Source organism: Mya arenaria, chromosome 5, assembly GCF_026914265.1.
Source record: "Mya arenaria isolate MELC-2E11 chromosome 5, ASM2691426v1".
Taxonomy (NCBI): Eukaryota; Metazoa; Mollusca; class Bivalvia; order Myida; family Myidae; genus Mya; species Mya arenaria.
The window spans coordinates 627,792-685,478 of NC_069126.1; the positions used below are offsets into that span (position 1 = coordinate 627,792).

At 34.6% G+C, this 57,687-nt stretch overlaps 2 protein-coding genes and 1 long non-coding RNA gene across 6 annotated transcripts; 1 reads left to right on the forward strand and 2 right to left on the reverse strand.

Moving 5' to 3' along the window:
• Window positions 1–6,067: 6,067 nt before the first annotated feature.
• Window positions 6,068–7,910, reverse strand: LOC128234645 (uncharacterized). Its single transcript, XR_008260988.1, has 3 exons — window positions 7,642–7,910; window positions 6,893–7,300; window positions 6,068–6,649 (listed from the first exon to the last, which is right to left on the reverse strand). It is a non-coding gene; the product is annotated as an uncharacterized LOC128234645 (long non-coding RNA).
• A 1,275-nt stretch (window positions 7,911–9,185) lies between these two features.
• Window positions 9,186–30,854, forward strand: LOC128234643 (SWI/SNF-related matrix-associated actin-dependent regulator of chromatin subfamily E member 1-like). 4 transcript variants are annotated; one of them, XM_052949009.1, is made up of 19 exons: window positions 9,187–9,252; window positions 10,462–10,532; window positions 11,195–11,235; window positions 11,681–11,776; window positions 12,062–12,136; window positions 12,490–12,621; window positions 12,982–13,057; window positions 15,257–15,330; window positions 15,766–15,823; window positions 16,997–17,169; window positions 18,284–18,385; window positions 19,637–19,741; window positions 20,154–20,306; window positions 21,630–21,737; window positions 22,161–22,288; window positions 22,670–22,728; window positions 25,040–25,375; window positions 27,002–27,053; window positions 30,193–30,329. In XM_052949009.1, the coding sequence occupies exons 2-18, from the start codon at window positions 10,487–10,489 to the stop codon at window positions 27,028–27,030; spliced, it is 1,791 nt and encodes a 596-aa protein (XP_052804969.1). In that variant the 5' UTR covers window positions 9,187–9,252; window positions 10,462–10,486; the 3' UTR covers window positions 27,031–27,053; window positions 30,193–30,329. The 4 variants fall into 4 exon arrangements, with proteins under 4 accessions (XP_052804967.1, XP_052804969.1, XP_052804970.1 ...); XM_052949007.1 differs by lacking the exon at window positions 27,002–27,053 and having other exon boundaries at window positions 9,186–9,252; window positions 30,193–30,854; XM_052949008.1 differs by lacking the exons at window positions 9,187–9,252; window positions 27,002–27,053 and adding an exon at window positions 9,297–9,415 and having other exon boundaries at window positions 30,193–30,854.
• A 2,741-nt stretch (window positions 30,855–33,595) lies between these two features.
• On the reverse strand, window positions 33,596–47,413 carry LOC128234357 (pyruvate dehydrogenase (acetyl-transferring) kinase isozyme 2, mitochondrial-like). Its single transcript, XM_052948555.1, is given in 12 exon segments — window positions 33,596–35,536; window positions 36,070–36,300; window positions 36,820–36,918; window positions 39,407–39,483; window positions 41,005–41,082; window positions 41,334–41,420; window positions 41,829–41,952; window positions 43,763–43,826; window positions 45,331–45,399; window positions 46,623–46,678; window positions 46,680–46,765; window positions 47,410–47,413. Coding segments are annotated over 12 exon segments (1,212 nt in total). The 3' UTR covers window positions 33,596–35,299.
• Window positions 47,414–57,687: the final 10,274 nt, after the last annotated feature.

Here is a 57,687-nt window from a genome sequence, read left to right on the forward strand (position 1 = left end):
TTAACATACAATGAGAGGACTAAAGCATTACCATGTGTCAGAATTATAGATCTTTCTTTGCATTTTATTTGTCTAAATGTATTACCGGTCTCTTTAGCAATATCCTTGTGCCTCTTTGAGTACTTGGCTTGACAGTTTGGTTTTTAATACATTGTTTTGAATGTTTTATTTTACACAACAATGATGATGATGATGACACTATGCTATGCCAAAACCTCAACACATTTTCTTCAAGCAAAAAAGGACAGTCATTCAGAATAACTTTTATTACATCATTTGAGCAAAATAAACTCATACAATCAACAAACTAAACATGCATCTGTAAAATCACAAGTCATGTTATGTGTTCGTTAAATTTAACTTAATAAAGAAAATAAATATTGGTTGCAGTAAGCAATGCGCATCACTTCTAATAAACATTCCAACAGACTGAAAAATAAATCAACACAAATGGAAAAACTGTTTGCAAGTCAGCTAGTATATATTTTGCAAGTCAGCTAGTATCTTATTTTATGCCTTATCAGATTGCTATGCAAGCTGGAAGCTTACAGAATCACTTTAAGCGTAGATAAATCCTTTACCATATAACCCTTTTAAATATATGTTCGGATTTATTTAATAATCACGGACCTACAGATGACTTTTATCTTCAACTTCACATCAGTATGTAAGTCATCAAATATTTGAGATGAAAAGATGTTCCACTGAATGCTTTGTTTCCATCTTGCACTCATTTTTCCAAGGTAGGCGTTGCAGTTGTGTTAGATGAATTCCATGCATTGCATGTCAATCCTCATACAATGGCATTTTTGATTACATTCGGATTCCAGTGCCTGAAATAGAAAACAGAAAATACAACAATAATATGAATTATATTTTCAGATCAATTATTTTAAAAGCCTGTACAACAACAGAAAAGTATTCACAAAATATTAAGTACAACACCAATTTAAAGCTGCATCCTTACAGTTTTACTGTTCAGACACCTTTTTTATTTTTTTTCTTTAAATTGGCAATTATTGTGCAAATGTATGGAAACCAGTGATATTAGACTGCTGACATAATATCAGATCACAGTCTTTCATATACAAGTTTGAAAATTTGGTAAAAAATCCTTCTATCTAGTCATATAAGGTCACACATAATAGAACAGATTTCAATTATTTGGAAAATATTTTTTTACTATTGCTTTAAGCCATATAATTAATTATAATTATGTGTAAATTTAATTTAAGTACTCCTTTGGGCTTTTTAAGAATGACCAAGAAGAACTGTCAATCTGTGAGAGAGCAACTTTTAGCTCTGGACTACTGGTAAATTAAAAAATATGAAATGAAGTTGTTTATCATGTTTAAATTCATCCACAATGTTGATATTTTAATACTGTCAGTCCTTGTTGATTAATTGTACAAACATGCAGGTACTTTTGGGCTTAAACCGATAGGATACTTGACTGTTAAAATTATTGTCCGAATTTTGAAAAAAGCACAACCATTACCTTATCTGCCTTTTTTTCATTAGAACAAGCCGGGAATCAGAGTCAGCTGCACCCCTCGTACCATACTCTTCTTTGAAAATGACAATAAGATTAAAATTTAAATGTCTGCATTTTATCGGCACAGTAAAAATGTCAGCATTTTTCAATGTTTCTGCATCATCACCACTGATGGATATCATAGAATTTAGTCTTGAAAGAAATGTGTGCTGGTTTATGCGTTCAAACTCATTTTGCTAAACCACTAGAATGAACATCTAATTTATTTAGAGAACTATATTAGTGAACAGGGCCGAGGCATTTAATTGTGCCATTACATTAAGTTGTTCGATACCAACACTCACGGACATATAAACCATACATCCTTAGTTAAAAGAATGTAAATTTTAATTATAAAAAATTAAAGTTAATGATATGAAATGTATGAGATTAATACACTGAGAAAGTAGTCTAACCTATTATCGATTTAAGTAAAGTCAGATTCAGACTTTTTTGTTATTAAAAAAAATCAAATAGAGTATTTGTTTTCTTAATTTTTGCCACTGATCACTGGAGCTTCAAAATTGTTATTAACTATATTAGAATCTGTCAAAAGAAGACTTTACCCCACCCACTAAGAATTAATGACATTTCCATTTAGTTTCTCATGAGGGCTCTTTTGAAACCATTTTTATATTTTAATAAAATACAATAAGTATAAAAATAACACTTACACACAAATAAGTGGTAAAAGTTCGCTCCTCATTCTGTTTTTGGTCTAACATATCTTGATACTAGCCTAGCTACAATAATGAGCGATCAGGGATACTTTTTTTATTATTTTGACATTTCTTATGTATCCCTGTAACGAGTCTGCCATATTAAGAAAATCGTCAAAAGACTCGTTGACAGCCATTTAGGTGGACTAGATACTAGCCGAGGAGTTCCGATTGAGCAAGCGGTCAAAGCAATTATGAACACGAGTTAAACTGATGTATAAACAAACATTATCATTTTATTTAAACAATATTTGTAAATATTTTGACCAAATTTTTTAAAACATGTATGTATTGTAGACAACGTACGATGCACAAGTTTAAATAAAATGTCTATTCTGTTCTGTTATTTGTTTACACGTGCATGATACCTGTATAAAGCTTGCCTCGTGTAATATGGCAGTGTTTGTTCATAAACACGGAAAGAAGAGTAGTTTCCATTATCACCAACACTTTTATGTTTTAAATGTGTTTTTAAGTACAAAAACACCTTTTTTTAACTTTTATTTCCTTTAAGAATTAATTTTAAGTTTGGAAGTAAAAAGACACATACCCTGACCTTTTTATCTACAACCCTAAAGTAAACTCATTATGGTTTCTCGGAAACATATCCCTGCCTAATTAAAATAATTATGGTTTAAACATTATTCATTTGAACACTACAAATAATATTCAAATGAAATGCTCTGTCGGATTACAAACCCTCTCGGTCTGTTACAACTTTAAGGCATATAATGACAATTAGGCAAATTGCAATTACTTGAAGAATCTCTCTCTTTAGATCCCTGTCTCTGACATTATGCAAAATCAAAGCACTTAAAGCGCGTAAAGCGTTGAAAGGCTTTTGGCCTGCTTCGGCTTGCTATTTGTAAAACAAATAAACATATATATAGTATAGTATACTAAAGATAGTATATTCATGTTGATGAATTCCTACGCAAATGCTTTTAAGTTTTTTTATGCTGATACTCAATTAAATAAAAACTATGGAGTAACAGTTACGTGAACTATTCATTTAATACGTGGAATACCCAAATGATTACAAAAGTATGGAGTAATACTAGATGCAAATGAAATCTTATCTTGAACTTTAGATTTCATAAAAAAGGACTTCCACATAAGGCATTTAGGCATTTTTTTAGTATAATTTACTCTACATTTCAAACATGAGTCGTGTTTAATTTACTACCAGAGTATGCCCGATTAACCAAATAAAGTTTATGTTCGTTAGGTAGATTTCTATAATGACAGGATCCTCGCGCTATTCTTGTCAACGCTTAAAGCGCTTTGATTTAAATTGTAAAAATATATAATATGCATTAAGTAGTGGTTCCGACGACCCGGAATTTCAACGTTTTAGCAGTTTCCATACGCGCCCTTATCTGGTCAACTGAGCAATCTCGAGAAGATATACATCTGGCGATACCCACCGTGCCGGCTTCCTCACAAAAACAAGATCTCCCCAGGTCGGGCTCACTGCCTTGCGTGTTCAGCTGACGTCGACGTCCATCGTATTTCTTCGTTCGTGCCCAAGACTTTCCACCGAGAGACAAGTGTTAATGAGCACACTCGAGACCCCATGAAACAGTGCAGGGTTCATTTACTACTGTACTAGCGCGATTCGTAATGAACATGCTGCACCGAATGATCATATAGAAACACGTATCCGCGCAGTATGTAGATATTTTCTAAATGCGTTGAGTAAACAGACTTAGACTTACACTCACAAAGGACCTAATACTTCCGTTTATTTTATTCGCATTAGAAATTATCATTATGTTTGTTTTTCTATGTTTTTGCTTGTCCATGTGCACTGTCTTTAATACTAAAACGACGGCTTTAATATTTATGTAAGACTTATTTTGGTTACCTTTTTGTTTTGCCTGTCTTAATGCATTTTAAGGCGTTTGAAAAAAGAAGTTTTTATTAAATATGCGGGAAATTCAAATGTATTATAATAAAAGCATATTTTCCCGAGCACCTTTAATTACTTGCATTTCTATTTCGGCTTTCGAACCGGCAATTGCCACGAGAACAAATAAATAAAATAATTATAAGCCTTGAGTGCATTGAACATCACGTTAATCATAATACGGTAGCAAAGCATACGCTCAGTGAAAAGTATATGCTTTATCTTACAATATTATAACATGAACATCGTTATCATGGTGTAACGACTTTGTTTCTCATATAATATGCTTTATGTATTGCTGTATATACTGTTTAAATATGACCGTTTGATCGTTCGATGTGTTTAAATCACTTTCGGGTGGAAATAAAGATAATATGAGTAATAGCCGATTTATGGCTGTTTTAAACATATATACTATACTTATGAATGAATTGCAATCACCAAAAATAGACTATAGGATAAAACAAAATATTACAATTTTATTTTAAACACTTTGGTTTGATATCTCATGCCAAATCGGCTAACACACATTTAATTGCATCTTCAATACGATCCATCCCCCACCCGTTTTTTTCGGGTTTTACTGACATGGTTTTCCGAGTTAATTGAAACGGATGAACCAGATTCTATTTTTAACTGATAGAATTCCATGTTAATAAAGTTTATGTTTAAGGAATCTTTCTGCAAAATATTACAGGATCCTCTCGCTAAAATCCTTTGAATCGACTCACCCACATACTATTTATTTCCTGTACGTATTGATGTATTTAATATTGCCCTCAACCTATGTCACTCGCGGACAAAATTAATAGTTTTATATCAGTGGTTTATACAATTGACCTTACGACAGGATTTGATTGACAGGTCCTATCAGCCAATCAGAATGTAGGGCTGATAAGCCGTGTTGCTATCCGCCATTTTGTCCGTCAAACTGACCAGAGTCCGTCATATACATGCGCTGGCAATTCCTCGCCTTTTTAAGTATTATGGTAAAAAGGTGTTGTCATGGCACTTGTAATTCGGATACAAGGTAGCCAGGCCGACTAAAGATGGCTTACAATTCGTTCCGTATTCGAAACCAGCGAGTTGTTTAGAAAAATGCAAGTGCTGTATCAAACTCTGTGGAAGACCTCATCAACAGCTGAACTTGGCAATTTTGAAAGATCGTTCAAAGGCGAAACATCTATACGTCTGTACAAAAGTATTTTTTTTTTAACAAAACTACTTATTTCAATCCGCTCAAAATTTATTTAATACTGAAATTGTCCGTGCATGACCAAAATAAGTGTTTCTATTTTTAAACTATTAACATCGTACATTTATGCTTTGGCTTGTGTTGTCAAATCGGCATTAATGGCCATTTAATATCAGGTTCAACATGGACACGATTGATTTCATTCAAGATAGAGGTATTTTTGTTGATACCGTTATGTAGTTTTTATAAACTGCTTTGCTTTCAAAGTAAATCAGGAAATATCGTACAACTAAATTTTTGTCCGAACCATCGCATGCTTCCGAATCTCATATACTCGTATAGTTCCTATGTAAACAATGGCTTTTGTAGCTGTCATTCCGACACATTTCATAGATTTCTTATTTTCATATCAGCACTTTGTCGACGGGAAATCCAATCAAGAAAACACTGATCCTCAAGCAGCTACTGTATTTGACCAGCTCACACCAGCTAGGCCTCCTCCAAAACTCAGATAAATATTTGAGCCACCAAAACAAAACGAGAACAGATCGGTCTGAATCGTTAAGGTATTATTTTCTGTATAAAATAAATTATTTCACTGTACATTTAAATCAATTATTATGTTCATTAGAACTTGATTCTGCCAAACATGTGCTGTAAAGACTTAGACTTATTATGAATAAAGAACAAGTCAAACATGTACGTATTTTCATTGTTATTCTTATATTTTGGGCCATTTACGTAAATCTACAATATTTAATGATAGGTCATCCAATGTTCAGAATCCGGATCACATGCACACTCGATTAACAGTATTCTTAAAGTTGCACTCTCACAGAATTCTAGTTTGACACTTTTTGTCTCAGAATCGGCTTATTTTGGCATTCTTTAAATTAAGACCTAATATATAAATCACAAAGCAAACTTCTCCGAGCCAAAACATGATAAATGCAATCGAATCCTGTGTAAGTTGTCAAAGTGATCAATCTGTGAAAGTGCAGCTTTAACAGTGAAAAATAACTTCTGCTAATGCTATATATTTTAAAATATATTTGCCATTGCAATAAAGAGATATTCACCTACAATATCTTACATAAACACCAAAGAAATATCAAAGTTTAAGTAATGTTTGCAAAACAACAATGTATTTAATAAATCTGATATTAAATATGCAACAACTGGTGTTATACTCCAGAACTAAAGCTAACATCATAGAGGTACATCCTTCCAAGAATCCATCAAAACAACATGCTGAACAACTTCAAGAACTCTCTTCAAAAGACCGCACTTTCCTGAAATAAATAAAAGATGCCAATATTAAAATAAATCAGTTACATGTATTGTTAAATATTTTAATACTAGCTGTAAATGCTACTGCCTTTGATGTTTGCTTTCTACATGTATATCATAATGAAATATTGACAAGATACTAGCTAATGTTTTGTGGTTGTTGTTTTTCTCTGGACAAATAGTCCATTACTTTTGTACAGCAAAGTAAAACTAAATGTTATAAAAAGCTTTAAAATAGGTCATACCGATTATTTGTAAAACTTGTCATCACTGGTTTTCTCTTGCGGTTGACATTGCCTGGACTGGCAAATATCATGTGTGTGTGTGGGGGGGGGGGGCGGTTTCCGGTCTTATGCTAGGTCCCCTGTGGCGGTAGGCTTGTTGAAGACAATAATAAGGGGACTTCCTTATCTCCATCAATCAGAATACTTTAATGGTGTCAACGGTAAATAGCAGGAGACCCTCCACCAGCCTTAACCGGTAAATGGGGGGAGGGTAGTGTGTGTGGGTTAGAACCAGCTGCCCGGTCAGCTTAGTTGGTTAGAGCGCCGGGCTAGTGTTCTGGTGGTTGTGAGTTCGAGCCCCACACCGGGGGCACTTTTCCTCCCAGGTCTACTTTTACAGCCAGAGTGTGTGAACATGTTCCACAATTTCTGTAAGAACAAAAATCAAAGCATGTGAATGTTTGAGCAATGCAAAAGTTACGATTGGTATCACCCACGATTGTCACTTGTCAACTATTACATTATTATTCATAAGGGGTAGTGTTCAATCGCTTAGAACTGAAACTTTTTATACAGAACCCCAATAAACCATTTCTACTTATACTATAGAATACAAGGTTTTACTGTATAGCTGGCATGTAACTGTAATTTAATGTCACTTCCGGGTTCCCCATTCGGGCCATTTATGATTTACTCATATTGTGCGATGATTTAATCTTTGTTTCAACAATACTGTAAGAAGGGCCGGTGTTATTAAAAGTTAAACTTACCCTTGTTTGCATTTACAGTATGCGTCACACACACGCTTTTCCTTTGTATCGATGTCAATGTTGACAACATGGCGGCTATCCGATTTTCTCTGACTTGGATAGATTTCACCCCGTAAATGTCAGATATCGTCATTTTCTAAAGATATATCGAGCCTTCCGATGTAGCAGCCAGTTACAAATTCCTTTGACTTCTATTTTTTCGCATTGTAATGTCACATTTATGATAATTTGTCAGGAATATCGGAAAGCGAAACGACGCGTGACGCCATTTCTTCCTCGTTTGTTTGACGGACATAGACAGAGTTCGCTCCCTTGATATCAGGGGGCGTGGCTTAGAAGCCGCTGTCGTAAGGTCAATTATATATGCATCATGCTCAAGACACTGGATTCAATTTACTGGGACAAACTGAAAATTCTTCACACACTTTCCGTTCCATTTGGCATTTCTGACTATATTCACAAATCGTAGCAGGCTGAAGGCCTTTTAACGCTTTAAGCGCTTTGATTTTAATTGTAAAAAAGTGTATCTGGGACCAATCCATTCGGAGCTCCTCGGCCATTTTTATCGAAAACAGCTGAGGAGTTCCGAATGGGACCAATCCCAGATCATTCGGAACATCTCGGCCATTTTTATCGGATGTATTTCGACGGTTTACATACTCAAAAAAGTGGTACGTTTAAGTCCGCGGCAAGTAGAACGCGTAGTAATTTTATTTTGCAGTTAAACTTTATGACTATACTCTTGGGAATCTTAATTATTTTTGCAATAATACACTTCACTGGCAATCATTTTAAACTGAGAGCAATGAATACAACTCTTAAACACTACATTTAATTAATGCTTTTATTAAAAAAAAATGGCCGAGGAGTTCCGAATGTAAATGAATATTATCTTAGACTGGTACCCTTTTAAGGCCATTTTAAACATATTCAATATATTAATGGATGAAGTACATTGATTATATGATCAAACTTTAGGTTTCATATGTTACGCCAAATGTCGGTCCGACCGTCCGTACGCCCGCCCGCCATAGTGAAGTATTTACTTCATGATTGTTTTTCTTTTGTAAAATTGTAAGTAAATAAATGTTCTTGTTATAAAAGTGTGTTACCGGTTTTTCTTCGTAGTTGTAACAGTGTCGAAATTATTGGTTGTCTGTAACCTCCTACATTCTGGTGACATCTTCGGGATTGTTTTGATAGTTGAAAGAATTTCGTTATATAAGATGAGATAAGATAACCTTTATTTCAAATCGGTCATGATAAACATCATATCACTAGCTTATAGCTGTTGTCTGACGTAACATATACTTTTAGCTTTTCCAATAACAATAATTGTTTGTATGTTTAACAAAAAGGTCATTCTCCTATATTTTGGTAAATATTTACAATAGAAATGTGGCAATTTTCATATACTCAGTGGATCACGCAAAACGCCAGTTATGTTGGGATTCAACAATGAATGTCCTAAATTATTCCTCGGTGTCGCCGAACGTGACACAAAACTGTAACGAGTTCTACCGTGGCTGAAACATTTATTTTCCTTGCCGTCAGAAATTATCTTTGGGGTAAAGATAGCGCTATTTCCTTTGTTCAAGTTTCCCAAATTTGGTAATAAACTCAAGTTTGCAGAAATCTATTCCCTACACAATGTATTTTTGCTAAATTATCTCAAATATGTTTTTCTTTTCTCTTGTCTTCATTAACAACCTTTCTTTGTGCATGGAATAAGAAGAAATCGGAATTTATTTGCTGGCCTTCGTATTTTATTGCGGTTTGATTTTTTTCAACACTTCGCATGTTTTATTTTTGCAACGATCAATGTTTTACCGTGTAGTCGCAGGAAACAGATGCAAACAGTTCTATTGTTTATGTTTTCCTAGCTTAAATATATTATTTACTCACATGTGCTTCTGTCTATTGAGGTTGAAGTGGCAGCGGGCATAAATGGGACTTTAAACAGAAGTTTCAGTCATGACAGTGGTTAATAGTCATTTCGTACACTGACCATTTCGTACCCTCCGATTTTTGGTCATTTTGTATCTTTTGGATAGTCATTTCATACCCAACCTATAGTCATTTCATACTCTATATCTTATTTATATTTGAAGTGTTTTTCATATGAAAAACAATTTATTGAAAGTATATATTTTGTATTAACACATATTATATGACTTTTGTTTAAGTTCAGTCAAAATATGTTAAATATATCAGTGAGAATTATAGAGATATCTTCATTCATACTTACATTCATCATAAATTCCATCATTGTCATTCCTTGATCTACCCAAGGTTATGTCTTGAAACTATTTTGATATGGGTCAGGGACATTACGGACCCAGGACATTACAGACCAGACATAACGGACCATATTTGGGGACATTACTGACCATAAGTCGTGACATTACGGATCATGATTTATAAATGTACTATATAATTAAATGTAGACTGAGCTTAAAATGTTAGATATTTTTAGAATTATAGATTATTTTACGATTTTGATAATTTGTATTTGTATATATATGCTGTTCTTCTTCATAATGTATCTGCTATAATCTGAAATCTGATAATGTGTTCATGCAAATTTGAGAGTTTTTTACGCTCATGCACTCATCCAATAAACAATATAAATAAATTGAGCAATGTTTGTTAGAATAAATCTTGATGCGATACAAATGACCCAAATTTTCCCTGTTTGAAATGTTTAGAGCGCCTTCCTAAAATGACATAAAAAATCATTCCTATGAGAAGTGCTGTCGATTCTATTCATAATTGACTTATCAGTCTCTTTCTTTTCTTCAATTCTGTACATATTTTCAGGTAGCTTCATTGTGCAGCATCAGCCATGGCGCTTCCGGCGTTCCGGAACATCCCACAAACTCCACCTTTATGTGAGTCCCTCTTGTATGAGCCTTAGAGCCCTTCACTTAAGCATATCAAGGTCAATGGCGAAAGACAATCTCAAAACCATCAATGTTAAGTGTTAAGCTCTTATTGTTATGGAGCAGGAGTCCGTTTGACTACCAACTTACAACTAAGGTATCATTCCCCTACAGCCGACAAATGACTCTTTGGAATTCTTAATATGTATATCATTATCTATTTCACTCATTTAAAGCAGCACTCTCACAGATTTACCGTTTTTTAAAACTTTTTGATTTTTTGTCTTGGAAATTTTTGCGTAAATATCTGCAAACCAATGATATAAGATTGCTGATAAAAGATCAGATCACAGCATTGCATATTTCCGTTCGAAATTTAATGTTTAATGGCTTAAACCGTTACTAACGGTTTAAGAAACTGCATAAAACATTAATTTTTGAACTGCAATATAATAATCTGCGATTTATTTTTTTGTCAGCAGTCTTGTATCACTTAACTCCATGGGTTTTTGCAAAAAATGGCTCGTTCCAAGACAAAAAATGATAAAGTTGTCAAAACTCTCAATCTGTGAGAGTGCAGCTTTAAATGATACCAAAACTTCAACATGTTCATTGTCATATGAATTTTGCCAAATTCTGAAATCTCAATTTTCACAAATGTTTTATTTCAGCGAGATCGCGGTCAGAAAGAGGAACCCCAGGAGGAGAGAGGGTGAGTTTAGATATTGTGTTATAGCATTTACCATGTTTGAGGGGTTTCTTTTTGCTAAAGGTTGTTATATTGGAAAACAATGCCAAGTAGTGTCATAGACTGAAAACACAATGCTTTGATATTCAATACATTTATTTATTTTTTATTGCATTATTCATAAAATTCAATGCATATTTAAATGCTCTCTAAGACTTCTACTCATCTTGAGTTTTGTATTACAGTCATCGAAATTAGACTTTTGGATCAACAAGCCCGAATTATTATACTATTGCTTGGCATCAAATTTTTGAACAAGCCCTGCTATATAAAATTCAGAATTTGAGCAAGCCCGAAAGACATTTTACCAGTGCAGGGCTTGCGGGCTTGTGCTAATTTCGACCACTGGTATTATATGTATGTATGTATGTATTCCTGTTCCTTATGATGTGTATTATTTCTGTTCCAGGGATCCAGTCCATTTATATCTTCTGGAAGTAGCAACCCCAACTTTAATCCTGTAAAACTGAACTCCAAGTCTGCCAGCTTTACTTCAAAGTCTGTTGTAAGTATGCACTTTGCCAGTCTTTGCTGTGTATATAAAAAAACATAACGTTCTTTATTTGCAAATTGAAACTGCATACATCATGAAACCCTATTTTATCATAAAAAAATCACTGAAAAATGCTTTCATTTTGTTTAACATAATTGTGACTCTCATGTCTCCTTTTCTAATGAAATAATTTCTTTTTTTCTTTAAAGCATAATAGTTTAGGAATCCAAATGGAAAATGTCATAGCATTAATGTATACCTTGTTTGAGATCTCACATAAAATGCTGGTGCCTTCAGGTTGACTCTAAGCTGCCAAAGCCACCCAAACCCCCAGACAAGCCACTCATGCCATACATGAGATACAGCAGAAAGGTAGGGTTGTTAAGTATGAACTCAACAGACTTCAGTTAGGAGAGAAATTCCACTTGAAATTCTTTGAGAGGAATAAAATTGCACAGATAACTTTAGGACATACTGCCTGATTCCCAAAATTTCTTTTCAGATAAGTAGTTGCCCCTGTTGCTGATGAATAAGCCTGTGAGTTCATCTCAGTCATATTAACATGGACAGTCAGTGGAGATAATGCTTTATATTATTTTGAATGATTTCTGAGCAATCAATTGCTTCAATTGAACTAAGTTTATATGAAGCTTGCAATCAGAAGAGGAAATGTGCATTATATATTAGTGTCTGAATGTAATCATGTCGTTACATGTGTATATCAGGTATGGGATGAGGTGAAGAATGTAAACCAGGAGCTGAAGCTATGGGAGATCGGCAAAATTATTGGGGGCATGTGGCGTGACCTCAGTGATGCGGAGAAACAGGTCTTCACGGATGAATATGAAAGAGAAAAGGTGCAAAATGACAGATTCATTATTTTTATGAATATCTTGTTCTGGTAGAAGTGGATTATATGTACATGAATAAAGGTAAACCTTGTGGCGTTAAGTTTATTGTTTTAATGGGAATATGTCATTTTATTTGAAGTTGTTGTTTTGGATAAATTTGTTCTGTTTAACATCTTGATTCAAATTTGACCTTACGACTACTGTACATTTTTCTTGGCTATTTCCCCAGTGCAACACAGTTAAAAGCTATACACAACTTCATTATTTTTTCATTTCAATAGAATTTTAAAGTAAGATACACATGTACTTGACCTATGTGTTCTGTTTTGTATTCAGCAAGTAATATGTGACTGTGTGTATTTGTAGCAAATCTACAATGAGGCCTTGAAGAATTACCAGAACTCCCAGGCTTACCAGGCCTACGTTGCTGCCAAAGGACGCAGTAAGTGACAATCTATAGCCAGTAGCCATTTCACTGTTCCCCTTGTAATAACATGACAAAGTTACAATCAATAGCCTGTTCACTGTTCCCAATGTTATAACATGACATAATATCTATATTCATTGCTCTGTTCTCAATGTAATACACAACATAGTTACAATCTATGGCCAGTAGCCCTTTCACTGTTCCTCATGTTATAACATAACATTGTTACAATATATAGTCAGTTAAATGTTCCCAATGTAATAACATGACATAGTTAGCATCTAAAGCCAGTAGCCAGTTCTCTGTTCCGGCCTTCCCATTGTAATATAATGTCATAGTTTTATTGAATCTATATCCAGTAGCTAGTTCACTGTTCCCTATTTAATAACATTACATTGTTACAATCTATAGCCAGTAGCGAGTCCACTGATACACATGTAATATATAGCCAGTACACTGTTATAATCTATAGCCAGAAGCCAGTAAACTGCTTCATATGTATCAGCATGACATAAGTACAATTTATAACTAGAAGCCAGTTCTCTGTAGTAAAGACACCAACATGACACAGTTGCAACATATAAATAGTGCACCGTTCCACTTCTATCGACATCACATACTTACAATCTATAGTCAGTAGCCAGTTCACTGATACACATGTATCATCATGACACAGTTGCAATATATAGCCAGTACACTGTTACATATGCAGTAATGTGATTTGTCCGCATATTCACAGATTTCCGTGGATCATGTGTAGCAACATGACATGATTAAAGTTTGTTGTCAGAAGCCTGTTCACTGTTCCTTGTGTCGCAATATGACATGATTACAATTTATTGTCAGAAGACACTACACTTTTCCATGTGTCGCAACATGACATGATTACAGTTATTGTCAGAAGCCAGTTCAGTGTCGCAACATGACATGACTACAGTTTATTGTCAGAAGCCGGTTCACTTTTCCATGTATCGCAACATGACATGATTACAGTTTTTGTCAGAAGCCGTTTCACTTTTCCATGTGTCACAACATGACATGACTACAGTTTATTGCCAGAAGCCAGTTCACTTTTCCATGTGTCGCAACATGACATGACTACAGTTTATTGCCAGAAGCAGGTTCACTTTTCCATGTGTCACAACATGACATGACTACAGTTTATTGTCAGAAGCCGGTTCACTTTTCCATGTGTCGCAACATGACATGACTACAGTTTATTGTCAGAAGCCGGTTCACTTTTCCATGTGTCGCAAAATGACATGACTACAGTTTATTGTCAGAAGCCGGTTCACTTTTCCATGTGTCGCAACATGACATGACTACAGTTTATTGCCAGAAGCCGGTTCACTTTTCCATGTGTCGCAACATGACATGACTACAGTTTATTGTCAGAAGCCGGTTCACTTTTCCATGTGTCGCAACATGACATGACTACAGTTTATTGCCAGAAGCCGGTTCACTTTTCCATGTGTCGCAACATGACATGACTACAGTTTATTGTCAGAAGCCGGTTCACTTTTCCATGTGTCACAACATGACATGACTACAGTTTATTGTCAGAAGCCGGTTCACTTTTCCATGTGTCGCAACATGACATGACTACAGTTTATTGCCAGAAGCCAGTTCACTTTTCCATGTGTCCCAACATGACATGACTACAGTTTATTGTCAGAAGCCGGTTCACTTTTTCATGTGTCGCAACATGACATGACTACAGTTTATTGTCAGAAGCCGGTTCACTTTTCCATGTGTCGCAACATGACATGACTACAGTTTATTGCCAGAAGCCGGTTCACTTTTCCATGTGTCGCAACATGACATGACTACAGTTTATTGTCAGAAGCCGGTTCACTTTTCCATGTGTCGCAACATGACATGACTACTTATATGCCAGAAGCCGGTTCACTTTTCCATGTGTCGCAACATGACATGACTACAGTTTATTGTCAGAAGCCGGTTCACTTTTCCATGTGTCGCAACATGACATGACTACAGTTTATTGCCAGAAGCCGGTTCACTTTTCCATGTGTAGCTGGTAATTAAGGGTATCATGCAGAAGTTGAAGACAGATTGTGATTGAATGTGTTGTGTTGTCTTTAAATGAGTTGTGTTTGAATGTGTTGTGTTGTTCTTAAATGAGTTGTGTTTGAATGTGTTGTGTTGTATTTAAATGAGTTGTATTATGTTACGCAATGTTTTGTTCTGTTTCAGTGGCTGCAGAGCAAGCCCAAGAGGAGGAAGAGGAGAAACTGCTTGCCCAGTCAGACACTAAGAGGAAAAGAGAGGTACTGCAAAAATGAATGCCAAAAATTTGAATGTTGGCCATTACTTGAAAGTTGTTAATGGAAGTAGCATTTAAATTGATATACAGATTAAATTTAAACAATGTGTGCATGTTAAGAAATTCTCATAACTCTGGCTTAATTGTGATCATATGCCCCTTTCTTGTCTGTAAACACCCTGAGGATTGTTGTCATCTGATAGCAGCACTCTTGTTTTTCTAGAAAATGCAACTTTTCTTGTTTTAAGAGATTATTCAGTTACAGTTATGATATTTAATCTCTCCCTGTAGGACACAAGAGGGAATTGGAGGTACAAGCTAAATATTCACAGCTTAATATAAGTTTGATTGTTTTTCAAAGAAAATGTGAAAGATATATTGATATTGTTTCCTTTTATGTTACGTATGTGTAAAGCCAGGTTTATGTTTCACATTTCAGTCAAAGCAAGAGGAGCGTGGTTCAAGGATCAGCATACAGCCTGCTGACGATGAAGACGGTATGTTACCAACTCCCTCCATGCACTGACAAGCAAATTTGGAGTTGACATTTATATTTCGAATGACCACCTTCCAATTGTCTTGATGGGTTAATGTTTATGTCAAGTATCGTAGGACAAGCACGCAGACGTTTGTTGTGTTTATTTTTGTGTCACCTGAAGGGGCAATATATAGGTTTTACTTTTGGCGTTGGTTGCAACAGCGGCATCAAAATAATCCTAAGCTGACAATAACTTCAAGTATTATAGTCCCATTGTGATGTTACTTGGTGAAAGTGTTTTTGTGCATAATGTCTAAGTAAACTCCAGTGGTAGGGTAAATTGCCTCTGTAATTCCAGAGTTATGCCCCTTTTGACTTAAAAAAAATAATATGTTCATGTCTTGTGCAGACAGTATTAATTATTAATTATCCAATCATGATGAAAGTTTGTGACAGTGTATGGGGGCATAATGTCGTTGTAAAGTTGATAACAATAAAATACAGTTCTCATTTTACAAATGACATAATATTGACAGGGCTCCTTAAAACTGACAATTTGCCGATCTTGACCTTGCTGGACAGAAAATTGCTAAAAAAAATAGGTTCAAAAGTTGTCTATTTTATTTTTTTTCGGTTCAAAAGTCAGTAAAAAAATGTAGAAATTGTACACTAACATAGTTTGTCATTCAAACATGCTCAAATACCAGGGAACATCCTTGAGGGTCTGTGTTAATTGACTTTGCTGTTTTTATTATATTCAAGAGACGTCAAATTCGTCGTCTGTTTCTCATGTTAACAATTGTCACACTTTTGCAAGAAAAAAAATATTATTCAAAGATGACATTGTTAATCCTTAAAAGCCATAAAATTCTGAAATAATTAACTAGTGGTGCCTAATTCTTTAGGATATCAACAGTGATAAGCTTGAGTATCTGCAGAGACTGGCCACTGAGTGCTCTGCTTACATCATTCTAAGAAAATATTATGTCAAAATCACTTTTGTCGCAAATGGGAACCCTTACTCATGTACAGTCCACTTTTAGTGTTAGAGTAACATCCTCTTTATATTTTATAAAACATTTTTTGGAAGGAGATTTCAAACTTTAAGAAGCCTAGAAAATTGATGAGACACTATGAGATTTATTTATATCTGTGAATGTACCCATGGCATATGGTTTCATCTTGATTGCAGACCAGGATGATGGGTTTTCTGTGAAGCACATTGCGCATGCACGTTATCTACGAAACCATCGCCTCATCAATGAGATCCTGAGTGAGAGCGTTGTCCCAGATATACGCACTGTGGTAACGACAGGAAGAATGGGCGTCCTGAAGAAGCAGGTCCAGTCTCTCACGATGCACCAGGTTAGTGTCTGTGAGGATGTGTGAGTCATAGATAGTCACGGGTTTTTGTTCTCACTTATTTATAACTGTTGTTGATGCTGATCAAATTTTTATGCCCCGAAGGTGGGCATATTGAAATCGCACCATCCGTCCGTCCGTCAGGCTCTGTAACTTTCCCTTGTATGGACAGATTTTAAAATAACTTGCCACATGTGTTCCACATACCAAGACGACGTGTGGCGTGCAAGACTCGTGTCCCTACCTCAAAGGTCAAGGTCACACTTAGTGTTTATTCACAATGGAGTGCTGCATATAAGGACATAGAGTATAGGTTGTCCTGTCCGGGCTGTAACTTTCTCTTGTATGGACAGATTTAAAATAACTTGCCACATGTGTTCCACATACCAAGACGACGTGTCGCGTGCAAGACCCGTGTCCCTGCCTTAAAGGTCAAGATCACACATAGTGTTTATTCACAATGGAGTGCTGCATATAAGGACATAGAGTATAGGTTGTCGTTTCCGGGCTGTAACTTTCCCTTGTATGGACAGATTTAAAATAACTTGCCACATGTGTTCCACATACCAAGACGACGTGTCACGTGCAAGACCCGTGTCCCTACCTCAAAGGTCAAGGTCACACTTAGTGTTTATTCACAATGGAGTGCTGCATATAAGGACATAGAGTATAGGTTGTCGTGTCAGGGCTGTTACTTTCCCTTGTATGGACAGATTTTAAAATCACTTGCTGCATGTGTTCCACATACGAAGACGACGTGTTGTGTGCAAGACCCATGTCCCTACCTCTAAGGTGAAAGATACACTAAGTGTTTATTCACAAGGGAATTCTGAATATAAGGACATAACAGTGTAGGTTGTCAAGTATGGGTGGTATTTTTTTATGTTCAGAGGCAATTTAAATAACTTGCCATATGTATTTGACACGTAAAGGTAAGATCAACTTTTCATGTACTGACCTTGTTTGTAGGTCAATGTCACATTCGGGGGCATTCGTCACATGCTGTGACAGCTCTTGTTATATATAAGATAAATTAAAGAATACTGTCATAAATTAGGAAATACCAATAAAAATTTGAGTTGAAAAGAGCTTGGTAAAACATTTCATCATATTTCAGACAAAACTTGAGGCTGAACTTCAACAGATTGAAGAAAAACATGACGCAAAGAAACGTCGCTTCCAGGAGTGTAGTGACCAGTTCCATGATGAATATAAGAAGGTGGGTTGAACACTGATGCAAGCTAGTGTGTCCACAACATGTTTGAAACACTGTTTACTGCTAGGGAAATGGTGTCACACCAGTCAGAGTGAAGTAATAAATAAACAATTAAACATAGCATCATGACGTTCCGGCATAATTTCTCTTGAGCTGAAAAGACACAAACAAATTTTATAAGCATATTCTCAGATAACTAAATTACTTGGTATTATTACATTACAAAATAGCTGAATATGATCAAAAAGAAATTTAACTGTTTATCCATATGCAATATATCATTATGTGTCAACTTTCCAGGTAAAAAATAAATAATTCAGAACCTTTTTCACGATTGTGCATTGTATCAGAGCTACAGATCAGTTTGAACTTAAAGCGACTCTTTAGTGTACGTCCAATAATGTGGCACATTGAAGAGAAAGCATGCATGCATTTTACATACACGATAGGCTTGATCCAAAAAGCACAACTTACTCTGTTAAATACGCAGGACAGAGCTTCCTTCCCTTCGCTTGATTAAACACAATGCTTGTCAAGAGAAATCACTGCTTAAAGGTTGAAGTGATTATATACTGGTTTAGCGGGAACAGTTGCTTTATTTGTATATTTACTGTGACAAACAGATGTGGTTTTTTATATCATAATTGCTGTAATTAAAAGCCAATTATTACCCTTATCTGTAGCTCTGGTGTATTCCAAAACATGTTGTACATTGCCAGTTCATTTTAATACTGTAATGCAATGTACTAAAAACAGAATTGTGCAGCTTCATTCAGGTACAACATTCAAAATTATCCAATACATATTCCACATTACACATTATTTTTTAACATTCTTCAAGATGATAATATCTGAATTTGCAAAGTGCATAGATTGTTGCAAAATTGATTAAAATGCAGCATTTACAGCATTTATCAGAAGTTACATGTAATATGACCGGTCCAAAGATAGTTGACCTCAAATTAATAAGTTGTTATTATGATTGATTATAACTCTGCATTAAAAAAAATTATATTTTTATATATATTGTGTCATTAAGGAATACTGTCTGATGCAAGCGCCTCATACAGCAACAAAAATTGGTTTGGGGAGTAAAAGAGACATCCGAATAAGAGTTATTACAGTATTAGAATATCACTTTTGTGATCATTCAAAACAAAATTTATTAAACTTGTTTTGGTCAGTTTTAGAATGTTCATATTGATTGATTGCTCCTGTAACATTTTCTACATATTCTCTGCATGTGTGTTCCAGTTGTGTGAGAGCAAGCCCCACGTCTCCGATGAGATGTTCCAAACAATGATCACTAAGGCCAAAGAGGAGTTGAAGCAGAAACAGGCAGAAAACCTCGCCAGACAGGTACGTCATGGCAATACACCATGTATAAATGATGACTTGTTTGGCATAAAGTGATAGCATTAAACATATTGTTTCTAGAGTCTTATTCTTGTCACACAGGTGATTATCACTCACTTTGTTGGAAAGATGAGAGGCACCAAAAACATATTCTCAAAATCAGGTTTGAACTTTAGTTGTTAAAGCTGGAATGCTTTCATTTAATCATAACTTGTAACTTTTATGCCTTATATAATGATCAAGGTCACAACACAACGTTTAGGATCTTTGGCTTAATGGTCAAGGTCCCAGCACAAGTTTTGTAATAATTGTTTAATGTCTAAGGTCACAATAATTATTAAGTTACAATAAAGTTCTAGTGGCTAAGGTACAGTGCAAATTATCATCCCTGACTATATATGATATGTGTATATAGGAGGAGGAGCGTAGAAAGCAGGCAGTGCTAGCTGAGGAACGGGCAAGATTGGAGGCTGAGAGACAGAAGATGGAGGAACAATTGAGGAGGAGCACAGAGGAGCAGATGAATCAGCAACACCAGGAGACCGTCCAGCAGATAAACCAGCAACTGGTAGGTCATTCAGATAGTAAACACAAGTCTATAGGTCTATCTCGTTGTCAGATTTTGACACAAGTCTATAGGTCTATCTCGTTGTCAGATTTTGGGACAGGACAGGGGCACATGCTGCTTTATTAACAGGGGTCGACACTAACCATTTTCCAAGGGATCCCGAAGGGACACCAACATTTGAAATCAGGTGTCCCTTCCTGAAATTAGGAGTCCCTTCCACTTTTTACATTTTTTCATTGTTGAGCCTTTTTAATGTGTTTGTATTTTAAGATTTTCAGAAAATACGCATAAAATACTTCATGGTTCAGGGTCTTGTCAGATGTCGGTGCTTTTCATTGAGAAAAAGTAGGAATATTACATCTGGCTTGTGAAAACTGAAGCCAATATTAAGTAGAGCTGCTAATAAATCAATCAGACTGCCCAACAGGTATAGTGCATACTGGAAGAGCAGACGACCAAAAATTGTGTATGTTAATTTTCGTGCCATAAAGTCGTAACATTTTATAAATTGACTGTAGATAATGAATAAAACTTAGCAAAGTTTATTTCTATTCTGATTTGATCATAGCATTAAAATATACGTCTTTAAAGTTAACAAAGAATACTGATAAGTTAAATGGCAATAAACAAAGAATGCTGAATGTATGATGCCGGTCTTTTGTGCCATAAATGTTATTGTAAATACTCGAAGGTCGTATCTTAAAGGTATCACCAGTGATGGCATCTTTTTTGAGCGGTTCTGACACATAAGCAAAACAATTCCACTTAAGTATAAAACCGATAATAAATCTCTGTTACCTTTGACTTTGTTGAAAATGTAAACAACAAAACGGAAGCGTTAACCCGCATGCGCCCAGTTTATTTATAGATTTATGAGGTAACTATAGTCAAAAAGTCAGCTATACTTTCGCTTTGGTGTGTCCGATAATAATAATTATAATATCATTTTGACATGCACTGTCAAGAAATTTAGGGGGACCCGAATTTAGGTAATAAATTATGAAATGCTACTTATTTATTGATATTTAGCGTTTATCGGTCAGAAATTTAAGTGTCCCGATGGAATACCAGACTTTGAATTTAGGTGTCCCTCCCGAAAAATTGGTGTCCTCGGGATCCCGGGACCCCATTAGTGTCAAACACTGATTGAGCTTTTCTAAACAGGATGTTAGGTGTTTTGGTGGAATTAAAGTATTGCTTTCAGTATTGGTCAAAATATGAAGTTCAAAATTTTGTGTGATATTCTTTATGAATGGGTGTTTTATATTTCATGAGATATTTGTGTTTGTTTATATTCTAATTATGATGATATTTTGTCCCCAGGGAATGCCAGCGCAGCCCCAGCAGTTTGGTCCTGCAATGCCGCCCCAGCAGCCAATGGGAGGGCCTCCTCTGAGTGAAGATAATGTTGGCAACCTGCCTGGAAATGAGGTACCATTGTAGCAAAATGTTGACATGTTTAGCTTATTTCTTCATCATTATCGATGTACTTAATGTAGATCTTTCATGGAATTGGGTAAAGAATCATACAACACACAACAAATCAGCTTACATATAATTCTCACACCACAGGCTTAATTTCTTCTGTCAATCATTGAAAACCTGGTTTGCTCGAGTTGAGGCTTTTCTTGTTTAAAATATTTAATTCTGAAAACTCTGGCATGACCTGTGGACGTACCACTCTGAATCCTCCATATATTGTTGTGTTAATTATTTGAATTTAGCAACAGTTGTTCTATGAACGTCTCAAGACCATTTGAGACAAATTGATCATGCACAGTTATTTTTTTCTGCTGGTATATAAGAATTTGTCTTCACTTGGGATGTAGAAAAACAATGACATTTTTCCCCCAGGTACCTCAGGTTGAGGGTGTTGAAGAAGATGATGACAGTGTGGGCACCCAGGAGTATGATGACCTTGAGGGCATACACCACGCCGACAACATGGCCCCTGTACATGACGATCATGATACATCAAACAGGTTAGACATCCACTTTGTCATGGTCGTTATCATTAAAGATGACAGTATTTACTCAAAATAGGTCTAATGTAACAAATGGTATAACACTTCTCATTTTCATCCCCCTTTTGGGCTGAATGTCATAAAATTAATAGCTCTGAACCAGTCTTTATAATGACAATACTACAATAGAAAATGGATACAAAATTTACCCATAAAGGATCAAATCTATAACAAATTGTAACTGATAAAGCCAAAGGATTCCAATTTAATTTCTTGTTCCTTACTTCTTGAATAGACCTAATGTTTGAACTTGACAAAATATGACATTAACAAAGTTTCCCTCCAAGAATGGGCACTAGAATGAAACCCTGACAATTACACTTTATTCGATGTTTACAGTAGATCTGAAGATGCCATGGAGACAGATGACAATGCTGCAGCCAACCAGCCTAAGAAAGGTAACACTCTTTGTTATCAACGGGTGTAATAGCAGATTCATCACTGTTATATGTGTACATATGTGGATTCGGAACATGTTCGTATAACTCCTTCTTTCTCCTCCCTCTACAGTAGATTTTGATAAAAAAAACTGGTTCTCAGTGATCAGAATAAGCACAAACCCAATAAAACCTGAATCAATCCCAGGCCAGTGAAAATGTTTGGCTTTTGGCAATTATAGGTTTGGGCTAGTGGGTTATAGTGTAATAATTACATGAAAAAAGTAGTTTTGGGCTGGTTCAAGTAAATCTTAATGTAGATGACTAACTTGTTTAAAATAGTTATATCATAAACCAGATTTATTTTGGTCAAATGTTTAAGAATTTTGTTAAGAGGCATTGGATGGTCTGATGTTAGGTCTATAGGAACGTTATAACAAAAAAAATCTTTACTCTATGTAGTTGGTTGACATTGTTCTTGACAGATTTTAGCTAAGTATTGTAGAATCAAAGGGGTTAAAGAACTGACATCAATGATTTGTGTAATTGTGCATAAACAATATAAGCAGCCAAACGCTAAAATACTGGAATTTGCAGGTGATTTTGAAAGAGAAAACATGGGGTCCCTATTTCTTGAAACATCTTTATCCCAAGCTGAGTTATTTCAAAGATTATCATATTTTGTTTTAAATGTACAATTGGAGCAAGTTATTTGGGCAAATGCAAAATGATACTAAAACCTGTAACTTATTTTAAAAAATCGGGAATTTTGTGGCTAGAATTATACTTCATGTTTAATTTAAGACTTTTGTATAAAAATGTATACCCAGTACGTGTGAAAGGACTGAAAGTAGTGTGACAAGTGAAGATATTTTATTTCGGTATTTTAACATTTATGTATAGTTTTCCACAATGGATGTTCTAAAACCATGAAGATTTGTTCAAGATTTTCTAAATATGACAATACCAAGAACAAAGTTGAAGAAATTCAGAGTTTCATCATTTAGGGTATTACTATAAGATTGACGCAAAAATGGAACAGTCATGTGTCAGGAACCTATTTCTACCTTACGCTATACACCACCTGAGTGACAGGTGTTATAGGAATCTTCCTTTATGGATGCAATTCCTGATATTAAATGTATTTTCTTTGAAATTATCTCAAAATGAAAATATGCAGTTAGCAATGAATTGCTACAATAATAAAATCATATTTAAAGTCTTGTCAATGTAAACATATCCCAAACTCACAACTTGTATACTTTTTTGAACATGATATTCAAACTACTTTCAGTCCCTTTGATATTTAAATGTCATTATGTACATTATGCTGACTGAAAACTCACCTCATTTCTTCACAATATATCTAAGTGTTGTAAATTGATATTGTTTATTAATACAAGTTTGTGATAAAGTAACTACACATGTAACAGAGTTTGTGATAAAGTAACTACACATGTAACAGAGTTTGTGATAAAGTAACTACACATGTAACAGAGTTTGTGATAAAGTAACTTGGATGTAACTAAGTTTGTGATGAAAAATGTACACATGTAACAAAGTTTTTTTTTTTTATTCCTCACCAAACTAACAGGCTACACTAAATATTACTAAATGTGTGAGTACCTTCATGTTAGTTAGTCATTGTTTTATCAAGTATGATGTGGTTATATGAGAGAAAAATCCTCTGATTTTGTTGTTGCTTCGATATTGGCAGGAGGACTAAGTCCTTTATTTAGATAACTTAATTGTGTGTAAAATAGTTCAGACGCGGCCATGCTTTATAGTTTTCATTTTGAATTCTGATAACTTCCTTAAACAATCATTCAAAAAGATGTTTTTTTTAAATATCAAGAATAAAGGTCATTCCAACATTTAGTTGTTTTGAAAACAGTGGCCATGATGAATGTAATAATGGCATGCAACATTTGCATGAACTTTGTATCAGATTCCTACACCTTGCATAGTTACTGAAATCATGGGAATTTGCACGCTGTGTCATCTCTTTCTGTTCATAAAGTATTGCGAATAAATTCTAATGCTTTTCTAGTGAAGGAAGCAAGGAAGAAGTGAACTGTTAAATACAAAGTTAATTTGCTAACACTCTTTCAGCTATGTATGTTTTAAGTTGTGTTTTGTCACCATGTGAAATATCATTTTGTGAATCCCTTACTGTTGTTTAAGTTTCCAGCTTGTGTAAGGAATAGCCCTAAATACTTGAGTTAATTGTATAAATAATTAACAAAAGTAAAGTTTTATTTTTACAGGTTGTCCAAACAATTTCAAAGTAGCACATATTCTTACCTGTTTTGTTACCACGGTTACTTTTCAGTGAAGGAAGATGGAGCACCCCGCCCATTTAAATGTGAAATCTGTGACAAAGCGTTTAAGCTGAAACACCATTTATTGGAGCACTCTCGTCTCCACTCCGGAGAACGCCCCTATGAGTGCTCGTCCTGTAAGAAAAAGTTCCGTCACTCGGGCTCATACTCCCAGCACGTGAATAACCGCAGCAAAATGTGCTCAGCGGGCCAGTATATTGAGGGTTTTGGGGGTGCAGGACTGAGCCCGGGAAAGCCCGTCTCTCCCTCGGGCTCGGACGGGTACTCTCCAAAATCGGGGCAAAAGTATAAGTCAAAAGGCAGCGCGGGAAGGAAGCAGAAAGAATGTAAGGCAACATTGTAATGCGGATATGTAAGCACGCATAGCAAGGAGAGCAGTGAATGAATTGTTATTTCATTGGTTACTACTAAAAACTGCGCATGGTCGGTCACAGTTTTTGAATAACAGCATTTCAGGTTTTTTAGGCAAGGTTTAGTTCTGCATTTTGAGCCCCCATTGATGTTTTTATTTTCAGATTGTTGATTCGGAAAACTGAAATAATCCCTTCTCTCTAACAAATTAATGACACTGTAGTTGTTGTGACTTTTCATATGCGAATTGTTGTTGTTGTTGTACATCACCCTTTTTTGAATGTCATAAATGTCAATAATTTTATAACATTTTCTAGAAATAACACATAGGCAAACTTCAAGTTTCAAACCTGCTCTTGTCATATTGTTGTCAAAATACTCACAGAACAGCACAATGCCTTGGTTCCTACTGCGTATTTACGTTAGAACTGGATACCAATGAAAGACAGCAGTTACAAAATATAAGAATGAATCTATGTAAAACTTTGTTATCATGCTTATGCCAAGAAATGATAATTTGAATAAAATCAAGTAGTAAACATGTCGCTGTGCTGCAGTGCACAGAAATGTGTGCAGTATATAGACAATAGAGTCAAATCAAATCAGATATTAGCGTCTAGGTGATCATTGTTTATATAAATAATGAAGCATTTGTATGTGTATGCAAATAAGAAGAATATAGAATAGGGTTACAAATACAAAGCTATTTTTAACATAATTCTAAATAAGGTATGTCATTGATGACCTGTTGAAAATGACATCTGTCATCAGAGGCATCACAGAAATCTGATTAATCACCACCCTCCATTCTTACTGGACAATAATATTTCACTCAGTATTTGTTAGTCCCTATTGCTTTTCCCAGTTTGCCTATGTTGTTTGTCACCTCTCCTTGTGTTCTGGTATCCTAGCAACAATGGCTGCATAGTTACTGTTGCTAGGCAAAATTGTTACTTAGCAGCAGTAAATAGTACACATAATATGCATGCATCAAATAGTTGGAATTATATATTTCAACAATCTCCTGTTATAAATGAAAGATTTCTAATGGTTGCTAGTAATATACCTTGTAGTGAGCAGTATCCAAATGTTTGTGGTTTGCCTTGGAATAGTTGATATTTTTGTATTACCAATTAATTATTATGCATGATAAATTCTGATTTTCAACTTTGTTTTCAACTGGTGATTGGTTTTTCGGGCGTGAAGTGATTTCTTTGCAATTTTCTTTTTCCTGTGTTTTAGTTTAGACCTATTAACTCAGTATTTTTTTAATGTTGTATTTTAAAGACATGGTTTTCCCTTCGAAGTCCCCCACTCATTTTTATGGTTTGTTATGTCCTATTGAGTATAATTGATTTATACATTTTTTGTGCTGTGTAGAAAGTTTTCTTTTAATTAAGTTCTTGTCTTTTAATCTCTGGTCATCTGTTGTTTATGTCGCAGATTTTCAGCTTTCTGTCCATTTTCAACTTTGTAATTTTAAGTTAATAAATGCTACGCCTTCTTTAACATGAACAATTATAGAGGTGAAATTGCAACTGACCCAAAAACAATGCAGAACGGAATTGTGTGTTGAACCATTATTGTATTTTACTTTTCAGTTATTGCCACACGAGCATACCCATATTAAATATTTACACTATGAAACTGCAGGTGAAAAGTGTTGGCCAGTTGGCATTCTTGCATGAGCTGTTCTGTCAGTTAGCAGTATTGTTCGTTGCATTGTTATCCATTTCAAGTTTGCCTTTCCCCAGTTGTTTTATAAATGAAAGGCATCAACGCCCTTTGAAAAGTTTATTTAATGTATTTTATTAACAGATTACAGGTAGTGCAACCCTTTTAGATTGAAATATATTAATGATTAATTCTACTTGAACTAATGTCGATGCTGAAAAAAATGTGTTTGTTTTTTATTTTTGGGGAGAAAAAACAACAAAAAATGCCCAAACATGCTTGTTTTAAATGTTGGTAGTTTTATCAACAACAGTATATGGATGGTTGCACTACCTCTGCAAAGAATTTATTTGCATTTCACCAATGATTAAAATGTTATATCTATGTAAAACAATTGTATAATCTGTTATGGTTTATATTTAAAAATGTTAAGCTTGCCCTAAAAATCTGAAATCCTAATGAATGATAGTAGCTGTGTACCTCTTGCAGAAAAGCAGTGTTTTATAGTTTGACTTTTTGTTGTAAAGCAGTTACAACTTACATAGATACTAAAACAGAATAATTCATGTCATATAAAGTTTTAATGTAAGTGTTCGGCTGTGCTTGCAACCTGCATTACAAAGTAATCTTGCACTCTTTTTGTGATTCAGTTTGTGTTTACATGTTTGCTGCTAAACTTCCAAACAGTGTTCTTGTGATCCCTCTTTGAAAGTGTTGAGGCACAAAAAGATTGATGACGTGTGGACACAATAAACCTTATTCCAAGCAGTTATACTGATCTGTTCTACAAGTCCTTTTCACATATGTTGCAAGATAAAAGCAGCAATCCATTTTTAGCTAATCTGAGCTCGAAGTGCTCTTTGTGTTCAAGGTGAGCTAGAACAATAAGTCTTCGTCTGGCGTCCGTACGTTCGGCAACACTATCTTGAAATACATTTCCTCTGTACCATCGGGTAGGTTAACGGGAAGGTTCCTAGGGTGACCTTCTACAAAAACATTTCTCCGTTGACCTACAGCATCATCTTGAAAGTGGCCAAATTCCTGTTTTTCTGAAAGATCTCTGAAACTACTTAATCAAATTTATTGAAACCTCACAGCTTCCTTGGGTGACCATCTATAAATGTACAAGGTGTAACAACAACAACAAAAATGGCTGACATTCTGTTTTAAATTTAAAAAACTATCTAAAATATCATTTTTCTCTTGCTTATATGAGATACAGAGAAAACATTAATACCTGGTCAAACTCGTTCAACTCTGAGCAACTTTTCCACTGGATGTTTATGGTTAAATTGTAAAAAAAAATGTTTATGCAGAGTGAACATTCCATATCATTAAAATCGCATATTTAAACTACCCGGTATACACGAGGTGAAGGTTATTATTTACATTTGAATTTTTGTATTATTTTAGTAATAAGGGAATAGATTTTTATACTCTTAGTAGTCTCTTCTAATGTAATTACATGTATTGTTCCTTTAAAGACTTGTAGCTTACTGGGGTAAAATAATTATCTTTATTTCTTAAATTTGCAAAATTACATTTTTTACAAAATTGAATTTGATAAGCAATAATTTCCAATGAACTAGACCATTGAACAGTTGTCAATTTCTTGCGAAATTGTAATGGTACCTTGTATCTTTCAGCTCTTCAGGGAAAAGTTGGTATTTAAATTCAATATTATCAAAAAAAACGAATATACATTTGAAACATACTGTCTATCACATTTTATTGTGCAATGCAGAAAATATCAATAGCATTCTTCAACAATGAATTATCAGGGTATGCACAATCTTCGACAATCTCAAATATAAACCAACAAACGACCTTGTACACTTCAATTGGGCGTACTACCAAACAAATGATAATAAGCAGTTTTTCTTCACACATCTCAGGTGAGCAATTAAGGGCAATTATGCCCTCTTGTTTTTATGCCCTCGAAGGGAGGCATATAGTAAACAGAGTAGGGAGGTTGGTCATGACCAGCAGATAAACCCTATTGATTTTGAGGTCAAAGGTAAAGGTCATGTTGACCTGAATGCTTAGGAATAAGGACCTCCAACTTTATTAATAATTATGCAAGTTTTTCTGTTTACTAGTTCAGGTGTTTGCCGACAAAACACAATTGAGTTCGATGATTTTTTTTGCTGTTTAGGTTTTGATGCAGTATTTTGTGTAATAAGATGGATCATGGCATTGAACTTTAGTAAATGATTGCCAGTTATTATTGTTTTGCTTTATAACCTGAACATTATTATGGAGTTGTTGTAGTATTTCTCTTGTTTGAAATCTTAGTATTTGCAAGAGTGTTTAGTTTAATACAACGATATGTTATCCAGATTTTTCTATGTACCTTATGTTAAGTCCTGTAAAGAACGTTTAGCTGGATGTAGATTGTTACCTCCAGACCATAATCATAATATTCTGGGATGACTTTTTTTCACATATTTCTTAGTCATTGCATTGAGTGTGCGCTTGTTTGGAATCCACAGGTGTGAACAAATATTCTACAACGTTCAACTGCAATAAAATGTTGTTTCTTATTAACTTTTTTGATTTGTATAAAATAATCATAGTATTTTTATCTTTCCCCAAAAAAGTGATAATGTTTTCCTGTATGTAAAAGATCAAATGTTTCTTAGTAGCACCAATCTACAATATCATAGGATTTTTCTATCTATACAGATTTTTTCTGCCAATGAAAATTGCAATGAAATCACTTTGGTATGCTAACCTCCCACATAATATCTCTACAATTAGGCTTAATGTTCATTTGCATGCAACTTGCATGGCATAAGTGCTTTGTCTATTAAATCTTGAGATATAGTATATGAGGTAGTTGATGGTTTTGTTTCATCTGCACTATATTAAGAATTTGTTGAATTGTTAGACCTTTTCTTAGTAATTGATATTTACATAACTTCTTTGGCATTTTGCTATTTTTGGCTCAAGTTTGATGATATAAGTGATCATGTGTCTCATATAAACAACATTTAGTTTTGTTTTGAGCTTTTTAACTTGTGCAATAAATGTGTGATATACTTGTTTTCAGAAGGTATAGAACAAATCTCCCCAAATTTCACTATCATTAGTCAAATTCTGCCAATTTATTTTACAGGGGGTTCTTCAGATGAGAAGGCCGACTCTCCTGCAAAACCTGCACAGAATGGAACTGTTGAACCATCCCAGACAGAAGCTCCCAATGGGGAAATAAAGACTGAAGCAGCCCCAGCCATTGAAAATGAATAAAATACCCCTGTACAGAACCCCACATGTTGCAATATAGTGAATTTGTGAACCCCATTTACATTTAGAGCAGGTGCTTAAAATGTTGACTATTGAGAATGGTAAAAAGTGTGTTCATGTTGTGTTTTGGATATATAATAATGAAAATACATGTATGTAGTAGCTATTGTGTTGAATTTTTGCATGTCAGAGATAAGTCATTCACATACACAGATCTGTACTTGTGAAAAGTAATTTACATAGATATAGAAGATTTTGATACATTTTATCGCTTGGTTCATTTTGTAACTGCTATGTAAACTGTGTCAATTAGCTGTTTTGTTTCAAGTGTGATAACATTTTCCTCTGTGTGCTTAAAAAAAGTTTTAAGGTTGAAATGAACATTATTTAAGAATGAAATACCATGTATAATATCCTAATCATTGCTGCATATATTTTCCCTTAGATTTTCCTTAGTATCTACAAGATGACTTCCCTTCTCATTTAGTTGTAGCAGATATGAATTTTGCATGTCAATAAATGTAGAAAACGAAATTGATCTTATTTTTCTTAGTATGAGCCAAAATATTTATTGTTAATGATCATATTTACCACTTGACACCAGATGATACAATTGCAAGAAAAAAAGGAAATAGTGAAAAACTGACATAAAATTGATAGTGTTGTGTACAACACACTGAATCTTACTTACTGATGTATCACATTGCTAATACACATGTATCTTTTGCAGTTTTGGGGAATATTTCTGATTGAAAATTTATTGGGTTTGTCTACCACATAAATACCAGAAATTGAAAAATAACGTTGGTATACATGTATGTATCTAATCATATGATTTTCACATGCTTAATTTACGCATCATAAACTTGGAAACCATTATGCACTATTTTAAATGAGTTAACTCAGCTGAGACAGCGAAGAAATATTCTTTTAATCATGTAATACACTAGTTTGTAATGAGAATTCTAGACTTGTTTTGAGGAAATCCTGTATTTTGTGACCATCTGATGCCTAGTCCTTTCACATGTTACTTCACAGTGTACTACTGTGTGCCTAAAATGGGAGGCATATAGTAGTTGCAGTATCTGTTTGCCACCCATTTCAATTGTGCCTCAGCTGTAACTGGTTCAATTTCTATCTGATTTCCAATTAACTTCACAGATTTGAAGAGCAACATACAGTTCATGCCTTCATCTTGAAGGTCAATGATGTACAATATTATTAATGCACTTTGTGTCATAGCCATTGCTTTTTAAATGAATAATAATTCACTTACATCCTGTGCTCTCACCTCAAATAATGCACAATTTGGATTTCATACTTTCTGTCTCATCCATAGTTTTTGAACTATTATGTAAATTCAATCAAACTTCCCAGCCTTGTAGAGCAATGGTTTTTACAATAAATGAAATAGCAGTCAAACCTTAGATTCAACATATACATTCAGTCAAAAAAGAAACAATACCTAGAACATTTTACACTTTATTTCTTCTCTCTATGACAAATATTTTTTTAATTTAATGTTGAACAACCATTTAGATAAAGCTTCTTAACATTAGTAGAAAACTATCAATACTTGCAGATTATTTGCTGCTGTTACAACGATCTTGCAAAAACTTAATTCACAAGTAATCAGTATCTGGTTTGTCCACCATGTGCGTCTCTAACTGCAATACAGCGCTGTCGCATTGAGCAAATCAGGGTTTTAATCATATCTTGTGGTATCGCTGCCCACTCTTTGAGCACAAAATGTGTAAGCTCATTAGCATCTAGAGGATTACGCCTTCGAACACGGCTTTTCAAAAAATCTGTTACGTAGATGTGACGTCCTCATATAGCGGTATTGCAAAGGGGTCGCTTGCGGCCTGCCAGATCTATGGCCATCATTAACTGTGCCAAGTGTTCAATAACGACCTGCCAGACGAGATAGATATCGTCACACACGACACGCCAAAACATGCAGCGACATCACCATGACGTACACCTGCCTGTAGCATACCAATAGCCCGATTACGTTCATCAGTAGACAAACGTGGCATACTTGTTCAAAAGAAACCAGACAATGTGTTTTTCTTCAACTGTACTTCAAGCCTTCAACCAACACAAATCAATATTCACGTAAACTCAACATGTACAATGTACATTGTAACCTGTGCGGCACGTGAAAATCTAAAGCTTGGTCATTTACTTAAATGCTTCAACGAATTTAACAAATCCCCATGATTTACATTTACGAACTATAACCACGAAATTTTAATAAATTTTTAAGAATATTTACTTTTTTTATAGAAATAATTGAAATATTAATATGGTATATTTCAAATTTGGCTGAGTATATATGCGGGTTGATCAATGAGTCCACTGTTGTTTATGACAAAATGTTAATTTTAGGTAAAACAATCAAGTTTCATGATAAATTTACTGATTGTTCAAAGTTGTCATCCTGACGTGACAATGTCCTTTAACAGAGTTGGTGATGTCTCCATAGACTAATCTCATGAAACTTATGAGCCTTTGAACTATAGCACTTGAATAATTGTGGGCATTATAACATTTAAAGAGAGTTAAGATTGCTGGTGCTTAGCCAGTCCATAGAACTATAGCACTTTAATAATTATGGGCATTATTAACATTCAAAGGGAGTTAAGGTTGCTGGTGCTCTTGTATGAACAGATTTTAAAACAACTTGTCCCATGTGTTTGACATACCAAGACGACGTGTCGCATGCAAGACCCATGTCCTTACCTCTAAGGTCAAGGTCAGACTTAGGTGTTTATTCACAATGGAATGCTGCATTTAAGGATGTAGAGTATAAGTTGTCGTGTCCGGGCTGTAACTTATTTGTATGGACAGATTTTGAAATAACTTTTCACACGTGTTCGACATACAAAGATGATGTGTCGTGTGCAAGGCCCATGTCCCTACCTCTTAGATGAAAGATACACTTAGTGTTTATTCACAATGGAATGCTGAATATAAGGACATATTAAAGAGTGAAGGGTGTCAAATATAGGTGGTATTTTTTATGTTCAGAGGCAATTTAAAATAACTTGCCAAATGTATTTGACATGTAAAGGCAAGATCAACTTTTCATGTACTGACCTTGTTCATAGGTCAATGTCACATTCAGGGGCATTCCTCACATACTGTGACAGCTCTTGTTTATGTTTACAGCTCTTGTTTATGTTTACCAAATTGATGAAGCTTCACATACATGGAGAAACCGATTACTGTAACATCTCTATCCTTAGGTAATCAAGCAAAACAAACAACAGTAGAGATAACAACTTTAATTCATCATATATCACACAACTCTGCAAGTGACTAGCTATAACGTCATTAGTAGAGACTGCACATTGACACCATTTTATCACCATCTTAACAATTAAAAACTTTTACGATTTCTTGACTTTGCACAAAAGTACCTTGAAGATGGATTTGTTCATTGATTATCTGGTTCCTTACATAGTTGTAGCCTTTGTTCGTAAACAGTTTCATTAAAAAAGAAAGATTTTCAACCTTATTATATAACATGACAAGATAGGTCAACATTTTATAACTGGAAAACAACAGAATATAACTGCCAGAAGAAGAACTACCATTTTTGAACCCATTTTGTGAATTTTACTTCATTTAATAAAAAAATTATCTCTCTAAAAAATTTAATATTGAATAATAAAAAAGCTTGCTTTTCAGCCTGTAAATTAAACATACTTGACCTTTAAGATGCACTCTTACAACCAAACAAGATGTACCACAATTAATAGGATTTTTAAATTTATGGAAAAGGATGAATAAATATTGAAAACATTGGTTCTTGTGAAGGATACAGTGCAGAAAACACTTTATGAGACAATAGTTGATCACTGTTAATCTCTTAGGACCCACCAGTCATTTAATATTTGTGCGTTTCAGCTTTTATAAACACAGTTACAATCTTGTAATCAGTAATTAATTTGTTCCATAAAATGTATTATTTAGTAAGTAGCTGAAGGTTCATCAGTCAAAATTGATGCTTCTTGTACATGTGTACGTATTGATTTCAAATATGAGAGCCACTTTAAAAAACTTATAAAGACATATGCTTTCATAAATAGATGTTACAACTTCTCGGAAATATTGATTTGATAAAATGATCGTACACTATGTACAATGAAAAGATGGCTCCTTTAATTGTGCAGACACTCAGGAGAAGTTATAATATCGATTAGGTTAACAACTAAACACATAAATGCGTAATACACAAATGAAATATGTACACGGCTAATGAGCAAATTGTAAATTATATAATCAGTATGAAGCAATACAATAAAAACATGGGACTTGTTTTAAACAAACTGCCCTACCATGAATATTGAAATGAGAACACACATGTTATAATGCAAGAGATTTAACTAACATATATGCTGCTATTGCCACAGGAAAGTATACCAGAAATGTACTGTGTACAAAATGCATACAATTTATAATGTTTCAGGAACTTTTATCACAAAGGAAAACATTCAAATGCCATGAAATGCAATAACAAGTCACAGTGCTTCAAAACATACCATTATGATTAATGATGTATACTTTTGAGACAAAATGAAATTGACAAGAGAACACCTCTAATACACCTTAGTCATTGATCTTAGTATTGAATCATAATTCCTTCTTAAGCAAAATCTGACTGAAGTTATTCTTTAAGTTATATTGGATTTCATTCCAGATTTATACAGGCATCTTGCTCATAGATGAAGCATTCCTTTCACACATTTTCATCTTTTATATTATGTAATGGCACAGGTAAAAAACATTTTACAGAATAACTGTGATAACTATAACTATGTTTCGACTTCTACAAGTATGTTCAAGATAGAAAAACCAATGAGAAAATTATACTTAACGAATGTCACTCACTTAAAACATTGATATCTTTATCTTAAAATAGCGTATCACATTCAACACAAGGGCTAACACTCTTCTACATGTATCCCATTTCAATGACAGTCCAACAGCCTAGGCTGCCGTGTCCATGTACAAACAGTCCGCCGAGCTCCCTGCCCGTCCGTTAATGTGCTGTAGCCCCGTGAAACATTCCCGCCTCCTATCGTACTGTACCCCCGTGCCTGTGTCCATGGAGATGGGGAACTCCAGTCAGGGGCTGACGTATCTGTTTCATACATTTTTGATGCTGTCTTGTTGTAAATTGGCAAACACTCCATGGCATCTTTCACCTGTATCAAATTTTTTTTAATTCATACATGTACATTTTTTACAAAACTTTCATACTTCATAGTACAGGATATTACAGTTGATTGTTTTAATTTGCAATGTCCATTTTGCTAGTTGCAAGTTGTTAAACATTAACAAGTTGTTTTTTTGGGGAAAATTACATCTGAAACTGTTGTTTAGTAATGGTTTCAAATGCCATACACCTCAAATTCTAGATGCTGTTTTTCAAATGTCCTTCATTCCAAGTGTCAGCTGTCCCAGGGGCAGAGCTTGGCCCCATATGGGCATTTAACAGGTGTTTTAGGCTTAACTGATCCTCTAAAATTTACTAGCAAACTTATTCGATAAAAGTTTTAAAATTTGCTTGCTCTTAACATGAATGCTCAGCATTTTGGACACATGTTCTTTAGAGTAAATATGATAGTTCATTTGAAATTTTGGTCTCCAGTATATTGATGTAACTCAAAACACAAAACAGTTCCTTGTATTTGGTGACTGTTAGATTCTACTCATGCCATGATAGTTTGTAGATTACCTTCAAGTAGATGATGGCGTCCATTCCATAGCCCTCCATAGAGTAAAGTACCAGGTCGCCCTGAAAGTATCGGGCATACAAGCGGGATAGGGGGAGTCCATACCCATAGCCGGCAAGGGGGGCTGAGCCCTCCATCATGTGGGAGGGCTGGGGCTGTGGGGCTGTCGTAAACATGTACCCAAACAGTTGTTCCACCTTCCCATATGATATACCACCTCCCTGGTCAGATATCTACAATGGAAGATATGGATGATTGGCAATGGCGCTCGAGGATGATTACGACCACCCTTTATAATTAACTACTGTTTTTACAAATGAATATGTTGAATCCAAATCCATTTGTATTTCTTTTTTCAGACTTATCGTATTTTTAGTAAATTCTCCATTGGTCTACCACATATGACTTTTTATATCAGAGTAGTTTGGCGTCACATCCATTGATACTAGGGTCATGTCATTAACTCATGGGAAAACTGTATCAACTGTTTTATATATTCACAGACAACCACAGAAAGCTGTCAATTAACTATTTCAATAGAATGTTACAAATCCCCAAGTGTCTTTATCTTTTGCCTTGGAAACAGTCAAACAGACACTACAAACAGATGCATTAGAGGGTCAACTTTCTTCAATGTAAAAATAAATCTGCTTCTTGTTTCTTCATCTTCTCAACAAATTCCCCAGAAATGTTTATCCAGAATAATTATATAGACTGAAAAGGTCATAAAACAGACAAAAAGAAGTACCAACCTTGATGGCAAGATCTTCCTTGCCCTTACACACTGCTATCTTAATGGGCGGAATTTCCGGCTTATTTTCATGTCGCTCTACCACTGCCCTCATGGCGTTCTGAAAAATGACATAACATGCAATAACCTTTACAACTACCTTCCTTTATTTTCAAATATGATAGAACTCCAATGTTACTCAGAAATAAGAATAAATAATAAGTTCTCTATTCATGTAGTGTTTTCCTATATGGCTTGCATGTACATACACATTAAAACATGATTTGTAAGGCCAGAATTAAATATGATATACACATGAAATACATGTTCTCTCTACATGAACATTATGATTATCATGCACTGGGGGCCACACTCTTTAATCCATATTCTTCATATTCTATTGCCGACTCTTAGAACTTATTTCTGTCTAGAGAAACAGCTCCAATGTTGGATTAAAAAATGCTGCCTTATTATAAGAATAAATTTTGTGACAAATTCTTCTTGCTGATGATTTATCTCCTGGTCAAAATCAATAACTTCAAAACAAGGAAATATAAACAAGTCCACATTCAGAAAGAATGAACAAATGAAGAAAATAGTTATTTATTCAGTCCTTGAGTGTCAATAGACTTAATTTTCTGTGAATAATTCAAGGCAGTTAGCCGAAGTTGAATTAACAATACGTAAAGAATCTAAGAGCGGTAAATTGATTTTCAGGCATTTTCTATTGACTGGTTTTTATCTTTTTCAGACTAGTAATAGCAATTTAGAACTAATCAATATTTACGTTTAGTGGTTTGTGTTTCCATTACATGACAAGACCTCCAACTAGCACAAAATAAGCCCATCCAAATTTAAGGACACCCAAGTTTGGTGATAAGTGATTGTATGTCAAGCCAAATTTAGAATTCTGACATTGTAAAGACAGTTTTTGCCAATTCAAGGGTCATAACTCTTGAGTGACTTGGCTGGTTATCAAACCTGACCAAGATATTCTGCCCATACACATTCTGATCAAATTTGGTGATGATTTGAAAAAGGCCTTATAAGTAATTGAGCGGACAACATACTGGAGCAATATAAACAAGAGCCGTCACAGAGACAGCGCGCTCAACTATTCCCCGCTTTTCAGTGAAAGGATTGAAAAGTTTTGGCGAAACATGCATGGATCACTGTTAGATTAGATTTCAATGCAATACATGATGTGGTGAGATATTAACATAAATGTGGTTACATGGAAAATTTTAACCAGAATTTTTAAATCTAATAATAAAGGGTCATTATATGCAAAATACAGTTATCTAACTTGGTTGAATACCATTGTATAAAGTCTCAATGCAATACATCAAGTAGTTGCTGAGATATTATCCTATGTGTGCTAACATGCAAGAGCTTAACCAGAATTTCTAAGTCTCATAATAAGGGGGCAAAAATTATATAATATGAAAGATAGATTCATCTTACTCGATTAAAGAAGAAGGTTAAATGGTTGGGAGCCTGTGTGTAAAGTTTCAATGCCATACATGATGTATTCACTGAGGTATTGACTTAAAAGTGGTTACATGCAAAACCTTAACCAGAATATCTATGTTTGAATATAAAAAACGGCCATTATTTGCATTAAATGCAAACTAGAGATATCTAACTAGGTTAATTAAGTAGGTTGGATGGTTGAGTACCATTGTATAAAGTCTCAATGCAATACCTCAAGTTGTTGCTGAGATATAAACCTATGTGTGCTTGCGCGCAAAACCTTTACCAGAATTTCTAAGTCGCTAATAAAGGGCAATTATTTGCATTAAATGCAAACAAGAGTTATCTAACTAGGTTAATTAAGTAGGTTGGGTGGTTGAGTACCATTGTATCAAGTATCAATGCAATACCTCAAGTAGTTGCTGAGATATTAACCTAGTTGTGCTTGCACGCAAAACCTTAACCAGAATTTCTAAGTCGAATAATAAAGGCCTATTATTTGCATAAAATGCAAACAAGAGTTATCTAACTAGGTTAATTAAGTAGGCTGAATGGTTGAGTACCATTGTATCAAGTCTCAATGCAATACCTGAAGTAGTTGCTGAGATATTAACTGATGTGTGCTTGCACGCAAAACCTTAACCAGAATTTCTAAGTTGAATAATGAAGACCTATTTTTTGCATTAAATGCAACTAAGAGTTATCTTACTTGGTTCATTAAGTAGGTTGGATGGTTGAGTACCATTGTATAAAGTCTCAATGCAATACCTCAAGTAGTTGCTGAGATATTAACCTATGTGTGCTTGCATGCAAAAAAAGTATGTTGACATTGTATTTGATTTGTTCTCTTTTAAATATTCCAAACCAATTCAGATACAAAATAACAGCAACCATTAAAACCTCTTGTTTAAAGAGACAATGGTGAACCAAACTATTTGAATTGCTCTTCTACTATCCCAAATAAATTCATAAGGCTTTCCAGAAACCAAACAGCACTTGTACATTTATTACACTAAATGACCATTCTGTTCAATATGGACATGCCAGAAAGATATTTATTCTGCCAACAAATAAGTTGCTACCAAAAACATAATGTTAAAATTTAGCACAATTTTCCAAGGTTTATGTGCACTTACCTTAGACAGCTCAAACAGCATGTGGTACAGATGAGATGGAACGTACTCTATTCGTATACTGTCTGCTTTCTCATAGGCTGAAACATTGGAATTATATATGTTATCTGTAAAAATATGTATGACTTGTACTTATGTTACTGTTACTTAAACTAATTACCTTAATATACCCGGTAATGTCCCATTTTCATATTCCAAATACCACATAATTCTACCACTTTTTTGCTATCATAAAACATATACCAACTAATTTTAAAGAGATTTATTATGATAAAAACTCATAATTGCTATATTAAATACAAACTAGCTAAACACATACAAATACATTGTTTGTGACTTGAGATTATACACGTACAATGTATGTGACTAAAGATTGTACATGTACAGTGTATGTGACTAAAGATTGTACATGTACAGTGTATGTGACTAAAGATTGTACATGTACAGTGTATGTGACTAAAGATTGTACATGTACAATGTATGTGACTAAAGATTGTACATGTACAGTGTATGTGACTAAAGATTGTACATGTACAGTGTATGTGACTAAAGATTGTACATGTACAATGTATGTGACTAAAGATTGTACATGTACAGTGTATGTGACTAAAGATTGTACATGTACAGTGTATGTGACTTACTATTAAACATGTACAATGTATGTGACTTACAGTTATACATGTACAATGTATGTGACTTACTATTAAACTTGTACAATGTATGTGACTTACTATTAAACTTTTACAATGTATGTGACTAAAGATTGTACATGTACAATGTATGTGACTAAAGATTGTACATGTACAGTGTATGTGACTAAAGATTGTACATGTACAATGTATGTGACTTACAGTTATACACGTACAATGTATGTGACTTACGGTTATACACGTACAATGTATGTGACTTACGGTTATACACGTACAATGTATGTGACTTACGGTTATACACGTACAATGAATGTGACTTACTATTAAACTCGTACAATGTATGTGACTTACGATTATACACGTACAATGTATGTGACTTATGATTATACACGTACAATGTATGTGACTTACTATTGAACTCGTACAATGTATGTGACTTACTATTAAACTCGTACAATGTATGTGACTTACGATTATACACGTACAATGTATGTGACTTATGATTAAAAACGTACAATGTATGTGACTTAAGATTATACACGTACAATGTATGTGACTTACGATTATACACGTACAATGTTTGTGACTTACGATTATACACGTACAATGTATGTGACTTACGATTATACACGTACAATGTATGTGACTTACGATTATACACGTACAATGTATGTGACTTACTATTATACACGTACAATGTATGTGACTTACGATTTTACACGTACAATGTATGTGACTTACGATTATACACGTACAATGTATGTGACTTACGATTATACACGTACAATGTATGTGACTTACGATTATACACGTACAATGTATGTGACTTACGATTATACACGTACAATGTTTGTGACTTACGATTATACAGGTACTATGTATGTGACTTACGATTATACACGTACAATGTATGTGACTTACGATTATAAACGTACAATGTTTGTGACTTACGATTATAAGATTCTATGATGAGATCAGGTGAACACATGTAATAATGCTCACAGAGAAACCTCGCGTTGTCATAGGCATCTGAAATAGAAACAAGGTAAGATCACGCACTTGATTTGTATATTGAGCGGCTTTATTTATATCATTAAATTAGATGACAATCACATAGGAATATGGGATAACAAATATTAATATTACTACCTTAAACGTTATAGTTTTAAGAGCATCTTTGCTTATCGTCTTAACACTTTATACTTTTGCAACACTTGCAAATTATCTCCCTTTCTAAAATCTTAGCATTTATTTTAAAGGTTAAGATTCAGCATGCGTACCTCGGATGACTTCTTCCACGTCGCAGCTGGGATTGATGCAGCCTATATGTTGGGGGTGATGCGCTAGCTCCCCACCATATAACAACACTAAATAAACGAAAACAATCATAATGTTATCATAAACGGTCAACTGATCAACCCTAGTAGCTCACAATTCGGCATGTTAATCTATTATTAACACCCATTTTTAAGATTATTTTATTTCATCTGTTTACAATTAGCAGTTCATATACTGTAAGAGCAATATTAACCAGACAATAGGAGCCATGGTGTATGCTATGCAGGCATCACTAAATTTCCTTGCTCACGAGGTGTATTGTTCATCTGTTATCCTAGCTACAATGTGCATTTCCTTGGCAAGTATAAACAAACAACTGCCAGATACTTTAAAGCACATGACTCACATTCCAATGATCAACTTAAAAGAAAAGGCAGGATATAACTAATTAAACATCATCAGATATAGTAATAGACGCCCACATCAAATACACTTACAATGTTGATTAAGCAGAACACGGATTCCAATTCTGTTGGTGTAGAATCGATCAAGGAAGTATGTGATCTGCTGATCATAGTTTCTTGATTCCCCTTCAAACGCATCTCTCATCTCCATAACACCCTGAATAATAATTAAGCAATGCGAGTTATTGTCACGTATATTTCAAAATGATAATATCTCACTTGTCTAACATGTTTCTAACATAATAACTGTTTACTATCTGAATGTAGTCTACTGATTCATTTAGCTTGATTGTCAAGAATTAATTATGCATGGGTATGTGTCTCAGTGTTTGTTTCTATGTTTTGAGGCCTCTAGAAAGTAATGGGGCTTAAAGCCAGAATCTCTTTAGACAGCTTTAAATTATTACCGGAACATCTTAATGATTTACTGCTTGTATGAGAAATGGTGTGGGAGAAGGGCGGAGAGTGGGGTATAATGGTAACATACAATTATGTAATTTTTCAACAAGAAGCAAAGTGAACATTTGGAGTACGCAATTTGTCTGAAGTGCAGTACAAAGCTGTCCCAGCATAATCTTGACCTGACAACTGTTTCACTGTCTGACTGATATCAAACAAGAGCTGTCACAGTATGTGACGAATGCCCCCGATTGTGACATTGACCTATGAACAAGGTCAATACATGAAAAGTTGATCTCACCTTTACATGTCAAATACATATGGCAAGTTATTTTAAATTGCCTCTAAACATAAAAAATACCACCCATAGTTGACCGACACTGTTATGTCCTTATATATGCAGCATTCCATTGTGAATAAACACCCAAGTGTGACCTTGACCTTTGAGATAGGGACACGGGTCTGTCATGCTACACGTCGTCTTGGTATGTGGAACACATGTGGTAAGTTATTTTAAAATCTGTCCATACAAGGGAAAGTTACAGCATGGACACAACAACCTATACTCTATGTCCTTATATGCAGCACTCTGTTGTGAATAAACACCTAAGTGTGACCTTGACCTTAAGAGGTAGGGACACGGGTCTTGCACGCGACACGTCATCTTGGTATGTTGAACACATGTGGCAAGTTATTTTAAAATCTGTCCATACAAGGGAAAGTTACAGCCCGGACACGACAACCTATACTCTATGTCCTTATATGCAGCACTCCATTGTGAATAAACACTAAGTGTGACCTTGACCTTTGAGGTAGGGACACGGGTCGTTCACGCGACACGTTGTTTTGGTATGTGGAACACATGTGGCAAGTTATTTTAAAATCTGTCCATACATGGGAAAGTTACAGCCCGGACACGACAACCTATACTCTATGTCCTATATGCAGGAATCCATTGTGAATAAACACTAAGTGTGACCTTGACCTTTGAGGTAGGGGCACGGGTCTTGCACGCGACACGTCGTCTTGGTATGTGGAACACATGTGGCAAGTTATTTTAAAATCTGTCCATATACAAGGGAAAGTTACAGCCCGGAAACGAGTTATTGACACACGGACAGACGGAATGACGGACGGACGGACGGTGCGATTTTAATATGCCCACCTTCGGGGGCATAAAAAGGGGCAAGATATGCTCTATATTTGTAATATTTGAAGGCTACTACTAGTATTCATTGTCTGAGCACATATGATAAAGTAACTCCATGTAGGTTATCAACACAAATACTGGTTCACCAATTTATATTTTTCTAAATACAGGTCGTTTATCTAATGCACTTGACTTATATATTGTATAATTACATTTTATATAGTTCTTAACTTATTATTATATATAAAAAATACTTAATCAGGAAAGGTACTATATTAAAAGTCTCATGAATGAGCTTCCTAAATCTGTATTCTGATACGATGTGTGATCAACATGTATTACCAAAGATACGAGTATTAAATCCATTTAATTTTTTTAAAGAAAGAATTCATTTTAAGTACTATTATAGTGTGCATACCTTAGCCATAGTTTCAACAACTTTAGAATGTCGCAACCGAATTTTATTCAGTGTTTCTGTAAATCTGAAAGATACAAAAAGGCAATAATATTATCATAACCATATTTAACAAATTCGCAAAGTGGCCAAACATAAATATTCAATACTAATAGCTGACAATTCAGTACATTTCCCTTTTCCACATGACAGACATTTCCATACATATATATACAATATACATGTCAATGTTACATTTTTTAAACTGTCGACAGGTTTATCTTTATCCCTAGTACACAACCAGTGAGAACAACTTCAAACAAGGCTGTTCTCTATAAATCAAGACCGGTTTCATTACAGGATTTAAGTCGCAACTTCAATAATCATAAATCTGTATACTATACAGGTCCCAAATGACAACAAATTGATTTTTTTTCTATTTTCTCAGTTAATATTCACTTTTTATACTTGCTTAATTTTAATTTGTAGCATGAATGAAGCATTATAATATAAATATGACACTAAGATATTTTTAACTTAAGTTAAATTCAACTAACAGGCCCATGATTTTAAGAAATAAACTTGTGTGAGTGCTCAATGCTTCTGTTTTGAAAAACAACATGAAAAACCAAGGGTTACAAGAAACTGTGCTACAATATGAAAACACATCGATGAGCAGCTCTTGTTACCTGATCACAGTGTGTTTAAAACTACAAATGTACAATGTCATTTACTTCACTGCACCGTAACATGTATACATGTGTGTTTGTCTTTCCACACTGCACCGTAACATGTATACATGTGTGTTTGTCTTTCCAATTAACCTGTTCAGTTTGAAATTACATGAAATTCAAATGAATTGTTTCAAAATTGTCATATGGCAATACATCTACTTCTTATATTGTTTTCATTCTGTAGTGACCATGCAGTAAATATAATTATACTCATAACAGCTTGCTTGTAGTAATAATTAATACCTTATACCATAGGCAATTCTCATGGACATGTACAGAATTCATTGAAAAACATGAAAAGAAAATCCAGTAAAACCCAAAATATTTTCATTTGTCTGGTAGACAAGCCATAAAATAGTGCAGGTAAGTGTGTTTCCTTCTGTAGGACTACATGGAGCCATTTTATATGCCAAATCACTATAGTTTAGATTGCATCAACCTGATGATCATATTGGCATTGAAGCAGAGTAATAGTTGTTTTTAAAATACCATACTGTTTTACCTGTAAAGTATCATGATTTGTTATCACATTGCCAACATGCATCAGGCACAACATAAGACAGGTTCCGTTTGCAGATGGCCATAAATAATTTGGTGCTGTGTATTTAGGCTAAGGTTATTTCCATACTTTTGTTCTTAAATCTAGATGTAATATAATAGGGTTATGAGTACTGCATTTCAATCCAGAGCACTTAAATCAACAAGTGCAAAAAAAATACTTGCTTAATTATTTTTATCCGGGGGGGGGGGGGGGGGGGGGGGGGGAATGGAGCCACATTTCAGCCCCGAAACAAATCCCAGACATGTCCTGTAAATGAAGTAAATAAGTCATGTGAAAGTAATTTGCTGTTTACTTACTTTTCTAGAATATCTCTGTCAGGATTGTGTTTCTCAAACTCTGTTATTTCTATGAAACTCTGTTGATACCTGTAAAATAACAAACATGTTGAGCACAGTTCTGTTGTGCCTCAATAGTATATAGATAATAACAAACAACATTCAGGAATATAATAAACTCTTGCATAACACAGCCTCGCAGAATTAAAATTAATGACTATAAAAGCCAGAACTGCAGGTTGTATGGCCCCCATTTAATTTGGGAATAAAACTAGGCAAAGTATGTTTTGTACACAATGTGATAATATGAAGTAAAACGAATTAGTTGGATTTAATTCAAGTCAACCATTATCTCTGTATTAAAGCTCTATTTATAACTGGGAGAATTGTAAACCATTCAAGTACCATAGCACTTAGGAAAATATAACAGGCGTATTTGTTTTTGAAATATCATTCCACAGCCTATTTGCTTTATCCAATGATATCTATATCCAAATCATATGATGCACTTTAGAGTAAGATTGAAAACACACAGCGTGTGTTAATAAACAACTAGAAGCGCTGCATTGCAACCTAACCAGGTTTATAATATGGGCAATCAGAAATTACAGCCAGCTAATTTCCTGTATGGGCTAGGACAAGTAGCAGCCTTTATCTTTACTTTTATAAAAAAGTGAAGTAACTGAAAATTACTCCAGTTGAGTATCTTATGTGTTTAGCTTCCATTAATTCTGACTAGTTGGGCGGAAACCATTTTACTTTTTTTCTGTAACAGTGACCTTGACCTGACCCCACAGTAAAGTCACACCCCTCAAAGGCACTCCCAAGCTAGCTCTTTACAAAAGCTACCTACACACAAGCTTTCAATACTATCCATCAATTTGTTTTTTATTGGGCGGAAACCATCTTCCTTTATTTGTAACAGTGACCTTGACCTTGACACCCACCATCCCAAGCTAGCTCTTCACATAAGCTACCTACACATCAACTTTTATCAATATCCCTCAATTCTTATTTTGATTGACCATTTTACTTTTTTCAGTAACATTGACCTTGACCTGACCCCACCCTAAAAATCAATCCTGAGCAAGCTTTTCACAAAATCTACCTACACACAAACTTTCATTACTATCTAACAATTCTAGCTTAATACAATGGGTGGATTCCACTGTTTGACGACCGCCCAACTGCCCAACGAATTCCCAATTTTCATAACCTGGTTTTTGCTGAAAACCTGGTTGAAAAATGGAAAAGCCATTGCCTTCAAGGACACTTCATGAGAGCCTTTTTAAACATCTTCTATACATACTGACCAGTTGCGCACCATGGCGACAGAGCCTCGCTGCTGGAAGCTGACTGGTAACAGGTTTAAACTCCTTCATGATATTGGCTAGACGCACCAGCAGCTCATCTCGTAGAAACTCAAATGATGACTCTTCTGTACCAGTCTTCGAGCCTGGAATTAGGTGAATGTAAGGATATTCTGTCCCATGTTTCTAACTAATGTAACTTTTAACTTATGCAATTATATATTTATACCATATCAGATGGATTTGAAGGGGCTGCACATATATGTCTTTATCTCTATCAATTCTTTAAATCTTCCCCTGTTGACATTTTTATTCCACAAACTCTATTTAACATGTTATTGTCTTTGCAAAATAGAAGGCTTAGGCGCCCTCCCCAAAGATTTTGCAATATCTCATATACTTTGGTTTTAAAAGTTCTACATGTAGTCTCTCTACATGTAGCCAAATATTCAAACATTCATTTCTGTAACAAAACACCTGTGCAAAGGATTATAATCAAAATGGAGGTCATCCAATTCAAAAGCTATTTAATAGCCAGTACACACAAAAGATCAAAGCAAAAAATTGTGGCACTTGTTTTTTAAACACATCTATGGAATCAGTTCCTCATTTTTTTTCAGGAAAAAACTGAAGTGTGTGTACAGGAAACTATCATTATTTGGCAATCTGTCATTATTGTAAGTCAGTCATTTGGTACATGTATTCACATGAAAAGACAAATAACAACAAATGTCTATGAATACATTTATGGAATTATAATATTATGTATCAAAACAATGTTGACATTTACCCATTCTGCTTTATGGTTTATCATTTATATACAGGACAATTAATAATTCAGTCAAGTAAACAAGGCTGGCAAAACAACTTGTGATTAATGTCTGATTTCATCATCAGTTCAACAAACCAAGGCCGCCAACTAGAGCAGGCTTTGTCTAGTATTACCAATACATACTGGTAAAATGTTTGATTACAATATTCAGCAATCCAGCAGTAACAAGGTCAGTGACATCATTCTATATACTGACCTTTGCTATCAGCTGTGGGCTAAATATAAAATGTATACACATACAATTCTAGTAAGCTTGACCTATTTTTTAAGAAGTCTCGGAACACATTGATGTTTTTTTATATGCCCTATAATTTAATATCTGTCAGAGCCAACTGAGCTATTGTGAAATCATCTGTATTCATAGTCATGAACTTTAAGGTTCTGCTAAAAAGGATATTTTTGGTGGTTACTTAAATTCATGGATTTTCATTTTTAATTAACAAAAAAAATTCGCTCAGATCTTGAAACAGTGGATGACCAAACCAACGAAACCACGAAAATGATTGTCCCAGAAATCTAAATGATTTCTTAGAATACTAAAAAATGTACATTTATTAAATTCTGAAATGTCCTTATTGTCTTTAGTTAAAGGGGTTCATTATCAAAATGAACAATTCAACATAACAAGACAGGCATTTTATTAAAATGAGTACAACTTGCAACCAACATTTTTCCTATATTTTTTCATATCAACCGGTACAACATGTTCAATTAGCATACTATAATGGCATGAAGCAAATCACATTAATTTTGAAATCTCCATTACTGGCGTTAACCTAGAGCTACTTCACTCCTGTATGCTGAATCCACGGTACAAATTAATTTGCTCTGTGAGGTTCCTAAGATTTTTGTAAAAACAACACTGACACATCCCTGTTATCATTTTATGACAATGAAATCATTTTAATTACAATTTGGCTTTGACTATTTAAGGAAGCCAAGTAAACATCTTATTAGCACCAACCTTACCCATCGGAATTGTGGTAATATTTTTACAACTAATGAGACTTAAATCTTTGTCCAAATGCAGTTTTGAGTTGACACATTTTTCAATGATTACCAGTACGGGTTTAAATCTCTGGACAAGATTAGATCACTGACAGTCACAATTTGTCCTTATTTTTAGAAGAAATATATCAAGTGCCTGTTGGTAATCAATCAGGTATTTGTGATGTATCGTTTGTGCAGAAAAAGTTAAAATACTGCACACGGAAATATAGTTCCTGTGCACTGCACTTCTCCGAAATGAGATATATCTGAATATGAAGTATGAGTTATACTCCAGACATAAAATAAGGATGAAAATTAACAAGGGCAATTAATAAAAAATACCGCACCAAGAGTCATAAATTTTGTACACTGAAATTCTCCTCAATGAGATCTATCTGTATCAGACAATGCGAATGCCCGTCGGACAGTCGGACATGTCCGGTATATTTCCATTTTGACCGGCGAAACTTTTGTTTTGGTCGGTCACAATGTCCGGTGAAAAATTACAGTCAGCACCGTTTAATTTTCGGAAAATTTACTTTCAGTTTCTAAATAAATGTTCAGAGTTATTTTTAACTATTATATCATGATTATTCAGCGTGTTAATCCGTGTATCACTATTTGTAAACCCCGTTTCGACATGTTTCCGTAAAAGCCGATAAAACGCGTAAGGTTCCGATTTCAGCTCGTACTCTAATACTTTTATTTTACGGAAATGTTCGGAAATTACAAAAATTCCGTATGTATATATTTTCGGCGAAGTGGTTCCCGGCAATCGTTTTAATTTAGATATGATGATTAATATACCGAGCTGACTTTCTTTCCGCTCTGTTTAACTTTGCCAATAACAAGAAATCTACTTTCGTTTTTGCATAAATGTTGTGCATGAATTTGACTTGTAGTACAATTCGTTACATTTTATAACCGTGCTGTATCTTTAATTTAAAGATGAATTAAAAGAGTAAGATCTAGCTGTTCCATGGGTAGACGAACCAGATATGAGGGGGTTTTTTTGGGAGGCAAGGGAAGAAAAAAATTATGACATAAGATCCGAATATTGATTTTTTACATGATATTTAGCTTTTTTGTAATTTATTATAGAACTGTAAGACAAGTCTAACCAAAAAGATCTAAACCTGTTATAATGGGGATTTACAAAACTTATTTAAAAAAGAGGCTTAAAATCAAGGTTAAAGCTGATGTAACCGAATACTGTTTGTAACATTGCGACAGGTAAAAATTTGTTGCGACAGGTAAACTTAAGGTGTTTACCTGTCGCAATGTCCTGTGAAGAAGAAAAAGTTTTCGCGTTGTCTGCTGTATATGAAATAATTTGATCATAATCTTTGATAATACCTACGTTTTAAGAAACTGAAGTCACTCATTGACCTTCTATAAGAAGAATCGTATAAATTTGCAGTTTAACAATTTAACACACTTAAAATCATATTTTGGTCTGCTAAAACAGGTTATAATCCAAGTCATTTAGAACATAAAAGGTAAGATCTTAATCTTCACGCATTCTAATAAACCATGAAGATTTTACCTAAAATTTTCTATTACTTGATCAACCAAAAATCTAATGTAGATTGTCTTAATAATAACTTAATAAGCATTACATTAATAAGAATTATGCAAAGTATAAGTAGCCACATTAAATCTGGGGGCGGGTTGATACAATGATTTCACGTGAAATCCACTTATTTTTAACAAATATATGTTTGTACACATGTAGGAATAAAAAAAGAAAAGAATTATGCTTTATTAAGAGGTTATGTTTCATTTATTTTTGGAAATTGATCTAAAAATGAAGAACTCACAAAACTTTACAAAAAAATTATTCAGAAATAGACGTGAAATCCAATTCAAACTCATTTATCATTAACATTTTTTTATTGTACACATACCCAGTATTGGAATACCATGTGCTAGCATCTTTTACCCAGTACAGTAGTTATTGCCATTTCTATACAAGAAATCAGATTTAAATATACCATGCTTTTATTTATTTGATAAGATTAAATCTTATCAAATAAATAAAAGCATGATATATTTAAATATGCAGTATAATTACACACTGTAAAATTATTTCATAAATGAATCCTTGGAACTTATGATGATATTCAAATATCATAAGAAATAAGGAGTCAATGACTTACATATTTTAGTTCAAAATTTGTTGAAATTATATTTACAACTTCTACAAACATTATAAACCCTGGTATATGTAGGTCTACCCAGTCTTATGTCAAATAACAGTGAAATAGCGCTAGATGCCCCACATGTCAATGGAGTGGCATGGAAAATAATAGACATTAACATGCGTTGTTAACGCTGTGTATATATTCCTTTTCATTACCTCTCATTATTGTAAACCAAGACTTAGATGTTGAACTAAGTGGATTTCATTTCAGGTCTTCTCCAAAATTGGAGTTCAAGTTTATTTTCATCCAATTATCTAAAAGTTTTAATACCTGGCTGTGTCATTTTCTTTTTATCAATTTCATTTATATTTAAACCTTCTTGAAGCATACATGTATTAAATAATGTGACCAATAAATCAATATTTGTTAAAAAAAAGTGTTGTGAGTGGATTTCAAGTGTCACCCTGCACTGATTCTGTACCTGTATCATCAATTGTTTAACTTGTTTTTACCTGTTTTCACTGCTTCAATGGCAAATTATTTGAAGACAACAATAAAATCTGAAAGAACGTACCAAATTCAGATAATTTTTGCAGAGACAAAGCTGATGGGTTGTATTTGCCATACATATCGAAGCTATCACAAAATGCTTGTGACATGCCTTTTTTGCAGAAATCATCACTAATAATATGATTGTCATTGTGTCCAGTTTTATTTGAATAACATTCCTGTACAATTAGCAAAACTGGAGACAGGTGATTATTTACATCAAACATTTTCGGAATTACAATTTTACATCTATTTTTGAAGCCAATTTGAAAAGAAATTCTGCCTGTATTTGTAAGCTTAAACATTTTTGCTGTGTATAAAATGTTAAATCAACAACGGAAAAGTACAAATTTGTTTTCCAGTTCCTGTGTTTTTACCGGAAGTGCAACTTTTCGACCTTGGATTAATTAATCCTGTGGTGGCCCTCAGATCTGGGAACTTTTAGAATGATATGATTCCTTATATTGAGGAAAATCGAAAAAAAAATCGCAAGGCAAATTGTGTTTTATCAACCTTTTGTCTAAAAAATAATGCATTTTAGTTTGAAAGCCGTTTACATCTCAATCAGCTGTTTCTTTGACGGGCACCTAAGGGGAAATTATTTACAACGCATAAGAAATCGCACGTACCGAAATCGAGCAGTGTTTGCATCGACAGTGGAGAAGGGTTGTACTTCGAATACCTCTCCACGTACGTGGCAACCTTCTGGCAAATTACTCTGGTTATCCGCATTGTTCATCTGATGACAGTCACTTAGAAATAAAATAGTTTCACATCTAATATCAGTGTCATCCATCCCAAACCGATTGTGAGACAAGTGACGTCATGGGAAAACTACCAAGCGTGAGGCTATCCGAAAATTAAATCGATAGACTGACACAGGCTTTGTATTTATAGCAACGCATAGCTCTGGGAAAATTACTGAACGTACAGTCAAAATATTGCGTTCTAAAAATAGATTTGCAAAAAAATTCCGCCGAGATCCAGTCAGGACCACTGCTTCCGCTTGCGGTTTAAACTGACCAGTTTTGTTATGGTATGAAAACTGGGTCAGCAGCTTATTTCAAAACTAATGCTAAATCATTTGCCGGTGACTTTATACATTGACCTAAACAGTAAGTTCATACCAAATGGTCTGAATAAGTTTATAATACCCTTTAAGTATTTTCCGACCATTCTGCTAGTTCGAACAAAACATTGCCGTATCAATTTAACTTTAATATGATATGTTTGATATTTTCATTGCTCTAGTAGAGAATGGATTATTTAAAGGGGTAACAGGACTATATAAACCTCCAGGTGGCGCTGGGGCAAGCTTTTGTATAATTTTATGCATGTTACACATCAGGGACACTTTTTCCAAATCTATGCAATGCTTACAAAAAGTTGAGACGTGAAACTTTGCAGGCATGTAGAATGAAGGTTAAACAAATAAAAAATCCTTAATTTGTTTTTGAAACATTACTAGAAACATGACTTTGAGAAAAAAATCCAACTGTCAGATTGAAAATTTGAATTTGCCGGGGGAGTGGCTGTTCTGGGGGTTATGAACTCTCTGATGTAAACATTACCACGTGCTGGTGTTTACATCCCTAGCAGCTTGCTTGTAGCGGACGACATGCCTCACTATCAAATACTGTAGTAACAAAAGTGAACAAACCTTGATAAGTTTTTATTCCACCTGAATATCCCAAAATTATTGATAGATATCATCAGCTGCATATATATGCTACATTTTAGTCTAATTGTTTTCTATGATATTAACACTTTTTCCCTTTGAAGCGTTACGTAACTAATAAGTCTGTTGAATCATTCCCAGGTTTAAATATGTAACATTGTTTTCATATTTGTCGTTTAAAAAAAAATAATATGAACCTCATTGCTTAAATGTTAGTTGCTCCTTCGCTTCCTATCAAAAGTTCTGTCATCATTACAAATGTTTATATCCCAGCCAGGTAAAGTGAATATCTCCTATTGTTCTTCAGTCATGTAAACTATATATATATATATATATATATATATATATATAGTTTTAAAACCTCTAAAATATTGGGGCCCTGTTTATATTTACACCCGAATTATTGGGTCCACGGTGTATTTATTGGGGCATACCTCAATATTGGGTCAAAGACCCAACATATAAGGACCCAACATAATTGTTTGTTTTAAATGTATCTGCAGGGTCAAATACGTGATTGCAACCTGTATTCCTAAACACATTTATTGGGTCGCAATTTCACTGTTGGGTCGCCAAATATACACGCACCGTGTTTCGTGTATATTTGTATATTATATTATATATTTTGACCCAATATTGCAATATATTGGGACATCACAATAAAGTGGAAAAGCTATCGTTATTGGTATATGTTATACTTATTTTTTTCCATACACAGTAACAACAAACCTTAACGTAGCAATATAACACCTTAACCGTTTAGTTGATGTACTATTATATAGATGATGACATCATTTTCTATAAATAATTCATTTTTTTTTTTTTTGCTTGTGAATAGCTTTGAAAATATGATGTAAAATGGAGAATTTGCTCCTTAGGAGCAAAGTTTCCATGTTTCATCGTGTTTTTAAATATCACATTCTACATTCTCTAGATGCGTTAGAATGTGTCTCTATCAGTTATTGGGTAGATGTGAACATTAACATGTAACTCAAAATAATTTAATTCATAGAATAACTCCTATGTCAGCCAGTATAGATCCCAGGAAAAAAAATCAGGCATTCTAGTGCAAGAAAACTTTCTAAATATTACTTTCTATGAAGTTTAATGCTCCTTCCCTAAAAATCTGTTTCTTAAATGCTAAATAATGGTTTATTTTTTTATTTCTTTCCCGTACATCATCGTATCACTTCATAAGCATACAACTTGAATCCAAATGAGACGCCGAGTAATTGGACGTCCCATTCGGATCCAAGCTGGTTGACATTCTGATATGAGTTAACAATCAACATACAATAGGGGAGTGGGTACACTGACGAGCAATGAAAATGCAACAAGTATTTTTGAGTGTAACTACAAAACGTGCATTTTCGTAGACAACAGACCAAGACATATTTCATATTAGTTACCTATGCTACTCCCTGAAATGGGTTTTGTTTTCTGAAATCAACCATGACTGACTACGGCCGGACTTCTGGCGTATTCAACGTCCGCGACGCGCACGCTTTCTTAGCGACGTTTTTAAAATTCGTTTTTACTTTTATTGCACGTGTGCGTTGATTTACTTTATGAAAATCACCTGAAATAGCAAATCTCTAAGAAATAGGCAATGACACGATAAAACAATCGAAAAGTCAGTCTTCAAATTGAACGGTATAACGTCACGGGCTCCGTTTCAGACTGTCCATGACAAGGTACACAGCGTGCAACGCCGTCAAGACAGAATGTCTACCAACGTTAACGTAATCGATTCCTTGCAGCCCAATCGACGACAGAAGACTTGGTCAGGACACGGTGGTAAACCAAAACATTGGAAACTGTGTCAAGAAGACTTAGGGACTACGGTGGAAGTTGTCATCGGCTTTGCAAATTGTCGTGTTGCGCCGTAGCCATCGTATTGAAGTTACAGTCAGCTTGACACAGGCGTGGTAACTGTGTTGCTCTGGGTACCACATCTTGCACACCCGTCTCTCAGGCAATGCCTTGTTTAAATATTCTTTTTCTGCAGGCATTAAATCTTAACACTTTGCTAGATGAAATGACGACCTTAAGAGATGTGTATATGTTTGCATTCAAAAGATATTGAAGCATATATTCTTTGTTGCGTTTTCATTGCTCGTCAGTGTATAATCCGAAAGCAGACGAAGACAACCAAAAATAACACATAGGCAAAGCAAGTTTGTCGTCACTAAGTATTATCTAACAACTGTCAACAAGTGTGTATGTGTTTAAATTTTCCAAACACTGCTGTCTGGTTGTGAAAGATGTTTGTAAAGCACTGACAAATCCTGACGAGTCCTGACTAGCAATTGTGTATAATTAATCAGAGCTTAAGATAAGGTGTGTATTGCATGTTCTAAAATATCCATTTCTCAATCTATTCCTATGTTTGACCACTTATTAGAATCGCAACCGGATGTTTGGATTCCTAGAACAGGGGGAATGTCTAATATATGGGCATCGCAGATACGGCCACAGTACCACTTCCGGGTTTAATCAGCGTGTTTCCTGGTAGTATCGTGTCAGTGTTACGAAAGCTTTCCATTTTATTAAATCATATTTTAAAGTATTTCAAAACTGGATAAAAATATCTCGAGAACATTTCAAGGATACACCCACTCTTATCCAGAAGCAGTTTTAGCCACTTGTGCCTATTTTATAACAACATGCTGTCGCATTTATAATTCCACAAAGATGTTAACGCCCTCGCATTTTTGAAGGAGTAACATTTTTGTGGACTTAAGGTGACGATGTGACATCATGTGAAAATTTCATTAGCACCTTTCTCAACCATTTACCTGTTTATCACGTGTTTTCACGCCCTTGCAAACAGAGTAGACCCAGATCAGGCAGCTCCTAAAGATCTGGGTCTGCTCTGCTTGTTTCACTCAGGGGTGACAAAATTCCAGAATTCCGGATTTTGGGCAAGTGTCCAAAAAAAATAAAAAAAATGTTTTGGACACTTGCCCACTCATTCTCAATATGTTTCTAAAACACATTAAGAATTAGTGGGCAAGTGTCAAAAACAAATTATGTTTTTTTCTCAGCTCAAATACAGTTTTCACATAAGCTTGAGTCGGATATTGTTTATGAAATTTGGACCAGGTCTCTTATTCTTGCATGCTCAGACTTCACCCTTCCTCCACACAAGCACAGTGCACCTATTGAAACCTTTGAAACTTAAAGTGGTTGAAAATTTAAATGAAATTAGAGTATGTGCTCCTATAGAGCAAAATGCTCCATTTCCCATGATATTTTTAAAGGTATTCAGACCATCATTTTTTTCAAGTTCATTTTGTGCTCTTTTTTTTTAACTTCATTTTCTATAAATTTGTAAACAATACAAATTTATAGAAAATGAAGTGATGATCTAAAATTAATGTATGAAGTAAATAGGACTGCAACGGTTCACCGAAGTTCGGTTATTTTCGATTCTTTTTTCTCGGTTCGATTTTCGGTTTGGCGCCGCAAAATTTCGGTTCGGTGCGTCAATTTACGGCCATGACGGCCCATTAGACTATACCGCTTATTTGGACCAATCAGCTTGCCGATAATATTCTGCCTACCGTTGTTAGGTAAAAATGTCTGAATTGTGCGATCCACTGGCTGCTTTAAAATCGGCACTTTGGAAGCATTTCGGCTTCTTCAAGAAGGCTTGCAGCATAACTTGATAGTTGATACAGTTGACAGATGTATATATTAGTCTTATTAGATGAATATTGGCAAGTAAATGAGTTGTTTTAAAGTGTTTCTATAATTATCTTGTGTTCCCTATTTCCGAACCGAATAATCGATAACCGAGAGGGTAATAATCGAAACTGAACCGAACCGAGAAGTACCTGTATTGTTGCAGGCCTAGGAGTAAAGTGTTAAGACTTTGGAATAGTCTTGTGTGAATGGAGAAAACGTTCGAACAGAAGCTGATAATCATTATCAGCTTCTACCAAAATGGTTATTTCATTCATTTGATTGAAAAGTCCCAACTGTGAACTGAATACATAACACTTGACAGTTCAAAAGGTAGCAGGAGATTGCATTTTGAGTCTTGATTTCCATTTAAACCCAGGAGCTTTCGGGGGCTTTGCCCCCTGGCACCCCTGTTCACTAAACAATGTAGTTTGAACTTCAGACCAAGGCTTGTAAGACAATTAACTCTCAAACCAGGACTGGTGGGACATTTTAATCTTAGACCTGGACTAATGAGGCAGCAGGCAGTGCAGTGCTGACCAGATGGAAACAGTTGACCCAACAATGTTATATATATTACTTGCAAAACCCTTAGAATTGTTGGGTCATAAATTTTCTCGCAAAACCTGGTGAAAGTGATGATATATAGTAGACAAAATTGGCTAGGGGCCCAAAAAGAGTCCCTTTAAGCCAAAACAAAAGTGGACAGTTAATATGGTTCCGAATTAACCAACAATGTTGCCTAGATGCCCCTTAAGGTTACCTTTAGAGCTAAGAAAGCTACAAGCTGTAATGGAGATCAGTGATCCAACAACATATTATACATGAATACCTGTTGGGTCATAAATTGTTTTCATACAAGTCCTGTTCCCATAGAGACCATGACCATTGAGACAGTTTACTCACAGGCCAAGACTAGTGAGACAGTTTAATCTCAGACCAAGACTAGTGAAGTATCAGGCAGTGCTAACCAAATGGAATTGACACAACAATGTAATATATACTACTTACAAAACCCTAAGAACTGTTGGGTCATTAATTTTTTTGCAAAACCTGATGAAAATGATCATATATAGTAGACAAAATTGGATAGGAACTCTTTTGAATCCCTTTAAGCCAAAACAAAAGTGACAGTTTTGGTCAGACCTCGGGCCAAAAACTTGCTCAGGATGTTTTTCTTGATGATGT

What these genes read in the sequence shown, in the direction of transcription:
- LOC128234643 (XM_052949007.1), top strand. Translation starts at nt 10,487, where the DNA reads ATGGCGCTTCCGGCGTTCCGGAACATCCCACAAACTCCACCTTTAT. An exon ending in ATGAATATGAAAGAGAAAAG is followed by an intron (nt 12,622 to 12,981) that starts GTGCAAAATGAC and finishes GTGTATTTGTAG; the next exon opens with CAAATCTACAATGAGGCCTT. An exon ending in TCCATGATGAATATAAGAAG is followed by an intron (nt 18,386 to 19,636) that starts GTGGGTTGAACA and finishes TGTGTGTTCCAG; the next exon opens with TTGTGTGAGAGCAAGCCCCA.